The 72,089-nt window shown below is 47.4% G+C and overlaps 3 protein-coding genes and 1 pseudogene across 3 annotated transcripts; all 4 read left to right on the plus strand.

Moving 5' to 3' along the window:
- Positions 1–2,335: 2,335 nt before the first annotated feature.
- LOC123170197 (uncharacterized) lies at positions 2,336–3,539 on the plus strand. The gene has a single exon (XM_044588029.1). The coding sequence runs from the start codon at positions 2,800–2,802 to the stop codon at positions 3,397–3,399; it is 600 nt and encodes a 199-aa protein (XP_044443964.1). The 5' UTR covers positions 2,336–2,799; the 3' UTR covers positions 3,400–3,539.
- Positions 3,540–4,604: 1,065 nt separating this feature from the next.
- On the plus strand, positions 4,605–7,075 carry LOC123170195 (uncharacterized). Its single transcript, XM_044588027.1, has one exon. It carries the CDS (start codon positions 6,249–6,251, stop codon positions 6,954–6,956), a length of 708 nt encoding a protein of 235 aa, XP_044443962.1. The 5' UTR covers positions 4,605–6,248; the 3' UTR covers positions 6,957–7,075.
- Positions 7,076–11,270: 4,195 nt separating this feature from the next.
- LOC123170198 (uncharacterized) lies at positions 11,271–13,291 on the plus strand (annotated as a pseudogene).
- Positions 13,292–16,006: 2,715 nt separating this feature from the next.
- On the plus strand, positions 16,007–16,884 carry LOC123170194 (uncharacterized). Its single transcript, XM_044588026.1, has one exon. It carries the CDS (start codon positions 16,022–16,024, stop codon positions 16,727–16,729), a length of 708 nt encoding a protein of 235 aa, XP_044443961.1. The 5' UTR covers positions 16,007–16,021; the 3' UTR covers positions 16,730–16,884.
- Positions 16,885–72,089: the final 55,205 nt, after the last annotated feature.

Raw genomic sequence — 72,089 nt, forward strand, 5'->3', positions numbered from 1 at the left:
GGTAGCCGCCATCAACAGTTTGACCCATACCTCTGGCAAGGAATCGCCATTGGGTTCATCGAGGAGAGCGTCGCTGATATTCACCGTGATGTTGTTGATGGAAAGGTAGAGCTTGCCGCTGCGAGTAGCCATCCGCAGCATGGCCGGGTCAGGGAACACCATCGAGTACGTGCCGTCGTCGATCTGCATCACTTGCCAGTCCCAAGCGCCTTCGAACGGGTGCGGCAGCTCCACCTCTAGGAGCGCCTTCGAGAGCTTGCCCGGAGCCGCGGACAGAATGGCCGTGTTGGCCCCAAGCATGCCATGCGGCTCGTCCGCGTCCTCAGCAAACTGCAGGCAGAAGAAGCCCTCCCCGGGGATGGCGTGGCCCATGGTTTGGAGCAGCAAGGGCTTCCCACAGGAGGGGCAGTGGGCGGAAGCGTGGCCCTCTAGGCTACAGACCACGCACAACGGCTTGAACTTGCAGGTGTTCTGGAAATGGCCGGTGCGCCCACACTTGAAACATTCCGGGCCGTCTACCTCCTCCACTGGAATAGGTTCTGCCGCTGTGCCCTTGGAGGAGGAAAGCCCCACCGGTAGCTGCGCGAGGGGCTTCTTGGAGGCCGCCGCCCCCGTGGACTTGTGCTTCTTCTTCTGCTTGGCGTAGGGGTCGCCAACGCGGTCACCGCAGAAAGGATGCGGTATCTCCTTGCGCTTGAGCTCGAGCCCACGCTTCTTGTGCTCCTCCTTCTTCTTCTTGCGCTCCTGCTCCTTGAGTCACCATGGAGGCGGTGGCCCCCATTCGCCCTCCTCGCCGGCCCGCTCCACCCCCTGCGCCTTGGCTTGCACCCACAGCTCGTGCTCCCGCTGCCTCTCCGCCGCCGGATCCAGGGGCCTTGGAGCCCATCGCCACCACCTCGGCGAAGGAGCGCACGAGGGGGGGAGAGGGCAACAAGGAAAGAGGGTGCGGGCAGATCTGCCGAAGCGCCGCACCTCCGATTTGGTGGCTGGAAACCCTAGTGAGGCGTCTAGGGTTCCCCGACGGAGCCACACCCACTTAAGTACTCGCGGCGTTGGGCCTGGGCTAGGTCGGCCGACCTCCCCCTGCATCGGATGGGCTGCAGCCACCTCCGGACACACAGCTCGTGGCTGGACCGGCACCAAAGCGACCGAGGTCTCAGGCCCAGGAACGCGGCCCACCAACGCAGACTGGCCCACCAGCCCAAGGGGCACCCTTGTCCCAACCCTAGGCACAGGTGCCCGCGCCTCCTCCGGCACCGACGCCGCCGCCCGGAGTGGCCTCGGAGATGCCCTGAGGAGGAGCCCCTGGTCCGCCTCCACACCCGAAGGGCCACGCAGAGCAGCCCCCGACGGAGCTCCCCGTGGGGGCGCCCAGAGCTGCGCCCCAGCGCGCCTGGACCCACGCCCGTCGGGCGCGAATGCCCTCCACCGCCCAGCTTTGAAGGATCCGCCGAGCTCCTCCGTCCGCGCCACAAAATCGCCTACGGAACACGGCGCCCTGCCGCCCCCCACGACTGCAGCCGCGGCCATCTCCTCCATCTCTTCGTCAGAACTCTCGCCGGCCAGAGCCCAGAACCGGCTCCCCGACCAGCCGCCGGCCGACGCCTCGCACTGGCACTGCCCCGTGCGCGGCGCAGGGCGCGCCGGCCCCGCGGCCTGCCGGACCACCGACCACGCGGCCTCTCCGCCGGCGTCATCCGAGCCATGGCCGCCCGGATCTGCAGCACCCACGCCGTCGCCACCCTGGTCGCCTTGCCGTACAGGAGCCGTTGGAGCCGACTCCATCTCTAGCTTTGCCTCTTGCTTTTAAAAAGGTCCCAACTTCATATATTATTAATTCAGAGTTGCAATGAGTACGTGTGTATTCTCACGAGGAGTTTGTGCATATAATTGATGGTCGTGCGGAACCAATATAATGGAGTAGCATGACAGCATGATGCAAATCAATCTTAGTTAGTAGACGCACGGATGCACCAAATGCAACCGGAAACTGAATTAATAATAACGGCACAGGGATGGTCTTGAGATTTGCTGCCTAGAAGAGCCAGCTAGCAATGCTAAACGAATGAATACCACTAACTACCAGGGAGGGCATCATCATGCAAAGACAAGGCAGCATCCAGCTATTCGATTTTCAGATAATTAAGCATCATCCAGGTTAACTACGATAATCTGACCAGCTCATCAATGTTCAGTTGCTCTCCCCACTTCGGCAATACTCTCTCTTGCTGCAGAAGTTATCAATTCACGTCTATGTACAGAAGTTTATGTTCCATAGTCATTTTGTGAATCATCCAAAGATTCTTGGAGAGAAGAGAGTCAAAGCAAAGAAGCAAAGCAGATACCACTAACACACGATTACCCCTGGGGTGAAGAGAGTCAACTTATGCTTCCACCAGCAAGCAAGCACCAACCACCAATCTCACTAGTTCTCCATCATTTCGTCGCATGCTCGTCGATCTCGTGATCTTGATCTCCTGGAATTAAACTGCATGTATGTGCTCGTGCACAGCTGCAGATCGTCACTGCCAGCAGTGGCTGAGATTAGTTAGAGACATGCCAGCCAGCGTCGCAGGCTTCCATTCACAATTATAGACACACCTTGTCATGAAGATCAAGTTCATTCCATGGGAGACTAGTTAATTCTTGCAATCAGTTGGAAGTTGAGAAAAATGTGGCGCTCCCGTCTTCTTTCATCATATATAGAGGCAGAGCCGATTGTCGTTTCCATAAGCAGCATTTCATCTCCTCTTCCATTTCAAAGAGAACAAACAATCTCATATCCCAATCTCCATAACCATGGCTTGCCACCTCCGATCTGCCAGCGTGCCTTCCAGCCCTCTCTCGGATGGAACAGACGTCCAAGATCGGCTGCGGAGCCTGAAGGCGGCCATGTCTTTGCCCTCTGTGACAATCCAGATAGTGTGTGGTGCTCTGACAGAGCTCGTGAGCATATACAGCTGCATTGACGAGCTCACGTGCTCGACCAGCAGCAGTCAGACTCAGCAGAGGAAATCTCTGGAGGACGAGCTTGAGCGCTCTCTCATGCTGCTAGACCTCTGCAGCTCCATGCAGGAGATCTTCGCGGAGCTCAGGACGAGTGTCCAGGAGGTGCAACTATCCCTCAAGAGAGTGGATGGCACGGCAGTCCACACCAAAGTTCAGTCTTACGCCCGCTTGTCCAGAAAGGCTCAGAGGCTGTGCAAAAGGATCAGCAGCATGGTTGCCTCTGACATGGAGGGATGCAGCGCCATCAAGATGACAGCTGAAGCGAGAGACATTGCCATCGTGATACTCAAGTCGACGTTGCATCTCTTTTTGAAGCAGATTACAATACCGAAATTTTCTAGTAGCTGGTCTCTTGTATCCAAGGCGTTCCAGAAGAAGAGATTTGCGTGAGATGAGGGGCAGTTGCAGGAGTTGCACATCACTGATCTTGAGAGTAGACTTCAGCTCCTCTTCAGGAGATTGATCCATCACAGGGTCTCTCTTCTGAACAATCTAAGCTTGTAGAAAGATCAACTTAGTGCAACAACTCTAACCCCCTCTAATCTGTGTCCACCTTTTGGAGGATCATAGAAACAATTTTCTGATGTATTTAAGAGAAAGAATGTACAGAAAATCACTCAGTTCAAAAGCAAAACTTTTGTCCATTTCAACTTGTCAGCCTGAGTATTTAATTTTACTCATGCCCCATGGTGCCTTTCTTTTCATGCTTCGTAGAACCCGCAACCAAATAATCAATCACTCAAAAATTGTAGCTATTCAATTCCAGTTTTTCTATTGATAAAGGGTCACTTCCCAGTCTCATTATATGAGTGCCCGTGGGGATTTGACTGGGTTTCACCCAAGTAAAACGCAGAAAAGATCGCCTGAATGTCCAACATACCACCACAGCAGTAGGCCACCTCAAACAAAAACAGGATGCCTAAACATCTCAATCAGGAATTAAGTTTAAGTTCTTCTTTCAGGGAAAATCTAATTCACTCAGACTAGTTTTCTATTAATGTTAAGACCTACAATAGCATTCCCAATGAAAGAACTATTTGAGCACTACTTAAGAACTAATATTTGCTGATCAACCAGAATACACACGGAAGCAAAACTACTTGATTAAGGTTCGCATTTGAAGAACTATTTGAGCATGCACGTATAATGAGAACAAGCAAATCGAGTAAACTGCCGTGCGTTTCATTGCTGTCAGTAGCTTAAGACATGAGAACGTGTTAGGCCTAGTTAGGAGCACCTAATGCATTCTTAAGTTGCAAAAAGGATCACATGAGGTAGTTGACAGCCCTAGTGGAAACATGCCAGCGATGCTCACCAGACAAATACATCATGTTGCGTTGGAGCTCAAAGGTTCCTCCACCACCAATCAGAAACAGCTAGCTCTTTCTCTCCACTAGCTCACCAATCCCATGATCTGGATCTAGATCTGACATCAAACTGCACGCTCGTGCAGATGATTTTGCTGCCCATAGTGGAGACATGACAAGGTGCCCATAAGCTCAACCAGAGGCGAATAGTTCAAGATGCTACTTACACTGATCAGACATACAAAAGAAAAATCAACTTGTTATGGAGATGGGTGGCAGCGGCGCGGCACCCCATCAGCGACGAGATTCCTGTTGTCTACAAGGCCAGCCTTTGCAAGGCTTGTGCTTATATAGAGAGGCAAACCATACCGGTTAAGCACCATTGCAGCAAAATTTCTTTTCTCTGAATCTCTCTTCTGTTTCCAGATACATAGAAAGCACACCACACCATCCCCCATTCAAGCCATGGCTAGCCAGCAAAACTTCTTTTCTCTCAAGGCGACGATCTCTTCACCTTCGGCTACCGTTGAAACAATGTTAGATGACTTCAGGAGGTGTGTACTTGTGTACAATAGCATCGAGGAGATCATATGCAGCCAAATTATCCTTTGCCAGAGCAACAAAGGTAAGCTGTGAAGCTCGAGCTCGAGCACTCTCTTGCACTGATCGGCATCTGCAACGCCATCCTATCGAGCTTTTCTAAGCTCAAGGCAAGCAGTCAGGAAATTACATTGGCTCTCGGGCCAAGATACAGTCCTTCATCAGTTTGACCAGGATGGGGCCAAAACAGTGGAAGAAGATCAACAAGAAATCTCCTTCAGCTGACAAGCAGGGTTGCAGGGTGGTCAAACTGTTGGCTGGAGCAAGAGAGGTCGTTGCTTCAATGCTTCAGTCATCCACGCGGTTCCTACTGAAGCAAATTGTGATGCCGAGTTATAACAAGTGGTATCTCGTCTCCAAGAAGTTTCAAAAGAACAGACTTCCATGCAACAAGGAGCAATTACTGAAACTGGAGTTTCGTTATTCTTGAGGGCAGTGCTTAGACTTTGTTGAGGAGATTGATCCAGAGCAGAGTTTCTTTTCTGAATGCTCTAAGCTTGTACATGGATGATACATTGCCTACGGTTCACAGTGATAGGCACCCACCTTTTAGAGGATCAGTTTACTGATTATGCTGCTGATAGCTTGGACAGTGTCTTCAAGAAAAAACAACTTTGGAGCATTTAACTCCGACGGATCTTCAGAATATACAATTCGTGTTACTGAGAAATGCTCATCGTTGCTGGCCATCATACAAGCTAACAGCGTACTGTTTCAAATCAAAATTTGAAACGCGTCACTACAAGATGGCCATGTTTTTCAGATGCTACTTGTTATCACAACAACAGCCAAAGGATCATTGTGCAGTGATTTTGCTACCCATAGCTAAAGCAAGCCAGCTCCAACACTCCAAGTTGGCCACGCAGGTAGCATGAGCTGTGCAGCATATAATACTACCTAAATAATAAATTTAAAACAGCACAATACCAAGATAACACGTATGCAACTAAAATAAACATTTTTTAGCACGCAATTATGTCAAGATCCACCAATAGAGCCAACCATCCGGTTGATTCTTGTCGCCAATTAAAGGAACATGACAATGTAATATCTCATTGTAAGAATAGCTACTGCACTAAAGAATTTGAACTACACATGGGAGAAGATTCCAAATGTTTTCACCAGATCTCACAAACTTGATATACAAAACTGTGGAGATGAGTTGGCATGATTCCTTGTGTCTACCATTCAAATGGTGTTGTATCATACAGTTCCTCTGTATAAATAGGCCTCAGAAGAAGGCCAAACACATCAAACCGAAAGGCGCTCTCTCATTCTCATACCTTCAAACCTCAAGTACTCAACACAGAGGAAAGAGTCTTAGCAACAGATATGGCTTGCCATCTTAGATCAGTTAGTTTGCCTTCTAGGCCTCACACCAAGGTCGAAGAGGAGCTGCACAGCCTAGAGGCAAGCATCTCTTCACCCTCCATGACCATCGAGACAATCTCTGATGGTTTGAGGAGGCTTGGAGACATCTACAGCACCATTGAAGAGATCCTGTGCCTTCCTAGCAACCAAATTTGCTCTTCCCAGCAAAGGAAGATGTTGGAAGGTGAAACTGAGTGCTCCCTTGAGCTACTAGATCTCTGCAATGCCATGCATGAGGACTTCACCGAGTTGAAGGCCATTATCCAAGATCTGCAAGTGGCGACCAGAAAAGGAGATGACACCGCTGCTCAAGTCAAGATCCAGTCTTACACCCGCCTAGTGAAGAAGGCGAAGAAACATTTCAAGAAGGCTGCGAAGAAGGTTACATCCAACAAGGAGGACTGCAGGATGGTCAGGCTGTTGATCGAGGCTAGGGAGATCACCACCTCTCTCCTCGAGTCAACAGTACACCTCTTGTCCAAGCAAATCGCAGTGCCAAAATGGTCTCTCGTCTCCAAGGCATTCCAGAAGAAGAACTCGGTTGTTTGCAAGGAGGAGCAGTTGCAGGTCCTAGAGTGCAGTGTCGGAGATCTTGAGGCTGGAGCAGGAATCCTGTTCCGGAGATTGCTCCAGAGCAGAGTTACTCTCCTAAACATTCTTAGCTCATAGATACTCTTCAACATGTGCTACTCTTGCACCGTGCGATTGGCTTCCACCTTTTAAAGGATTGCTGATCTTTCTCAGTGTGTATATATATGTAGAAATGTACAGAATACTCCATACAGAAAGGAAACAAAAGTTTTGATCGAACTCATACTGTGAATTCAACCTTTCCATGCTTCTGAGATTCCGCGCTGGTCCATAACTACCTGCTTGTTTGTACCTTGTATATTAATGTGGCCACGTTGCCTCACACCTGCTTAATCTCATGATTTTGTTTTAGCATCTTTCCCTTACATGCCAGGTCCGAACTACAAGGCAAGCCTGCAAATGGATAACATGCTGGCCAGATTTTCTTCACGGACACACAGCCTGGCCTGTTATTGCATTGTTTTCGTTTGCACCCAGCATTTAAAACACAATTGCAGTGAAAGAGATAACAACTTCAATTTTTCTGTTGGCAAGGCTGTGGTGGTTGCAGAACAATTTGAAAATTTTCTGGAATCCTTGTGTACTTCTAATGATACTCAGTACTGGTATCCATATCATTTGAGCACATACATGACAGTGCAATATGGCGTGGCTGCGCACTACCTTCATTACTGACACCAACCAATTAAGTTCAGTGAGTGAGAAATTATATGCAGCGCACATATTGAACTGAGCGCGTGGATTTAGAATAACATGATAAGATGTGAACTTTGACGACTCAATAGTTTTGCATTGGCTCATATAATCACTCGTCAGCTCAGGCGGTACAACCCAGCTAGGTCACAAGGCATGGCAACAGACAGAGAACTAAGAGCTAACTAGATGCATACCACGGTGGCTTCAAAAGATAATCGTGGCGGTGATGAATCTCTTGCTTATGCTTCAAAAGATAATCTCGTCCATGCTCAAACCCTCATGGGGTGAAGCCTTGGACTGGAGAGGTTGGGTGGCTGAAAGATTGGCTTGAACCAAGAAGTAGAGGACATATTTAAAGGTTTGGCATGAATGTTGGAGTAGAATGTTATTTGGCTCAGCATAAGACTTGAATATTTTCTCTTAAGTGAATATTTGGAATGAAACTCTGAACTGGTGGGATAGGGTATATATAAGCTAGACCCAGAAATCTGGTCGTTACACACTCTTTTGTACAACTTTGAGTCGCCAAATGGTCAGCTCGGAGGCTTCAACTGAACTGCAAAGAGGTACTTCTGTATAGACGTATTAAAAATCTACTCAAATTTTACTGGTCAAGTTTTAAGCTTTTCTACCAAGGTTGCTTAGGTGTCAATGATTATCTATGAGTGTCGATAGACTAAGTCGACTAGCAAGTGTCTATGGACTCTCCTGCCCACAACACGATGCACCAAAGGAGAAACTCGGAGGAGATAAGTAAAGGGACACTATTTCTCGGATCAGACTGTTGCGGGAGATATGTTCCTTGTAACTATACGAGATCGGATTGTGGGGGATAGCCGAAGATAGTTTCCTAGTTTACTAATAGGAGGATGCCTATATAAGGCCTCAAGAGCCCTTAATTTCCAGGTAGGGGATATCCAATATATATGTGGTAAGCTCGTATCAATATACACAAAGCAAGACTAGGGCTATTACCCATCAGAAGGGCCTAAACCTGGGTAAAACCACCAATGAACCGCGGCTCCTTGCGCCTCCGCGCCACGCGGCTCTGCTCCTCAGCATGGTTGAAACGTCCCGTGCTGCCCCTATACATGCCTGAGCGAGAGATAAGGGCCCGTTGCCGCCGCGATGGATGGCCGGCGGCTAGGGTTTGGCACCCGTGGCGGAGCTAAATCCGGTAGATCTTTAGGTAGGGGATCATAAGCTAGATGTCTTGGAGCGATGATAACAGGGACACAAGTTTTATGCAGGTTCAGGCTCTCCGAGGAGATAAAACCCTATGTCATGCTTGTGATTTATGGCGTCGGAGTATGTATAGAGTACAGGTAAAACTACCAAGAAATTGTAATGTGTTCTTACGAGCCAGGCCCCTCGGTTTATATAGATACATGGAGGTCCTAGGGTACAAGATCCTAGTCGGCTACGTATGGGGAGGCAGAGTCCTCCATGAATCCAGCGTTTTGGAGCATACGTCAAGTCTTCTGGATCTTCCTTGTATACACCATGGGCTGCCTGATGCGGCCCAGGACGAAACCGACAAGGGGTCCCCGGCGCAGCCCACCAGGGCGGGAGTCAACATGGTGAGAGGCCCCTTAGCTGGGACACCGTCACCTGGGCCGCTCGAGGGGGAGCGACACGGGGCCTTACCATGTGATACGGTACTAGTAACATTTTTTAGTGGTCCATATTAGGGGGGTGCACACACCACACGCACACACCCCACCAATCCTGTTTTAGTGGAGTACTTGCTCAAAAGTCCCACATGTTAAAACTTATCAGACTGTCTTAGGTGACACTGCTTCAATGACAGTAAAGCTCATCCACATCCATTATCTAGTCTGATTAGGTGAGATCATTACTACAGAACAAAACTACCAGACTCTTCTAGTTTTTTTTAGGTTATATTGATGATCTTTATCGATTGCAGGATCTGCACTCATGTTTTTTAAAAGATCCCAACTTCATATTATTAATTCAGAGTTGCAATGAGTACGTGCGAATATTTCTTCTCACGCTAGGAGTTTGTGCATGTAATTGATGGCGTGTGCGGAACCAATATAATGGAGTAGCACGACAGCATGATGCTAATCAATCTTAGTTAGTAGACACACGGATGCACCAAATGCAAAAGAAAACAGAATTAATAATCACGGCACAGAGATGGTCTCGAGATTTGCCGTCGATAAGGGCCAGCTAGCGATGCCGCACGAATGAGTGGCACTAACTACCAGAGAGGCCATCATCATGCAAAGTCGCAGCAGCAGCTATTCACCAGAGACAAACGAAAGGTACAGGTTAAGTACAAAGAGCTGGGGACACAGGTTTGAGAAACAGTTAACAGTCAAAATCCTGACCAGCCCATCAATCTTCAGTCCCTCCAGCAACACTATCTGGCGCTGCAAAAGGAGTATATTCAATTTTGTGCCGCGTGGTTTCGTTTGAATGCTATAGGAATTTATGTTATACATTCGGTTTGTGAATCGTCCAAAGACCCCATATCAAATTGCCACCCATTTTCCATCGCAAAAAAAGAAAAGAAGAAGAAAAGCAGTATCGTTGCCGTCCTCCAGAACCCCAGAAAAATAGGGCAACTCTGAATTTCACGGCCTTTTTCTTTTCACTGGCAGTTAACCTATTGGTGAGGGTGCATCTTACTTTCAGTGGGAAGTTTTTTTGTTTGCAAAGAGCTTGTAGCTGTTAGACACTTGAGAGACATATGACAAATCACTCCCCCCCAAAGCAAAGAAGGAAAGCAGATACCATTAACACCGCATTCGACGTTTGCCCCTGAAGTGAAGAGAGTCAACTTATGAATTCCACCAGAAAGCAAGCACCAACGACGAAAAAGGGTTTCCCCCGCTTTATATTATAAATCAACCAACATCGCAACATCCGAGAGCACCGATACAAAGAAACGCCAACACCACACTCAACACACATACCCAAGGCAAGATACAAAGGTGCCGGGCACTGACACACCACCCCAACGACTACTAAGCACACTACAAATGAGCAAAGAAGAACCGCTTTGAGCCGACGGAGACCACCACAAGTGCGATCCACCGAGGAGGGCGAGACGGCCAATGTCGGAGCGGGGACTCTAAAACGGTGCCTCCAAGAAGGGCACGACCACGGAAGCCGCCACCATCCGATCCCGCAGATCAAGTTTTCAACCGGAGCAACACAAGGGAGTGAGAGCACCGCGACGGTGCCTGCAAGGAGGAAATGATGACCGCGGTCACTGCCGGCGGCGGCCAGTCCAAAGACTGGGCAAGTGATGTACCCCGTTGCTCTGATCCCTTCGACGCACCCCCATTCTGCCAACCACCCGCATCCATGCCGCCCGAGTGGCCATGTCTGCTCGCTCACACACGAGCCGCGCAACCTGCCCAAGACCAACACGTCTCCCACCGCCAGGGCCGCCGCCCTGCACCCAGACCACCCCAAGACCATCAAAGGGGATGGCTTTGGACAGCTCCGCCAACCCCAACCACCGCCAGAACTGGCAACGACCGTCCCGCCTCAAGCATCACCAGGAAAGCGACCAGAAAGCACCATGCCGGGGAAGGAGGAAGGGGGAGGAGCGGCACACGGCCACGACCGGCACCCCCTGTGCCGGCAACGGGCGGCTCAACCACGTCGGAGCCCCCATCCCTCCTGTCGGCCTTCCCCCCCCCCCCCCCGAAGCACCCTGCTTCGCCCCAACACAGGTACTGGCGCGGACCGGTGAGAGACCACCAACAGCCGCCTGTCCGCCGAAGAACGGGGGTAGATCTGCCGCCCCCATCGCCAGGGATGGGCCCAAGGGAAGCCCTCCCGCGCCGCACGCCATCGTACAGATGCCGGGGAAGAGGGGCCCGACCAGACACCGGGACGCGCACACACCACCACCGCCAGACAAACTACGGCAGCACCGGTCGCCTGTGGCCCCTGTTGGCCTCAGCCCTCGCCGCCAGACGGGTCACCAGCAGCAGATCCGGCCGGATCTGACCGGGCCGTCGCACGCAAAACCACCCGGAGAAGAAGCCCCGTCACCACCTTGGACCGCTTCACCAGCAGCCGCTGCGCCGCCACCAAGCAGCAGGGAGAGGCCGCGCCACAGCCCCCACGCGTGCCTGACGCCGCGCCGCTGAGCCCCGCCGTAGCCCAGCGCCTCCGGCGGCCAACTGTCCTACACGGAGGGGAAAGGAGCGGCCCCGCCACCGCCTAAGCTGGTCGGGCTTTGCCCGGCGGCGCCTCTAGGCGGCGGCGAGGGAGGGGGGCGGAGGGGAGGGTGTGGGAGGCGGCGGCCGCTGGTTCCCCCGTCCGCTCGCAGGAGCGGCTCGGGGGAAAGGCACCAACCACCAATCTCACTACTTCTCCATCATTTCGTTCCATGTTCGTCGATCTCATCGTCTTGATCTCCTGGAATTAAACTGAACGTATGTGCTTGTTCACAGCTGCAGATCGTCACTGCCAGCAGTGGCTGAGATTAGTTAGAGACATGCCAGCCAGCATCACAGGCTTTCATTCACAATTATCGACGCACCTTGTCGTGAAGATCAAGCTCATTTCATGGGAGACTAGTTAATTCTTGCAATCAGTTGGAAGTTGAGAAAAATGTGTCGCCCATGTCTTCTTTCGTCATATATAGAGGCAGAGCCGATTTTCATTTCCATCACCAGCATTTCATCTCCTCTTCCATTTCCAGAGAGGACAAACAATCTCAAATCTGTAATTTCCATAGCCATGGCTTGCCATCTCCGTTCTGCCAGCGTGCCTTCCAACCCTCTCTCAGATGGAACCGACATCCAAGATCAGCTGCAGAGCCTTAAGGCGGTCATGTCTTCGCCCTCTGTGACAATCCAGATAGTGTGTGGTGGTCTGACAGAGCTCATGAGCATGTACAGCTGCATCGACGAGCTCACATGCTTGACCAGCAGCAGTCAGACTCAGCAGAGGAAAGCTGTGGAGGACAAGCTTGAGCGCTCTTTAGTGCTGCTAGACCTCTGCAGCGTCATGCAGGAGAGCTTCACGGAGCTCAGGACGAGTGTCGAGGAGGTGCAACTATCCCTCAAGAGAGTGGATGGCGCGACAGTCCACACCAAGGTTCAGTCTTACGCCCGCTTGGCCAGAAAGGCTCAGAGGCTGTGCAAAAGCATCAGCAGACATGGAGGGATGCAGCGCCATCAAGATGACAGCTGAAGCGAGAGACATTGCCGTCGTGATACTCGAGTCGATGTTGCATCTCTTGTTGAAGCAGATTACAATACCAAAATTTTCTAGTAGGTGGTCTCTTGTCTCCAACTCCTCCTATGTTGTCTCAACATAGCCGGTCCCAAGCCCGGGTAAAGGAGGGTTGTGATAGGCTTGGCGAGCCAGCGTAAAAACTCAGCCACTCTTATGGAGATGAAACCCAAAAGATTTTCGTTGGGGCGTAACCAAAGAACTAGCTATGGACAGGGGTGCGTAGAAGCTTGCTATCCATGTGCCAAAGCCATGAGTTGGTCGCGAGATCTTATGGGTTTCACCTACCCCAGCTTGTTTGGGACTAAAGGCTTTGTTGTTGTTGTTGTTGTTGGTCTCTTGTCTCCAAGGCGTTCCAGAAAAAGAGATTTGTGTGCAACAAGGGGCAGTTGCAGGAGTTGCACATCATTGATCTTGAGAGTAGACTTCAGCTTCGCTTCAGGAGATTGATCCATAACAGGGTCTCTCTTCTGAACAATCTTAGCTTATAGAGAGATCGACTTAGTGCAACAACTCTAACCCCCTCTAATTCGTGTCCACCTTTTGGAGGATCATGGAAAACAATTTTCTGATGTATTTAAGAGAAATAATGTACAGAAAATCACACAGCTCAAAAACAAAACTTTTGTCCATTTCAACTTGTCAACCTGAGTATTTAATTTCACACATGCCCCATGGTGCCTTTTTTTCATGCTCTGTAGAACCCGCAACCAAATAATCAATCACCCAAAAATTGTAGCTATTTAATTCCAGTTTCTCTATTGATAACAGGGTCACTTCCCAGTCTCATTATATGAATGCCCGTGGGGACTTGACTGGGTTTCACCCAAGTAAAACACAGAAAAGATCAACTGAATGTCCAACATATCACCACAGCAGTAGAATGCCACCTCAAACAAAAACAGGATGTCTAAACGTCTCAATCAGGAATTCAGTTTAAGTTCTTAATTCAGGGAAAATCTAATACACACAGACTAGTTTTCTTATTGAATGTTAAGACCTGCATTAGCATTCCCAATCAAAGAACTATTTGAGCACTACTTAAGAACTGATATTTGCTGATCAACCAGTATAGAAATGGATGCAAAACTACTTGATTAGGATTCCCAATTAAAAAACTATTTGAGCATGCACGAATGACGATAACAAGCAATAATTGAGTAAACTGCCGCGCCATTCATTGCTGTCAGTAGCTTAAGACACGAGAACGTGTTAGGCCTAGTTAGGAGCACCTAATGCACCCTTAGGTTGCAAAGGATCACATGAGGTAGTTAATAGCCCTAGTGGAAACATGCCAGCGATCCTCACCAGACAAACACATCGTGTCGCGTTGGAGCTCAAAGGTGAAGTCAACTGTTTCCCCACCACCAATAAGCAACAGCTAGCTCTTTCTCTCACCAGCTCACCAATCTCATGATCTGGATCTGGATCTGACATCAAACTGCACGCTCGTGCAGATGAGTTTGCTGCCCAGAGTGGAGACATGACAAGGTGCTCATAAGCTCAACCAGAGGCGAATAGTTGGAGATGCTACTTACACTGATCAGACATACAAAAGAAAAATAAGCTTGTCGTGGAGATGGGTGGCAGCGGCATAGCACCCCATCAGCGACGAGATTCTTGTTGTCTACAAGGTCAGCTTGTGCTTATATAGAGAGGCAAACAGCACCGGTTAACCACCATTGCAGCAAAATTTCTTTTCTCTGAATATCTCTTCCATTTCCAGATACATAGAAAGCACACCACACCATCACCCATTCCAGCCATTTGCTAGCCAGCAAAACTTCTTTTCTCTGAAGGCGAACATCTCTTCACCTTTGGCTACCATTGAAACAATGTTCGATGACTTCAGGAGGTGTGTACTTGTGTACAATAGCATCAAGGAGATCATATGCAGCCAAATTATCTTTGGCAGAGCAACAAAGGTAAGCTGTGGAGCTCGAGCTCGAGCACTTTCTTGCACTGATCGACATCTGCAATGCCATCCTAGAGAGCTTTTCTAAGCTCAAGACAGGTACTTGGGAAATTACATTGGCTCTCAGGCCAAGATACAGTCCTTCATTCATCTGACCAAGATGGCACAAAAACAGTGGAAGAAGATCAATGGAAATCCCCTTCAGCTGAGAAGGAGGCTGGTCAAACTGTTGGCCGGAGCAAGAGAGGTCGTTACTTCGATGCTTCAGTCATCCACGCGGCTCCTACTGAAGCAAATTGTGATGCCGAGTTATAACAAGTGGTATCTTGTCTCCAAGTTCCACAAGAAAAGACTTCCATGCAACAAGAAGCAATTACTGAAACTGGAGTTTCGTTGTTCTTGAGGGCAGTGCTTAGACTTTGTTGAGGAGATTGATCCAGAGCAGAGTTTCTTTTCTGAATGCTCTAAGCTTGTACATGGATGATAAATTGCCTACGGTTCACTGTGATAGGCACCCACCTTTTAGAGGATCAGTTTACTGTTTATGCTGCTGTGAAGATAGCTTGGACAATGTCTTCAAGAAAGAACAACTTTGGAGCATTTAACTCAGACGGATCTTCAGAATATACAAATAGTATTACTCAGAAATGCTCATCGTTGCTGACCATCATACAAGCTAACAGCATACTGTTTCAAATCAAAATTTGAAATGCGTCACTACAAGATGGCCATGTTATTCAGATGCTACTTGTTATCACAACAACAGCCAAAGGATCATTGTGCAGTGATTTTGCTATCCATGGCTAAAGCAAGCCAGCTCCAACACTCCAAGTTGGCCACGCAGGTAGCATGAGCTGTGCAGCATATAATACCTACATAATAAATTTAAAACAGCACAATACCTAGATAACACGTATGCAACTAAAATAAACATTTTTTAGCACGCAATTATGTCAAGATCCACCAATAGAGCCAACCATCCGGTTGATTCTTGTCGCCAATTAAAGGAACATGACAATGTGATATCTCATTGGAAGAATAGCTACTGCACTAAAGAATTTGAACTACACATGGGCGAAGATTCCAAATGTTGCACCAGATCTCACAAACTTGATATACAAAACTGTGGAGATGAGTTGGCATGATTCCTTGTGTCTACCATTCAAATGGTGTTGTATCATACAGTTCCTCTGTATAAATAGGCCTCAGAAGAAGGCTAAACACATCAAACCGAAAGGCGCTCGCTCATTCTCATACCTTCAAACCTCAAGTACTCAACACAGAGGAAAGAGTCTTAGCAACAGATATGGCTTGCCATCTTAGATCAGTTAGTTTGCCTTCTAGGCCTCACACCAAGGTCGAAGAGGAGCTGCACAGCCTAGAGGCAAGCATCTCTTCACCCTCCATGACCATCGGGACAATCTCTGATGGTTTGAGGAGGCTTGGAGATATCTACAGCACCATTGAAGAGATCCTGTGCCTTCCTAGCAACCAAATTTGCTCTTCCCAGCAAAGGAAGATGTTGGAAGGTGAAACCGAGAGCTCCCTTGAGCTACTAGATCTCTGCAATGCCATGCATGAGGACTTCACCGAGTTGAAGGCCATTATCCAAGATCTGCAAGTGGCGAGCAGAAAAGGAGATGACACCGCTGCTCAAGTCAAGATCCAGTCTTACACCCGCCTAGTGAAGAAGGCGAAGAAACATTTCAAGAAGGCCACGAAGAAGGTTACATCTGACAAGGAGGACTGCAGGATGGTCAGGCTGTTGAGCGAGGCTAGGGAGATCACTACCTCTCTCCTCGAGTCAACAGTACACCTCTTGTCCAAGCAAATCGCAGTGCCAAAATGGTCTCTCGTCTCCAAGGCATTCCAGAAGAAGAACTCGGTTGTTTGCAAGGAGGAGCAGTTGCAGGTCCTAGAGTGCAGTGTCGGGGATCTTGAGGCTGGATCAGGAATTCTGTTCCGGAGATTGCTCCAGAGCAGAGTTACTCTCCTAAACATTCTTAGCTCATAGATACTCTTCAACATGTGCTACTCTTGCACCGTGCGATTGGCTTCCACCTTTTAAAGGATTGCTGATCTTTCTCAGTGTGTGTATATATGTAGAAATGTACAGAATACTCCATACAGAAAGGAAACAAAAGTTTTGATCGAACTCATACTGTGATTTCAACCCTCGCATGCTTCTGAGATCCATGGTGATATTATGCAATGATGTTATTATTGCCTCTGTTTTGTATGATGCATACACGGTTCAAGATGTAGAATGTGCACATGAAATAAGTTACACATGAGCCATGGTAGTTTCTCCCTTTTCTTAACTTTAAGCAGTTACATGGGAGTTTCTTCCTTCTCTTAATTCTATGCATTCTTTTTCTCTGGAAAGAAATAATTAGAGACTAGCAGCCAACTTTTAAGGCTCAGCCATGTAAATTTTACACTGGCTAATAAATGCATTTACTTGTGTATTCAACATCAAACCTTCTTTAAGCTCAAAATTAGTATATGATCCTTATTTGGTGGAACTACTCTTGTAACGCCCCGAGACCGACGCTCCAGACGCCTTCCATGATTTTCGTTGTTGCCATGTGTTTTACTTGTTTGTTGCATTCATTATCGCATCATCCGCATTGCATCGGCACTTCGTTGCCGTCATTTTTCAAAACTTGCATCCCCTCGTAGTTGCGGCGTCCCCCTTGCTTTCGTTGACCGTTCCGAGACCAACCTTGTTCTTCGTTTCCCCCCTTGTCTCCACGGCCTTTCGTCAAGCCCCTCGCGTGCGCGTCCGAACTGTCCCAAACCCGAACCGCTCAGTCATCACCGTTGGGTCCGGATCATCCCCAAACATCTATAAAATATCTGTGTTTCTCTATTGGACTCCCCTAACCTTGTATTCTTGACCGTCCGATTTAAACGGAGGATCCAAAATCCGCCCTCTACCTATATAAACAGTCAAACCCTAGCCTAGGCAGTCCCATCCATCCAATCCCTCCTCCGCCGCCAGTCTCTCGCATCTTCATCGGGATCCTCCCGATCCAACCACCAACCACAGTCGCCACCGCAGCCTCCGACCACCTCCCGCAATTTTCGCGCCGGCCAAACCAATCCCTCCACCTCCCTCACCGACTCTGGACGCGCCCGCGGATATGGCCGTCTCTCGCTATGCCCGCGCCATCCCCATCCCCGGCGCCGTTCACGCCCGAAGCCTCGCTCCCAGCCTCCCGCAAGCAGAGGCCCCGCGAACCTCTCGCTCCCTCGTGCTCGCCCCTCCTCCCGTTCCAACGCGCCCTCCGGCGACCACGTCCAGGCCGAGCCTCGCCGTCCCTTGCCTCCCCCTCGGCATCCCTCTCTCTCCCGTTGCTAAACTCTCTCCCTTTCCCTGTGTTCTTCACGCAGGAGCAGCAGTAGACAATGGCGCCCTCCTTCTCCTCGCCGGAGCACCGCGTCGCCCGCTCGTTCCCCTGCTTCAACAGAGCGCGGTGCCATGCCTGCCTCCTCTGCCTCGCGCTCGTTCGCCGCCGTCGTCCTGCTTCGTCCGGTGACCTCCGAGCAGCGCCACCCGCCGGATCTGCTCGAGCTCGCCTCGCCCCTGCGCCTCAAGTCCCGCGTCGCCAAGCCGCTTCCCTGCCCTCGAGTCCGTCCAGTTCCGCCGTCCGCCGTGGCCGTGGAGCTCGTCGGCGTCGTCCTCGTGCTCGTCCCAGTCCCGCTGCCGCCGTTCCCCTGCCATGGCGCCTCGGCCTCCTCTGCTGCCCGCTCGCCCGCTCGTTGACCGCATCGACCTCCCCTGCTCCATCTCGTGGACCGCAAGGCGTGCCCTTGCAGCGCGTCTCCAGATCCAGCCTGCCCCACCGCTCCACCAACTTGGGCTTGGCCCATGGGTGAGCTTCCCCAGCCCCTCCAGTTTCAGCCTGTTTGTTTTTTTTAGGTTCTGCGAATTTGCCAATTATCCAGAAAACTGCATATTTACAGTTTACCCCTCCATGTTCATGCATATAATAACTCCACAACCGTGCATTGGATTAAAATGATTTAAACATGTAAAATGCTTAGAATTTCATCTAGTTTCATAATATCCAACTTTCATCCATGTTTAAAATGTTTAAACTTGCTGTTTGATTAAATTTGCTTAAATGCCATGTTAAAATGATTTATTTCATAACTAAATAACCGTAGCTCCATTTTAAATATACTTTATATGTAAATGGGGTAGAAAAATGCCTAGTTTAACATGGTGCACTTTATTTTGCTGTTTAACAACATTAAAATTGTGTTTATGGCAGAACAGTACCAAATCAAAAATATGGACATGAGGATTTTCTGGAATTGTTGTTTGTTGTTCCGGCCTCATTTAAACTTGCCTAAATAGTTAGTTTACTTATGCTTCACTCCTTGCCATGTTTAATGACATTTAACATTGTTGGGTACATAAACGAGAGCGAACTAAATAACTTGAATGTGGTGTTTCGTCAATATGCAACTCGTTGCATATTGAGCTCCACTTAACTTGTAGTATTGTTTGTGCACTATTGCCATGCCATACCTATTTAAACCGGACATGCATCATACTTGATTGTGCATCATGCCATGTTTATGTGATGGTTGTTTACTATGTTGTTTGCTTCTTTCCGGTTTGCTTCTCTCGTTAGCTTCGGTTTCGTTCCGGAGTTGTGAGGATTCGTTCGACTACGTCGGTTTGTCTTCTTCATGGACTCGTTCTTCTTCCTTGCGGGATTTAAGGCAAGATGACCATACCCTCGAAATCACTTCTATCTTTGCTTGCTAGTTGTTCGTTCTATTGCTATGCTGCGCTACCTACCACTTGCTATATCATGCCTCCCATGTTGCCATGTCAAGCCTCTAACCATCCTTTCCTAGCAAACCGTTGTTTGGCTAAGTTACCGCTTTTGCTCAGCCCTTCTTATAGCGTTGCTAGTTGCAGGTGAAGTTGAAGTTGGTTCCATGTTGGAACATGGATATTCTGGCATATCACAATATCTCTTATTTAATTAATGCATCTATATACTTGGTAAAGGGTGGAAGGCTCGGCCTTATGCCTGGTGTTTTGTTCCACTCTTGCCGCCCTAGTTTCCGTCATACCGGTGTTATGTTCCTTGATTTTGCGTTCCTTACGCAGTTGGGTGATTTATGGGACCCCCTTGACAGTTTGCTTTGAATAAAACTCCTCCAGCAAGGCCCAACCTTGGTTTTACATTTGCCTACCTAAGCCTTTTTCCCTTGGGTTTTCGCGAGCCCGAGGGTCATCTTTATTTCAACCCCCGGGCCAGTGCTCCTTCGAGTGCTGGTCCAAACTGGGCGATGTCCGGCGCCCCCTGGGCAACCAGGGTCTATGCCAACCCGACGTCTTGCCCATCCGGTGTGCCCTGAGAACGAGATATGTGCAGCTCCTATCGGGATTTGTCGGCACATTCGGGCGGCTTTGCTGGTCTTGTTTTACCATTGTCGAAATGTCTTGTAAACCGGGATTCCGAGACTGATCGGGTCTTCCCGGGAGAAGGTTTATCCTTCGTTGACCGTGAGAGCTTATAATGGGCTAAGTTGGGACACCCCTGCAGGGTATTATCTTTCGAAAGCCGTGCCCGCGGTTATGTGGCAGATGGGAATTTGTTAATGTCCGGTTGTAGAGAACTTGACACTTGACTTAATTAAAATACATCGACCGCGTGTGTAGCCGTGATGGTCTCTTTTCGGCGGAGCCCGGGAAGAGAACACGGTCTAGTGTGATGCTTGAACGTAAGTAGCTTCAGGATCACTTCTTGATCACTTCTAGCTTCGCGACCGTTGCGTTGCTCCTCTTCTCGCTCTTATTTGCGTATGTTAGCCACCATATATGCTTAGTGCTTGCTGCAGCTCCACCTCATTACCTCATCCTTCCTATAAGCTTAAATAGTCTTGATCTCGCGGGTGTGAGATTGCTGAGTCCTCATGACTCACAGATTCTACCAAAACAGTTGCAGGTGCCGATGATACCAGTGCAGGTGATGCCACCGAGCTCAAGTGGGAGTTCGATGAAGACCTTGTTCGTTACTATGTTTCGTTTCCAGTTGATCAGTAGTGGAGCCCAGTTGGGACGATCGGGGATCTAGCATTTGGGGTTATCTTCTTTTCATTTGGATTTGACCGTAGTCGGTCTATGTGTGTATCTTGAATGATGTATGAATTTATTTATGTATTGTGTGAAGTGGCGATTGTAAGCCAACTCTCTTTATCCCATTCTTGTTCATTACATGGGATTGTGTGAAGATGACCCTTCTTGCGACAAAACCTACAATGCGGTTATGCCTCTTAAGTCGTGCCTCGACACGTGGGAGATATAGCCGCATCGTGGGTGTTACAACTCTACATTAATAAAATATGCTAGATCAAGCTGAACCCCACCATTAAACTAGTAATTTGCAGAGCATATTAGCTGGCTGAGTTGGCTAGCTGCATGGTTGCAGAGTCTGGACATATCATTGCACTAAATCAACTTTTCCACTGAGACGATGTAGCTTTAAAACAGCTTCAGAAGGAAAACTGTAATCTTGGTTAGGCTGCATGCATCCTAGTAATGCAGAGGCCGGGTGTAAGCTCATCATGCGGTGTATCCTCTTGATGCTACATTTTGAGTTAATATAAAAGTGCCCTTTATCGGAAAAAAAACTCAATGGCTAAAGCAAAGGCTATAGAATCATAACTCCTTGTCTCCTCAACAATTTAATACCATTTGCTGAAGCATCTTTAATTGTGTAGAAAGCATGCTATGTGTCACAGAGATTCAAATCCAAGAAAGCTCGTGTATCTCAATAAAGTATAACTTTGATTCTGAACAGGATGGTAAAGTTCTCAAGAAGACAAAAACTACGAACTGATCCATTTCCTCATGTACCAACAGTACAAGATGCTAAAAGGAAGAAAAAAAGGAAAAGAGCTATGGTTGGTTATACAGAGGCATACTCCACTTTGACAGGCCAAAAAACTATGGAGGCCTTGATCTTGTAGAAGCAGTGGTCTGCATCCGGGCTGAAGATAGGCATTGCGCCTGCACGGCTGCTCCTCTCCACATTAATATTTTTCCTTCTTGGGGGGTCAAGTGGTCATTGGGGACCCAGTTCTCAATGTTATCAGTGCGTATGCACAGCAAGTAGGCCACAATGAGAGCACTGAGAGGGAACTCTCGGAAGGTTGGAGGACATGGTTAGGAGTGTACCTATTGTTGAGGAGCTCTTCTTACGAGACCTCAATGGCAATGTGGGTACATCTAACACAAGCTTTGAAGGGGTGCTTGGGGGCTTTAGTTATGGCAGCAAGAATCAAGAAGGAGAGAATGTCTTAAGCTTTGCTTTAGCCTACGACATGATCGTGGGGGAACACCCTCTTTAGTAAGAGAGAATCCCGTTTGGTGATTTTTAGTAGCGGTCAACACTCTAGCTAGACTGATTCCGTCCTCTCAAGGAGAGAAGACAGGTGTGCCTGCCTAGATTGTAAGGTTATAACTGGAGAGAGTGTTGTCCCTCAACATAAGCTTGTGGTGGCTGGCTTCCGCTTTCGGAGTTCAGCGGGATAAGCACGCAAAAGTCGCTAGAACGAGGTGGTAGAAGCTCAAGGGAGAGGCAGCTCGGGCTTTCAAGAAGAGGATTGTTAAGAGGGGCTCTTGGGAGAAAGGAGGTGATGCAACAGTAAGTAGATGAAGATGGCGACTTGCGTTCGGAAGGTGGCTTCAGAGGAGATTGGGGTGACTAGGGGAAGTAAAAGCAAAGCTAACCTGGTGGTCGAACGATGATGTCCAGAATGCTATTAAGGAGAAGAAATAATATTTCAGGCACCTACGCCTTGATAGGAAGTGCAGACAACATAGAGAAGTACAAGGTGGCAAAGACCGCAAAACAAGGTGTGAGTGAAGCAATGTGTTGGAGGACCTCGACCAGCATTTAAACACGATGGAAGGCAAAGGGGACATCTATAAGATGGCCAAAATCCGAGACAGGAAGACGAGGGATGTCAACCAAGTCAAATGCATCAAGGATGGAGCAGATCGACTTCTGGTGAAGGACGAGGAGATCAAGAATGGATGGTGAGAGTACTTTGACAAACAGTTCAATGGAGAGAATGAGAGCTCTTCCATTGAGTTGGACAACACCTTTCATGATACCCACAGATATTTTGTGAGATGGATCCAGCAGTCTGAGGTCAAGGAGGCATTAAAAAGGACGAAAGGGGGCAAGGCGATGGACCTTGATTGTATCCCCATTGAGGTGTGGTGGCGCCTTGGAGACATAGGCATAGTATGGCTAACTATGCTTTTCAACCTCATTTTTAGTGCCCAAATCATGGAGTATATACTAATCTTCAAGAATAAGGGGGATATTCAAAGTTGTAAGTGGAATTAAGTTGATGAGCCATACAATGAAGGTAGGGGATAGAGTCATTGAGCACCGCTTAAGAAAATGATAGGCGTTACCAAAAATCGGTTTGGCTTCATGCCTGGGAGGTCGACCATGGAAGTTATTTTCTTGGTATGACAACTTATGGAGATACAGGGAGTAAAAGGACCTGCATATCATGTTCATTCACATGAAGAAGACTTATGATAAGATACCATGAAATGCCATGTGGTGGCCCTTGGAGAAGCATAAAGTCCCAACAAAGTATGTTACCCTCATCAAGGACATGTACGATAGTGTTGTGACAAGTGTTCAAATGAGTAATGGCGACACTGATGACTTTCCAATTAAAATAGGACTGCACCAAGGGTCAGCTTTGAGCCATTATCTTTTCGCTTTGGTGATGGATCATTGTTGAGGAGCTCTTCTTACGAGACCTCAATGGCAATGTGGGTACATCTAACACAAGCTTTGAAGGGGTGCTTGGGGGTCACAAGGGATATACAAGGAGATGTCCCATGGTGTGTGCTCTTTGCGGATGATGTGGTGCTAGTCACGTAGTCGGATGAGGATTAATAGAAAATTAGAGTTGTGGAGACAGACTTCGGAATCAAAAGGTTTCAGGCTTAGTGGAACTAAAACTGAGTACATGAGGTGTGATTTCAGTACTACTAGGTACGAGAAGGTTAGCCTTGATGGGCTGATGGTACCTCAGAAGGACACCTTTCAACATTTGGGGGCGATGCTGCAGAATGATAGTGATATCCATGAAGATGCGAGCTGTCGAATCAAAGCCGGATGGACGAAGTGGCAAGAGTGCCACAAAAGTTAAAATGCGTGTTCTATAGGACGGCGATTCAACCTGTGATGTTGTATGGCGCAGGATGGTGGCCAACTAGAAGGCGACATGTCCAACAGTTAGGTGTAGTAGAGATATGCATGCTAAGATGGATATGTTATCAGACAAGAAAGGATCAGGTCCGGAATGATGATATACGTGATAGTTAGGGTAGCACCAATTGAAGAGAAGCTTGTCCAACATCGTCTGAGATGGTTTGGGCATATACAATGCATGCCTCCTGAAGCGCTGGTGCATAGCGGAAGATTAAAGCAACTGATAATGTCAAGAGAGATCGGGGGAGACCAAACTTGACATGGGAGGAGTCCGTAAAGAGAGACCTGAAGGATTGAAATATGCTCATGACTCTCCATCCCTTGTGGCGGCTCATGCACATGTGTTGGCGCCAGCGATCCCCCAAGTCCGCGAGCTCATGACCTTCTTCCCATGCCATCGCGCTGCAGACCTCGCTATGCCAGTTCCTTCGGCTGATGTCGCCAACGCCAACATGGCTGACAACTTGCCCCACGACGTCATCGCCCACAGAGCCTGTGCCCGCGCTCGCCACGTCATTGACACTGCTCACAAGGTGCATCATAGCGATCGCCTAGCGGCAAAGGAGCCCTAGTGCTTTGTCCCCATGGTTGTGCGTGCTCGCAGGGCTAAGGCCATCCGCTTTGACACTGCCAAGCTGAGTGTGACTTCGAAGAAGCTCTTCTCACCGCTCGGCTCTCCAGCGATGACGACACACCCAAGGAACCAAGTGCCCTTGCCATGGCTTGTGGTGCTCTAGATGAGGAGGTTGCCCTGGTCCAGCACCGCTCTAGGGGAACCCATGATCACCAGTACAACCTCCAGTGCGGCATAGAGGTAGATCCTTCGAACAAGGCAAGGTAGCCAAAACCAATTGTGTAGACACCAAAAGTGGTCCACCGCCAGGTAAGGGAATTCGGTGCCTCTGTAAGGTTGAACTACCGCGACAACCGCCAAAGATGGACGTACTTTGTGAGGGGCATGGGGCCAACAACCCCTCGGATATCCTTGATCCAGGTGCGATTGAGAAGGACGTCATGTACCATCCGTGCCTTGCGCACCCTCTGCGGTACGAGGTCGAAGATGAGCGGAGCTACCTCGGCAATGGAAGCCCCATCAACATAGTGATCCTGCCAGAAGAGATGAGTCTGGCCATCCCCAATCGTCCAAGTCGTGGAAGCCCTGAAAATGGCCTGAACACCGTTGTCGCATGGTATGTGCAAATGACACCATGGGCGGGGGGGGGGGGGGGGGGTCTGTACACTTGAGCCCCAACCATCATTTCCGGAGCGCGGCGTCGGAGCGCTCAAGGTCGCACACTCCAAGGCCCCACAAGGAGACGGGGCGCACACCTTAGGCCAATTGACAAGGCAATGTTCGTCGTTCGCCTCTTTGCGCCCATGCCATATGAAGCTACGAATGAGCCTATTGACCCGCTCAAGGACTGGAGGGGTGAGGGCCATCACGAGCATAATGTGCACCGGCATGGCGGAGAGAACATGTCGCACTGGAGCTAGTCACTCGCCCCTATACACCATGGAGGCCCACCATGTTGAAATCTTCTTCCCAAGCTTGTCAACAAGCGGTCGCAGAGCTGAAGTTGAGGTCCTGCAGATGGAGAGTGGAAGACCGAGATAGGTCTTCGGGAATGGGGCGATCGGGCATGCCATACCGCTCAGAATGGCCGCAAGGTTGGGAGGGGAGCATTGAATAGGGGAGGTTGAACATTTGGCAAAGTTAGTGTGTAGCCCAATGCAATGCCAAAGACGCCGAGGATGCCGCGAGTGGCAATGAGGTCTTGCTCCTTAGGGTGGCAGAAGATGACGACGTCGTTTGCATAGAGCGAGACGCTACACGCGAAGTGACGTGCCGTGAGGCACTGCAGAACCCCCACCTGGACAGCCCGCTGGATCATGTGGGTTGGGGACGTTGATGACCAGGGTGAATAGCATGGTCGACAGGGGGTCGCCCTGACGAAGCCCTCGCGCGTCTAGGATAGGCAGACCTGGCCATTGATGAGAACACGGGTACTAGCCGTGGCAAGCAGGATGGAAATCCACTCCCTTCAGGGAGGTTCGAACCCCAGATGACGTAAGACGTCTAGAAGAAAATGCCAGGAGACAAAGTTTAAGGCTTGCGCTATATCCAGCTTGAGGAGCACACGATAGACCTTGAGATTATGAAGCTACCGCACGGTCTGCTAAACAACATGAAGTTATCGTGGATGCTCCTGCCCACAACAAACGCACTCTGAACAGTCAAAGATTGGTTAGGAGGGTGAAGGGGACACAAACACGGCGTTCTCCAACCAACACTCCTCCTATAGGAAGCAGAAGAATGTTATCCATACCCCGATGGTTGTTGTTGTGGTGGTCTCAAACCATGCAACCATGCCGGAGACATCCTTTGGGCATGTCTACTGGCTTCTTGCTATGGCAAGCAATGTGAGTTCTCATTAGGCCTAGATTTTCTAAGAGGATTTGGTAGACCTCAATGCACCTCTTCCAAAGGAGGTCTTGAAGTGGCAAGACACGTGTTGCGCGGCAAGGAACTTGGCCGGACATAATTCCAACATACTTGTTGGGGAACCTTGAACACCAATGTGATGGCTGCCTTTGCTTAAGGGTGAGTCGGGTTCACTGGTGTGTTACCACAAGAGTCTACTCCACGGTCACCATTTGTCCCCAATGTCGTTTGTGTTGGTCACTGGTGCCCTAAACTGGCTCCTATACTGGCTCATGGCCAAGGTACGTAGAACCATGCCTCATGCCCCGGGGCCTGTCGGTGGCCAACGACTCCCCCTACGCAAACAATGTTGTCATTTTGTGTCACCCACACATGACAGAGTTGCTCGTTGTCCGCGGTTTTCTCATGTTCTTCAGCCACCCATCGGGGTTGCGCACCAATTTTTTCATGTGTTTCTTGTCCCATGTCGGTTGCTCTGGGTAGGCCCTAGATGTTGCATCTATAATGGGTTACCAATTGGCTCCCTTTCCAGTCAATTACCTCGTTATCCCCCTCACATTCGGATGACGTCTATCATGACCTTACAATTCCTCATCGACCGAATTGCCAACCGGCATCATCCTTGGAAGGTAGCCACAACGACAAAGGCATGTCGACTTACCCTAGACAAGTTGGTCCAAGCAGTCATTTTGCTCCATCAACTAAAGGCCTAGAAGCAGGTAGATAAGGTCCTCCAGGGGTTCCTCTAGAAAGGCAGAGTGACTGCTAAGGACAGACATTCTCATGCCAATTGGGCCAAGGTGTGTCACCCTACGAGTTATGTACCTTGCATCCAGGACTTTGCATAGACGACAATCAGCCTCTAAGTGTGTTGGATCTAGAGGAGGCTCACCAACCTCTTCCGTCCATAACGTGGGCTAGATATGCATTCCTCCGGAGATAAGCAGGCAAGAAAACGTCTGCTCTCTTTCAAGATGACAGTTGTGTAGGATCGTAGTTATGGTCTATAGTGGGGTGAATAAACACTTCAAAATCTAAGTCCAATTCTAGTTGGCATGTTTTGAATTCTCTACTCGAGTTTCCTAAAGGAACCTAAACATGCAAATCTAGAACTAAGTGCGAGTGCGGAAGCCAAACTTCCAAGTAAGACTGTAAGAGTAAGGGAAAAGAGATTGCAAACACAACAACCGCGATGATGTTTTCCTGAGGTTTAGAGTCTTGGCGCAATCCTACTCATTTTTTAAGGTTTGGACACAAAGTCCTAATGCTCACCAAGGCCTCAGAAAGTTCAACCACCAAGATCCCACAAAGCATCTTGCCCAATTATATGCCACAATGGCTTGACACCACAAAGGTCAAAGCCTCAATTAGGATTGATCTTCACGAAGAAGATCATCAGGCCTTGTACAAACTATTGATTCCTGCATACCTTGAAGGCTCTCAAGTGAGTCCTAATCATGTACAAGGCGCACACACTCCAAGAGTAACAAAGGAAAGTCACTTGGATGAAGTCCTCAAAAGATATTCAATCAACTCTCTCAAGAACCCATAGGATGTCGCTAAGAATCAAAAGATGGAGCAAAGAGAGATGGAGCACTAAGCAAGGGCTCCAAGAGAGGGTAGAGTTCAGCCTTCAAACCTTCTGAAAAATCTCACTTGAAATGGCTTACCCACTCAAGGGGTATGGGGTCCTATTCATAGGAAAACAAGAAATCTGACCGTTGCATATTCAACTGGCCGAGTAGTACCGGGTAGGAAAACCCAAAAGTACTGGACTCGCTCAAAATTTGAACGGCCAGGCGGAGAAAATGTCCTTTCCAGGAAGTAATATGCACTATAAAGTACCAAGCTGTCCAGTAACCCCCATGAAAATCCGAATAACCAAAGGATGAAGAAGACTAGTGTAAGATTGGGAAGCATTCCTACTCCTCGATGAGGAGCCGCGTTGGTTTATATTGATCGAGGCAAAACAGCCCTGCCGTGGGCTTACAAGAAGAGGGAACCGATCGCTAGTTTCTGCCAGGATTCGGTTATTACAAGGAGACCTAAACAGCTACGAGAGGGAGACAGATAGAAGTTGGTTGACATTACATTGTAGAGATAAACACAAATTCTAACACCCTTCCTTAATCTCAACTATCCTATGTTTAGATTCCTCTTGAACTCTTCGAATGGTTTTGCTGGTAGTGCCTTGGTGACTCCATCAGCTACTTGATCCTTGGAGGAAATGAACTGTATCTCAAGTTTCTTCTCTGCAACTCTTTCTCGCACAAAGTGAAAATCAGTTTCAATATGTTTGGTTCTTGCATGAAAAACCGGATTTGCAGATAAGTATGTTGCTCCCAAGTTGTCGCACCATAAACATGAGATACGATTTGACTTAATTCCCAATTCTTCAAGTAGTGACTCTATCCAAATGATCTCTGCAGTTGCATTTGCCAAAGATTTATACTTAACTTCTGTGCTTGATCTTGACATTGTTGTCTGTTCCTTGCACACCAAGAAATGAGATTAGAGCCAGAAAATACTGCAAAACCTCGAGTTGACTTTCCGTCATCACTGCAACCTGCCCAATCAACATCAAAAAATGCACTGACAAGTGTGGAGTTAGAACATCTGAAATTAAGTCCTAATCCCCCAGTATGCTTCACATATCTCACAATCCTCTTGACAGTTGTCCAATGAGCAGTGGTAGGAGAATGCAAGTACTGACAAACCTTGTTAACAGCAAATGAAATATCTGGACGTGTGAGTGTCAAGTATTGTAATGCCCCCACAGTTTTTCTGTACCTTGTACTTTCTTCGTCCTGAAGGGGCTCTCCTTCATATGCTGAGAGTTTTTCTGAAGAGGATAATGGTGTAAATGCAGGCTTGCAGTTTTTCATTCCCATACGAGCTAGAAGCTCATTTGCATATTTTTCTTAATTCAGTACTATGCCATCTTGGGTTTTCTTGACCTCAATACCTAAGAAGAAATGTAAATCTCCTAGATCTTTCAAAGAAAATTCTGAGCTCAAGTCATGCAGAAGGGCATTAGTAGCATTTTGTGAGGAACTTGCAACAATGATGTCATCAACATATAAAAGCACAAAAATGACTACCTTTGCCTTGTTATAAATGAACAGAGATGTGTCAGCTTTTGATGCAATGAAACCAAGACATCTTAACTGCGAGCACAACCTAGAGTACCATGCTCTAGGTGCCTGTTTCAACCCATAGACTGCCTTGTCAAGCTTACACACATAATGTGGTGTTTTCTTACTTACATATCCGGGTGGTTGTCTCATGTAAACTTCCTCTTCCAGAACGCCATGCAAGGACGCATTCTGTACATCTAGCTGTCTCAAACTCCAGCCCCTGGATACAGCAATAGCTAAAACAAGTCTTATAGTCGCAGCTTTCACAACAGGGCTAAAGGTATCTTCATAATCTATACCATAGCGTTGTTTAAAACCTTTTGCAACCAAACGTGCCTTGTACCTGTCAATGGATCCATCTGCCTTCTTTTTTATCCTATACACCCATTTGCAATCAATAATATTTTTACCTTTCTGATTAGGCACAAGATGCCAGGTCTTGTTTTTCATAAGCGCAAAATATTCTTCATTCATTGCTTTCTTCCATCTCGGATCATCAAGTGCCTCATTCAACGTTGTTGGTTCACCTGAGATACACAACATGACATATGGTATAGTGCCATCAGTACGAATTCTGGGATTCCTTATACCTTTTTGTAAACGGGCCATAACCCGTGTAGATGTTGCTGGTTGTGTACGCTCAGAAGCTGGTTGGCGCACAGGAGAATCAGCCGCAGAAGATCCGAACGAATCTGCTGCATGCATCGGCGCATAGGATCCCATGGAGTCACGTGTGGCCACGCCTGCATTGGATGCACTGGTGGCCACCGAGTCTGTGGGCGCAAGCGATCCGGTATCCACCGAAGGCTGCATGCGGACGGATCGCGAGGGGGATCCTGTCGCGCCTGCTGGTGACGTGGCGACGCGAGACTGGGTTGGCGATGGATCGTGCCCGCGTCTGTCCAGAAGCCGGTCCGAGGAAGATTTTGCCCCGCGATCAGAGGCTGATTGGCGCACAGGGGTTCCTGGCACCGCCGGATCAACTTCCTATTCTGCGCCCAGTTCGTCCTCTTGCGGTACATGAAATATAACATGGTTTTGATCATTCTGACCACCATTTTGACTGCCGTCTTCACCACTGTTCACGTTGACCTGCACAGGCATAAGAGCAGAACTGGTACTGGTAGTATTACTATCATATTGGTCAGTACAATTGTCTCCCCCGTGATCAAAGCTTCGAAGATTTTGGGGAAGAAGGATTTCCTTCCGAAGGAGAGCACCGGCGTTCGGATGAAGGGATTCAAATGGAAAAGTGGACTCGTCAAATACAACATCTCTGGATATGTAGACTCTTCCTGTAGGAACATCTAAGCATTTTACTCCCTTGTGCATGGGACTATATCCTAGAAACACACATCGTTTTGAGCGGAATGCAAGTTTGAGTGTATTGTAGGGTCTGAGATTTGGCCAACATGCACAACCTAAAATACAAAGTGATGTATGATTTGGTGTAATACCAAGGAGTCGTGTGATGGGTGTTTCAACTTTGATGACCTTACTAGGAGGCAAATTGATGAGATAGGTGGCAGTTAAGAAGGCTTCATCCCAAAATTTAAGTGGCATGGATGCATTTGCTAGCAATGCTAGCCCTACATCAACAATATGACGGTGCTTCCCTTCAGCAGATCCGTTTTGTTGGTGAGCATGAGGACAAGAAACATGATGTGAGATACCAAGTTTTTGGAAGAAAGAATTTAGTTTCTCATACTCACCACCCCAATCTGGTTGCATGGCAATGATTTTAGAGTTTAGTTTGCGTTCAACAAGATCTTGAAAATTGATTTAGACTTGGAATACATCCGACCGGTTCTTTAACAAGTAAATCCACGTAAATTTACGGTAGTCATCAATAAAGCTTACATAATAGGAAAATCTACCAACTGAAGTGGGAGTTGGCCCCCATACATCTGAAAATATGAGTTGCAATGATGCAGTGGATACACTAGTAGAGATGGGGTAAGGTAACTGATAACTTTTGGCTTGTTGACATGGATCACAAACTGACTCAACACTAGGCTCATATGAGAGCTTATTCTTGCGAAGGACATATCTAACAATGACTGAAGACGGATGACCCAAGCGACTATTCCACTTTGCTGAAGATGGCTTGGTGACAACTTATGCTTGTTTATTGGACCATGGTGATGATGAAGATGATATGAGTGGGTAGAGACCTCCCACGCACCGTCCTCTAAGAATGATTCTCCTCGTGACAAGTCTTTAACCAAGAAAAGGTAAGGATAGAATTCTATGAAAACATGATTGTCAAGAGTGAATCGATGAACGGAAACAAGATTTTTGGATGCTTCAGGAACATGCAAGATATTTTTCAGATGTAAATCTTTTACGGGGTTTTTAACAATTGAACTACCAACATGTGTAATTGCCATACCAGAACCGCTTGCCGTGTGGATTTGGTCGCCTCCATTGTACTTCTCTCGCATTGTCAACTTATCAAGTTCTCTCGTGATATGATTGGTGGCTCCGGTGTCGGCATACCAGTTGGTATCCACTCCATAGGTGGCTGCATGCGCCCCTTTTTCTTCTTGCTCGCCATCTTCATAACGCCACCAGTAGACTCGCGCACCCCCTAGATGATGCTTGTAGCAAATCTGGCACTCAGGGTTGTCGCGCTGCTGCTGATCACGTGCCTGCTGCTGATCATGTGCCAGCTGCTGCGGTTGTTGCTGTCGTGGACGTCCTCTGTAGCCACCACCGCCGGCAGGAGAGGGCCGGCGATCTCCACGGCCGCATCCCCTTGTTCCCCGCCCACGGTAAGGTCTTCCACGAGCTTGATTACCGCCACTGTAAGCCGCGTTTGCAGATGGAAACCACCTGAAGAGGCGTCGCCCAACATCTCCATTCTCTGATCAAAGGCAGAGATTTGGGCAAAGAGATCGTCGGCGGTGATCGTGCTCTTGACAGCGCCAACGGCCACAACTACAGAGATCGTAGTCACGATCTAGTCCTGCGAGGATGTAATCCACCATCTCCGGGTCTGACACCGGGCGGCCAGCGGCTGCTAGCTCATCACCAAGACTCTTCATCTTCGCCATGTAGGTAGTGCTCGACATGGTGCCCTTCTTGGTGGTGGTGATTGCAATTCTTAGATTCGTAATTCGAGATTGTGACTGGGAGGCGAAGAGGGTTGTCACCGTTGTCCATAGATCAAAGGTGGTCTCCTTCCCTACGACATGCGCAAGGATTTCTGCAGACATGGAATTCAACAGATATGAAAGAACCTGCTAGTCTTTGGCGATCGGGCCCATACAGAGGATTTGGTGCCATGACCGAAGTTTTGTCCGCCTGCGTGATCTCCACCGTCTTGGGCGGTGCGGCGTCAGTGTCTAGTAGACCAGTCACCTGCGCACCTCGCAGGGCTGGGAGGACCTGCGCCTTCCAGAGGATGAAGTTTCCTCTTGCAAGCTTCTCAGATGGCGGTGCACCAAGGTTGAGAGCTACAGCCGTTGATGAAGACAATGGCGGCGGCGTTGATGTGGTTTGTGGTTTTGGGTTTGTTTGCTGCGGCTAGATGTGTAGGGAAGAGGTGGCTTTGATGACCATGTAAGATTGGGAGGCATTCCTGCTCCTCAATGAGGAGCCGCATTGGTTTATATTGATCGAGGCAAAACAGCCCTGTCGTGGCTTACAAGAGGGAACCGATCGCTAGTTTCTGCCAGGATTCGGTTATTACAAGGAAACCTAAACAGCTACGAGTGAGACAGATAGAAGTTGGTTGAGATTACAATGTAGAGATAAAAACAAATTCTAACAACTAGGAGGTACCGGGCAACAGAATAGCTTTCTGTGTGAGGGAGCAACTTCCTCGGTGGTACCGGAAAGACAAATCTCGAAGGTACTAGGGTTAACAGAGCAACCCTTGGCATAGAATGGTGCAGAAACGGTAAGTCTGAGCTCAGAGGTATCAGATAATATTGGCTCGGATTACTGGACCTATGCTAAGACGTTGCGTTGAAGCAAACCGAGAGATGCTCGGAAGTGTCGGACAAAGTTATGATCGGAGGTACCATAGCTAACAAAGATGGTCTTGGCAAGTTAAAAAGTTTGGTTGTACTGGAACAAAATCTCGGCAGTTGTGGGAAACTTATAGAGAAACGGGTTTGCTCAGCAAAGACATTCACTCCTCGCGGACTTGATAGTACCTGATAGAAAATATTCGGAGATGGCAGGAAATTGGAAAACTTGGAAATGGGTGATGAAATGGAAAAGTTCGGGATTTGGTTGTGGATCTTGAGACATAGTTCATCCCTAGCTACTTTGCATATGCACCTCTTGATAGTACGGCTGTCATTAACTCAATATGAAATTTTAATCCACTAAAAGACTAGAAATTACAAACTATGAGCTCCAAAGAACAGCCACTTGTGAAGGTAAAAGTAAGGGTTAATACTGATGTTTCCACTCACCAAAATGGATGAAGTTCCTGAAATGAACTAGTCCTCTTAATTACCTCATCATTAATCAACAAAACCCAAAAGGGGGCCTAAATGTGCTTCGTCATTAATCAACAAAACCCAATAGGGGGCCGAAATGCACTTTCAAGTTGGCTTTAGGGTAGGGCCATTTCCGAGTCCTGGAGCTTCTCTCACTCATCTCGGGGCGCATTCAGAAGTGTCGCACCATCAAGGAGGAGTTCATGGACAGACATTGGACTATAGATGTCAGGGAGGTTGTTAGCCCACTGGCAATGTGGTAATATATCCAAGTTTTGTCGGTGCTCCGCGAGGTGCAGCTCCTGGCATCGCTAGATGTCTTGGTCAGGTGTTGGACGGCTAACAGCCAGTGTACTTCTCAGACCTGCTAATAAACCGAGCAGTTCTCACCGGCGGCGTTCTTCTTAATGGAATCTTAGCAGCTCTCCTGCTAACTTCCAAATAAACACCCTCTTTCAGGGAGCGAACTATTTGGCTTGCCTACCAAAACCGTTGTTGCACAGCATAGAGGCCGTGTGGCTGGGGTTGCAGCATGCCCATAGGTGCTTACTTTCGGACTAACTGGAGGAGACAATGGCCCCAGCACCTAATCAATTGCTCCTTCTTGGGCACCTTGTGGATTCAGTCGACCACCAAGCTGCCTGTTGTCGAAGAAAACTTTGTGGACTAGCCGCAGCAGGCCATCCAATATGCCCTGACCTCTACTTGAAAGGATGCCGCCGCTCCGATGATTGTGCCACTGTGTTGTGGTGAATGCAGAGTTCAAAATTCATCATGCAAATATGAAAAAAGTTCCGCATTAGTCTCACAGCAATGTTTTCCTTCTTCACATTGATTGATGCAGTCGACGTGATTCTCAATGTATGTTCTTCTCTGGACCCAAAAGGGTAGAGACTAGCACCAAACTTTACAGGCTCGGTCATGTAGATTTTCACTAATCAATAAATGCGTATTTTCTACAGCTTCATTAAGCTGACAATTAATGCATGGTCATTGTTTTGTTTTTTTTTCAAAAAGGGGGATTACCCCCGATGATCATTGTTTGGTGGATCTTTCTACACTGAAATGAAGTATGCCAGATCAAGCTGCAAACGTCAAAACCTGTAATTAGTGGAATAAATTAGCTGGACAGGTTGGTTGGCTGCATTCAGTCTGGATGTACTACTGTATTCTTTTGTTTATTGAGAAGATAGGAGGCAGTATTTGTCTAATAACGTAACTTTTCCACCAAATTCATATGGTTTATAATATGGTACGGTTTAGAACTTTGTATCCTCCTCACACTGATGAAATGAGAAACGCATGCGAAATTCCGAATGTGGCGCCGTAGAAATCGAAATTAATGAGTGCACTTGTCGATCCATAAACCCTAATTTCAGCTCCGCACAGGATGCAAAGCTTGCGAGTGCCCAAGAAACTACGCACTGATTTTGTATCAAACAGTACATGATGGCTCCATAAAGTTAGGGTTCAGAGGAATACCTCTCCCCAGGGGTAGAATTTCGGAGAACCAGAGATCCTCTGCCGCGGTCTGCGATCCCGGTGGGCGGCTCCCCTCCGTGTTTACTCGTCTCCGCCTGCCCGTGCCCTCTCGGCCTCCCCGGCGTTCGGGTGCTGGGGAAAACGAACCGGCCAAGACGAGGGAAGCCAACTGATTCATGGGCCTCCTGCTGGGCTGCGTTCTCTCTCTGCCTCGTACAGAAGATTTTCCCAAATGAGGCCTCCCGCTCTTTGAGGCCCATTTACTACATCTGATTTCGTTCCCCTTTTTAAGAATTTGATGGCTTTTCTTCAAAAAATCGCATTAATAAAAATTGTGTAGTAAAATAAATTCAAAATATTCTTTTTTGCAGGAAATTCAAAATATCCTATATACTCCCTCCGTCCCGAATTACTTGTCGAAGGTATGGATGTATCTAGATGTATTTTAGTTCTAGATATATCCATTTCTGCGACGGGTAATTTGGCACGGAGGGAGTAGAATGCTAAATCAAAATTTTGAACTAATCACATTATAGAATTGTGTACAAATAAAAATTCATCATATCATATATCCTATATAGAAGAAGACAAAAGAGCGAACCAATTTGTGGTTGGATGGTTAGGAGGATAATGGTATCCCAGCTCACCAGGATTTAAGTCCTATACTTGACACCGGTGCTTGCATTTTCCTCAAATTATTTCAGGCATTCCGGCGATGTGCGTTCAATGGAAGGAGACGATCCCGTCGACTACGAAGCGTGATATGCCAACTCAGTCTCTCAGCACCCTCAAATTAGAAAGTGTTTTAATGGTGGAAATTTTGAAATTATAAGTTTCATCTGAAACAGAGTTGAAAACATTAAAATCGAAGGGTTCAAACACATCTCAAAGATGGTGTGCCTCAAATTTATCAGGAGACAAGAGAATGGCAACCATTTTGTTAGAGCATCTCCAGCAACCGCTCAACACGCGGCGCGCTAAAAAAGTGTTTGCAACGCGTCGATTGCCTGTTTTTGCGCGGCGAGGAGCGCTTGCTCCAGCGGCTGCTATAAAGTTTAGTGCGCGCGAGTAGCTTCAGCAGGCGCTCTAAAAAGCAGCGCGTGCGAGCAGCCGATACTTGCCATATGTTACATTTTGGAGACAAGATGATATTTCAAACATCAAAACAAAGACATGGCATAATTTAAATCACCCAAACAAGTTCATGACATAAAAGTTCATGCCCACAACATCATCCAACCAAGTTCAAAATTCAAACCAAGTTCATGACACAAAAGTTCACACCAACGAATGGCCCATCAACAATCAAGCCTCGTCTTCGTCTTCCTCCGATTCATCATCCTCCTCCGAAGACGATTCTTCCTCTTCCTCTTCATTGTCGCGCGCCGCATCATCATGTGAAGCTCGAAAGGTGTTGGCAAGATCTTCAATGGCATCATGCGAAGGTGTGTGAGGCACACCGGAAGACATTCCGCCCATGCCGCCCGGAGGTGCTCCCATGCCTCCCATGAGAGACGCAAAACTCATGCCTCCCATGGTAGCTCCGAAGCCAACCATGCCTTCCATGGTCTCCATGGTAGCTCCAAAGCCACCCATGGCACCCATGCCGTCCATGGTAGCTCCGAAGCCACTAATGCCTCCCATGCCGCCAATGCCACCGCCACCCATGCCGCCAATGCCACCGCCTCTCATGTCACCCATGCCACCGCCACCCATGCCGCCCATTCCATTGCGAATCATGGCTCTTTTTTGGATCAAGACTTCTTCACGGGCAAGATTGACGTACTCCTTTTACACCTCATTGAGGGTAAATGTGTCCATGAAGAACAAGTACTCCTCCCATTCCAACAACCTAGCTTGCTCCTCCATGGCCACCTTCCTCTCCTCGGCAGCCACCCTCCTCTCCTCGGCCGCTAACCTCCTCTCCTCGGTCGCGGCATCTTGGTTCCTTGCCATCTTCCTCACCTCGTTCGCTTCCTTTCTTGCCTTCACAATAGCTTCCATAGCATTTTTGAGCTCGTCATCTCCTTTCTTCTTCCTCTTTTCTTTTGCGTCTTTCTTACATCCATCCGGTCATTTTGGCTTCGAGTATGAAACCGAGTTTGGTGTAGGGCTTCTCTTGTCGTCATCACTTGATGCCTCCTCCTCGTCGTCATCCAAATCAATAGTTCGCTTGCGTTTGTTGCTCTCATCAATATCATCGATATCATCACGCTTCGTCCATTTCTCATCATCCTTCAATGCTTCATAGCAATGAGGCAAGGTAAATGGTCTCCGTGTCTTGATCTTCCCTTTCTTGCTCTTCTTCTCCACTCCTTTGAACAAGTTTTGTGCAATATTGAGGTACATAAAAAAACAAGTTAGCACTACAAATACCGAGAAGAAGCATGATGAACATGGAAGAAATGGCACTTACCCTATCTATATCATTAGTGCCACTTGAATTCAACTTGGCAACCGCCTAAAGTGCGGTCGCCCACCTTTGACAATCTCGGTTGATTGTCGACCACCGGGAGCGAAGAGATCGGTCCGAGCGGTCAATTCCACTTTTATTGCGTAGATCAAAGTGCTCCTTCATCCGGTTCCAGTATATGCATCTCTACTTTGATCAGCTCCAACGGAGGGATCCCTCGACACTTGCAACGAAGTATTACATAGCAAGATGTCTTCATCATTGGTGTAGTTGCCTCCTCTTCCTTTCGGTGCGTCGACGATGCCCTCACCATCCTCGTCCATCTCGAACTCATGGTCATCGAAATGCATGTCATTGGTTTGAGACCAATGAGAATTGTTGGAGCCAACACCCATAGTTGACATATATGCCTCATCGTTGAAATTACAAAGTATATACAACGAAGCAAATAAGCTATCCATATGTATGCATTCAAAAAACAACAACAACAAAAAGTTGGCGAAATTTTATACCTTGGGGGCATTTCATCGAACACCTTGTGCGCGTCGGCCGCCGGCTCAAGTGAGCTCGCCGGCGCTTCGGTAGCCGCCGCATCCGTTGCACGCCCTGCAAGCTTCTTCCTCGACGGCTTACAGGAGCCGTCCGCTGCCTTGTTCTTCTACGCGGATACCTTGCCCTTCTTCACCCGCGCCGCATTTGGGAGCTTCGAGAGGGGTGCGCGTGGCTTCACGGCGGGCGCCGGTGCGACGCCAGCCGTCGCCGAGGTCGTCCGTGGCGGCATGAAAAGGCCGCGCGCGATACCGGTGCTTGGAGGAGCACCGGCGGAGGCAAAGCCAAAGCTCCCCGCGCTAGGGTTTGCGGTGGCGGCGGGGGAGGGGGGTAGCAGGTGTAGAAAGGGGTGAGAGGGGTGCTGGCGCGGCCGTCCATTGGGTCAATTCGCCGGCGGTGGCGCGGGTGGGGCGAAAGTGGCGCGGCGGAGAGAGTACGGCGTGAGCGCTCGAGTGTGTGGCGCGCAAAAGTGGGCGCATCAAATAAACGGCGTGCGATGGCGATTCGGACCGCGCGCTTATTGCGTGTGCACTGGAGTTCGGGTAGCGATTGCGCACGCGCTAAAAGGCATAAATTTGCGGCGCGGCGCTTATATAGCGCGGCTGTTGGAGATGTTCTTAGATCTTCCGTTGGGGATGTGTTGTATTCTGTGCCCGTGTGTTGTCTTCACGGAGGGACTGAAGGATAGGTTGGAGTTGTTTTGTCAAATCTTAGGTTGCACGAGGGAGAGTGGTCGTTATATTATTCTCCTACTTTAAATTGAATTAAGCATTCATTTGTCAAAAAATAGTAAATTTTATCGGTCAAGTAATAGTTACCATCATGTATGTGTTTTTCCCTTGACACCCACCTAAGTGTGCCAATTAGAAACACAGAAAGAACCTACACAAGACTACGTTGGTGCTTGCTCTTCCGTAGGAGTGGTTGGGTAACCCTAGGTGTAAGGGTTATGAAACCTAACAATAAATATTTCTCTCGATTGAGAACCAAGATTTATTGAACCAGTAAGAATTATCTCTGCAATGACTAATGATCAGTATCTGCACACAACACACAAGACAAACTTGTCCCGGCGATTCGAGAAGGTTGTCAATCTTCTTGTCTTACTAATTACAAGAGTAAATTGTATAGTATAGTAGGAATTGATAAATAGAAGACATAAATAAAATGGTAGCGTTGTCGGAGGGCGTGTGGAGTTGTTGTTCTGGTGCGGTGGTCCTTTAGAGTCTTGTACTACGACTTCTTGACTGTCTACTACAATAAGGTTTACCCAGCTCAAGTAAGAGAGGGGCGATGACAACGGGGCGCCTTCGGCTCGTTCTAGTGCATGTAGTCGTTGTTAGGTGGTCTACGGACCTAGATGTAACTTTTGTTATTTTTGATGTTCTTTGTACTGTCATGATAATTGATGAATAGATCTGACATTTTCCTCATAAAAATAAAATAAAATAAAATAAACGGTGATTGCAATTATGTGAAAATAGAAGGGGGGCCATAGCATCACCACAGACATCTCTCCAAGCAAAGTAAATATGTTGTGGTGAACAAATTACAGTTGAGCCGTAATTAAATTGCAATATTTATATTTAAGATTATGATCATTCGTGGCACAAATTCGTATAGCATTATGTCTGTGATATGTAGGCGGTTAACCCAACTGCATCTACAACTAATACTTCACCCAAAGACCGCTATCCAGAATGCATCTCAAGGTATTAAATTCATAACAAATAGAGCATTGCAATAAGCATGACGACATAATGTAATGTTGGAAATATGCCCTAGAGGCAATAATAAATGGTTATTATTATATTTCTTTGTTCATGGTAATTGTCTATTATTCATGCTATAATTGTATTGTCCGGAAATCGTGATACATGTGTGAATGCATAGACCTCAACCTGTCCCTAGTAAGCCTCTAGTTGACTAGCTCGTTGATCAACAGATAGTCATGGTTTCCTGACTATGGATATTGGATGTCATTGATAACGGGATCACATCATTAGGAGAATGATGTGATGGACAAGACCCAATCCTAAGCATAGCATAAAAGATCGTGTAGTTTCGTTTGCTAGAGCTTTTCCAATGTCAAGTATCTTTTCCTTGGACCATGAGATCGTGCAACTCCCGGATACCGTAGGAGTGCTTTGGGTGTGCCAAACGTCACAACGTAACTGGGTGACTATAAAGGTGCATTACGGGTATCTCCGAAAGTGTCTGTTGGGTTGGCACGGATCGAGACTGGGATTTGTCACTCCGTGTGACGGAGAGGTATCTCTGGGCCCACTCGGTAATGCATCATCATAATGAGCTCAATATGACTAAGGCGTTAGTCACGGGATCATGCATTGCGGTACGAGTAAAGAGACTTGCCGGTAACGAGATTGAACAAGGTATTGGGATACCGACGATCGAATCTCGGGCAAGTAACATACCGATTGCCAAAGGGAATTGCATACGGATTGATTGAATCCTCGACACCGTGGTTCATCCGATGATATCATCGTGGAACATGTGGGAGCCAACATGGGTATCCAGATCCCGCTGTTGGTTATTGACCGGAGAGGCGTCTCGGTCATGTCTGCATGTCTCCCGAACCCGTAGGGTCTACACACTTAAGGTCCGGTGACGCTAGGGTTGTAGAGATATATGTATGCGGAAACCCGAAAGTTGTTCGGAGTCCCGGATGAGATCCCGGACGTCACGAGAGGTTCCGGAATGGTCCGGAGGTAAAGATTTATATATGGGAAGTCTTATTTTGGTCGCCGGAAAAGTTTCGCGCTTTATCGGTATTGTACCGGGAGTGCCGAAAGGGGTCCGAGGGTCCACCAAGGGGGTCCACCAGCCCCGGGGGGGCACATGGGCTGTAAGGGGTGCGCCTTGGCCTATATGGGCCAAGGGCACCAGCCCCAAGAGGCCCATGCGCAAGAGATAAGAAAGAAGGGAGAGTCCTAAAGGGGGAAGGCACCTCCGAGGTGCCTTGGGGGGGAAGGACTCCCCCCTGGCCGCACCCTTCCTTGAAGGAAGGGGCAAGGCTGCGCCCCCCCTCTCCCTTGGCCCTATATATAGTGGGGGGAAGGGAGGGCAGCAAGATCTAAGCCTTGGGCGCCTCCCTCCTCCCCTGCAACACCTCTCTCTCTCTCGCAGAAGCTCGGCGAAGCCCTGCCGGAGACCCGCTACATCCACCACCACGCCGTCGTGCTGTTGGATCTCCATCAACCTCTCCTTCCCCCTTGCTGGATCAAGAAGGAGGAGACGTCGCTGCACCGTACGTGTGTTGAACGCGGAGGTGCCGTCCGTTCGGCACTCGGTCATCGGTGATTTGGATCACGGCGAGTACGACTCCGTCATCCACGTTCATTGGAACGCTTCCGCTCGCGATCTACAAGGGTATGTAGATCCACTCCTTTCCCCTCGTTGCTAGTAGACTCCATAGATGCATCTTGGTGAGCGTAGGAAAATTTTAAATTATGCTACGATTCCCAACAGTGGCATCATGAGCCAGGCCTATGCGTAGTTACTATGCACGAGTAGAACACAAAGAAGTTGTGGGCGTTGATGTTGCCAATTCTTCTTGCCGCTACTAGTCGTTTCTTGTTTCGGCGGCATTGTAGGATGAAGCGGCCCGGACCGACCTTACACGTACGCTTACGTGAGACAGGTTCCACCGATTGACATGCACTAGTTGCATAAGGTGGCTAGCGGGTGTCTGTCTCTCCTACTTTAGTCGGAACGGATTCGATGAAAAGGGTCCTTATGAAGGGTAAATAGAAATTGGCAAATCACGTTGTGGTCATACGTAGGTAAGAAAACGTTCTTGTTAGAAACCTACAAACCACGTAAAACTTGCAACAACAATTAGAGGACGTCTAACTTGTTTTTGCAGCAAGTGATATATGTGATATGATATGGCCAGAAGATGTGATGAATGATATATGTGATGTATGAGATTGATCATATTCTTGTAATAGGAATCACGACTTGCATGTCGATGAGTATGACAACCGGCAGGAGCCATAGGAGTTGTCTTTATTATTTTGCATGACCTGCGTGTCATTGAATAACGCCATGTAATTTACTTTACTTTGTTGCTAAACGCGTTAGCCATACAAGTAGAAGTAATCATTGGCGTGACGACTTCATGAAGACACAATGATGGAGATCATGATGATGGAGATCATGGTGTCATGCCGGTGAAGAAGATGATCATGGTGCCCCGAAGATGGAGATCAAAGGAGCATGATGATATTGGCCATATCATGTCACTATATGATTGCATGTGATGTTTATCATGTTTTTGCATCTTATTTGCTTAGAACGACGGTAGTAAGTAAGATGATCCCTTATAATAATTTCAAGAAAGTGTTCACCCTAACTGTGCACCGTTGCGAAGGTTCGTTGTTTCGAAGCACCACGTGATGATCGGGTGTGATAGATCCTAACGTTCGAATACAACGGGTGTTGACGAGCCTAGCATGTACAGACATGGCCTCGGAACACACGCAATACACTTAGGTTGACTTGACGAGCCTAGCATGTACAGACATGGCCTCGGAACACGGAGGACCGAAAGGTCGAGCATGAGTCGTATAGAAGATACGATCAACATGGAGATGTTCACCGATCTTGACTAGTCCGTCTCACGTGATGATCGGACACGGCCTAGTTGAACTCGGATCATGTTTCACTTAGATGACGAGAGGGATGTCTATCTGAGTGGGAGTTCATTAAATAATTTGATTATATGAACTTAATTATCATGAACTTAGTCTAAAATCTTTACACTATGTATTGTAGATCAAATGGCCCACGTTGTCCTCAATTTCAACGCGTTCCTAGAGAAAACCAAGCTGAAAGATGATGGCAGCAACTATACGGACTGGGTCCGGAACCTGAGGATCATCCTCATAGCAGCCAAGAAAGATTATGTCTTAGAAGCACCGCTAGGTGAAGCACCAATCCCTGAGAACCAAGACGTTATGAACGCTTGGCAGCAGCGTGCTGATGATTACTCCCTCGTTCAGTGCGGCATGCTTTACAGCTTAGAACCGGGTCTCCAAAAGCGTTTTGAGAAACATGGAGCATATGAGATGTTCGAGGAGCTGAAACTGGTTTTTCAAGCTCATGCCCGGGTCGAGAGATATGATGTCTCCGACAAGTTCTTCAGCTGTAAAATGGAGGAGAACAGTTCTGTTAGTGAGCACATACTCAGAATGTCTGGGTTGCACAACCGCTTGTCTCAGCTGGGAGTTAATCTCCCGGATGACGCGGTCATTGACAGAATCCTCCAGTCGCTTCCACCAAGCTACAAGAGCTTTGTGATGAACTACAATATGCAGGGGATGGAAAAGACCATTCCCGAGGTATATTCAATGCTGAAATCAGCTGAGGTAGAGATCAGAAAAGAACATCAAGTGTTGATGGTGAATAAAACCACTAAGTTCAAGAAGGGCAAGGGTAAGAAGAACTTCAAGAAGGACGGCAAGGGAGTTGCCGCGCCCGGTAAGCCAGTTACCGGGAAGAAGTCAAAGAATGGACCCAAGCCCGAGACTGAGTGCTTTTACTGCAAGGGAAGTGGTCACTGGAAGCGGAACTGCCCCAAATATTTAGCGGACAAGAAGAAGGCCGGCAACACCCAAGGTATATGTGATATACAAGTAATTGATGTGTACCTTACCAGTACTCGTAGTAGCTCCTGGGTATTTGATACCGGTGCGGTTGCTCATATTTGTAACTCAAAACAGGAACTACGGAATAAACGGAGACTGGCAAAGGACGAGGTGACGATGCGCGTCGGGAATGGTTCCAAGGTCGATGTGATCGCCGTCGGCACGCTACCTCTGCATCTACCCACGGGATTAGTTTTAAACCTCAATAATTGTTATTTAGTGCCAGCTTTGAGCATGAACATTGTATCTGGATCTCGTTTAATTCGAGATGGCTACTCATTTAAATCTGAGAATAATGGTTGTTCTATTTATTTGAGAGATATGTTTTATGGTCATGCCCCGCTGGTCAATGGTTTATTTTTGATAAATCTCGAACGTGATGTTACACATGTTCATAGTGTGAATACCAAAAGATGTAAAGTTGATAACGATAGTCCCACATACTTGTGGCACTGCCGCCTTGGTCACATTGGTGTCAAGCGCATGAAGAAGCTCCATGCAGATGGACTTTTGGAGTCTCTTGATTACGAATCATTTGACACGTGCGAACCATGCCTCATGGGTAAGATGACCAAGACTCCGTTCTCCGGAACAATGGAGCGAGCAACCAACTTATTGGAAATCATACATACCGATGTGTGTGGTCCAATGAGTGTTGAGGCTCGCGGAGGATATCGTTATGTTCTCACTCTCACTGATGATTTAAGTAGATATGGGTATGTCTACCTAATAAAACACAAGTATGAAACCTTTGAAAAGTTCAAGGAATTTCAGAGTGAGGTTGAGAATCAACGTGACAGGAAAATAAAATTCTTACGATCAGATCGTGGTGGAGAATATTTAAGTCACGAATTTGGTACACACTTAAGGAAATGTGGAATAGTTTCACAACTCACGCCGCCTGGAACACCTCAGAGAAATGGTGTGTCCGAACGTCGTAATCGCACTCTATTGGATATGGTGCGATCTATGATGTCTCTTACCGATTTACCGCTCTCATTTTGGGGTTATGCTTTAGAGACTGCCGCATTCACTTTAAATAGGGCACCGTCTAAATCCGTTGAGACGACACCGTATGAATTATGGTTTGGGAAGAAACCTAAGCTGTCGTTTCTAAAAGTTTGGGGATGCGATGCTTATGTCAAGAAACTTCAACCTGAAAAGCTCGAACCCAAATCGGAAAAATGCGTCTTCATAGGATACCCTAAGGAAACTATTGGGTACACCTTCTACCTCAGATCCGAAGGCAAGATCTTCGTTGCCAAGAACGGGTCCTTTCTAGAGAAGGAGTTTCTCTCGAAAGAATTGAGTGGGAGGAAAGTGGAACTTGATGAGGTGATAGTCACCCCTTCCGAGTCGGAAAATAGCGCAGCGCGGGAAAATGTTCCTGTGGTGCCTACACCGACGGGGGAGGAAGTTAATGATGATGATCATGAAGCTTCGGATCAAGTTGCCACTGAACTTCGTAGGTCCACAAGGACACGTTCCGCACCAGAGTGGTACGGCAACCCTGTCCTTGAAATCATGTTGTTAGACAACGGTGAACCTTCGAACTATGAAGAAGCGATGGCGGGCCCGGATTCCGACAAATGGCTAGAAGCCATGAAATCCGAGATAGAATCCATGTATGAAAACAAAGTATGGACTTTGACTGACTTGCCCGATGAGCGGCGAGCCATAGAAAACAAATGGATCTTTAAGAAGAAGACGGACGCAGATGGTAATGTGACCATCTACAAAGCTCGACTTGTCGCTAAGGGTTATCGACAAGTTCAAGGGGTTGACTACGATGAGACTTTCTCACCCGTAGCGAAGCTGAAGTCCGTCCGAATCATGTTAGCAATTGCCGCATACTATGATTATGAGATATGGCAGATGGACGTCAAAACGGCATTCCTTAACGGCTTCCTTAAGGAAGAGTTGTATATGATGCAGCCGGAAGGTTTTGTCGATCCTAAGAATGCTAACAAAGTATGCAAGCTCCAACGCTCAATCTATGGGCTGGTGCAAGCATCTCGGAGTTGGAACATTCGCTTTGATGAGATGATCAAAGCGTTTGGGTTTACACAGACTTATGGAGAAGCCTGTGTTTACAAGAAAGTGAGTGGGAGCTCTGTAGCATTTCTCATATTATATGTGGATGACATATTATTGATGGGAAATGATGTAGAATTATTGGAAAGTATAAAGGCCTATTTGAATAAGTGTTTTTCAATGAAGGACCTTGGAGAAGCTGCTTATATATTAGGCATCAAAATCTATAGAGATAGATCAAGACGCCTCATTGGTCTTTCACAGAGTACATACCTTGACAAGATATTGAAGAAGTTCAGTATGGATCAGTCCAAGAAGGGGTTCTTGCCTGTATTGCAAGGTGTGCAATTGAGCACGGCTCAATGCCCGACCACGGCAGAAGATATAGAACAGATGAGTGTCATCCCCTATGCCTCGGCCATAGGGTCTATTATGTATGCCATGCTGTGTACCAGACCTGATGTAAACCTTGCCGTAAGTTTGGTAGGAAGGTACCAAAGTAATCCCGGCAAGGAACACTGGACAGCGGTCAAGAATATCCTGAAGTACCTGAAGAGGACTAAGGATATGTTTCTCGTTTATGGAGGCGACGAAGAGCTCGTCGTAAAGGGTTACGTCGACGCTAGCTTCGACACAGATCTGGATGACTCGAAGTCACAGACCGGATACGTGTATATATTGAGTAGAGGAGCAGTAAGCTGGTGCAGTTGCAAGCAAAGCGTCGTGGCAGGATCTACATGTGAAGCGGAGTACATGGCAGCCTCGGAGGCAGCACAGGAAGCAGTCTGGATGAAGGAGTTCATTACCGACCTAGGGGTGATTCCCAATGCGTCGGGCCCAATGACTCTCTTTTGTGACAACACTGGAGCTATTGCCCTTGCGAAGGAGCCCAGGTTTCACAGGAAGACCAGACATATCAAGCGTCGCTTCAACTCCATTCGTGAAAGTGTTCAAAATGGAGACATAGATATTTATAAAGTGCACACGGACCTGAATGTAGCAGATCCGTTGACTAAACCTCTCCCTAGGGCAAAACATGATCAACACCAGGACGCAATGGGTGTTCGATTCATCACAATGTAACTAGATTATTGACTCTAGTGCAAGTGGGAGACTGTTGGAAATATGCCCTAGAGGCAATAATAAATGGTTATTATTATATTTCTTTGTTCATGGTAATTGTCTATTATTCATGCTATAATTGTATTGTCCGGAAATCGTGATACATGTGTGAATGCATAGACCTCAACCTGTCCCTAGTAAGCCTCTAGTTGACTAGCTCGTTGATCAACAGATAGTCATGGTTTCCTGACTATGGACATTGGATGTCATTGATAACGGGATCACATCATTAGGAGAATGATGTGATGGACAAGACCCAATCCTAAGCATAGCATAAAAGATCGTGTAGTTTCGTTTGCTAGAGCTTTTCCAATGTCAAGTATCTTTTCCTTGGACCATGAGATCATGCAACTCCCGGATACCGTAGGAGTGCTTTGGGTGTGCCAAACGTCACAACGTAACTGGGTGACTATAAAGGTGCATTACGGGTATCTCCGAAAGTGTCTGTTGGGTTGGCACGGATCGAGACTGGGATTTGTCACTCCGTGTGACGGAGAGGTATCTCTGGGCCCACTCGGTAATGCATCATCATAATGAGCTCAATATGACTAAGGCGTTAGTCACGGGATCATGCATTGCGGTACGAGTAAAGAGACTTGCCTGTAACGAGATTGAACAAGGTATTGGGATACCGACGATCGAATCTCGGGCAAGTAACATACCGATTGCCAAAGGGAATTGCATACGGATTGATTGAATCCTCGACACCGTGGTTCATCCGATGATATCATCGTGGAACATGTGGGAGCCAACATGGGTATCCAGATCCCGCTGTTGGTTATTGACCGGAGAGGCGTCTCGGTCATGTCTGCATGTCTCCCGAACCCGTAGGGTCTACACACTTAAGGTCCGGTGACGCTAGGGTTGTAGAGATATATGTATGCGGAAACCCGAAAGTTGTTCGGAGTCCCGGATGAGATCCCGGACGTCACGAGAGGTTCCGGAATGGTCCGGAGGTAAAGATTTATATATGGGAAGTCTTATTTTGGTCGCCGGAAAAGTTTCGCGCTTTATCGGTATTGTACCGGGAGTGCCGAAAGGGGTCCGAGGGTCCACCAAGGGGGTCCACCAGCCCCGGGGGGCACATGGGCTGTAAGGGGTGCGCCTTGGCCTATATGGGCCAAGGGCACCAGCCCCAAGAGGCCCATGCGCAAGAGATAAGAAAGAAGGGAGAGTCCTAAAGGGGGAAGGCACCTCCGAGGTGCCTTGGGGGGGAAGGACTCCCCCCTGGCCGCACCCTTCCTTGAAGGAAGGGGCAAGGCTGCGCCCCCCCTCTCCCTTGGCCCTATATATAGTGGGGGGAAGGGAGGGCAGCAAGATCTAAGCCTTGGGCTCCTCCCTCCTCCCCTGCAACACCTCTCTCTCTCTCTCGCAGAAGCTCGGCGAAGCCCTGCCGGAGACCCGCTACATCCACCACCACGCCGTCGTGCTGTTGGATCTCCATCAACCTCTCCTTCCCCCTTGCTGGATCAAGAAGGAGGAGACGTCGCTGCACCGTACGTGTGTTGAACGCGGAGGTGCCGTCCGTTCGGCACTCGGTCATCGGTGATTTGGATCACGGCGAGTACGACTCCGTCATCCACGTTCATTGGAACGCTTCCGCTCGCGATCTACAAGGGTATGTAGATCCACTCCTTTCCCCTCGTTGCTAGTAGACTCCATAGATGCATCTTGGTGAGCGTAGGAAAATTTTAAATTATGCTACGATTCCCAACATGTAAATGGTAAAACTATCATTCAAGTGTGACAAAGAAACCATCATTATATCCTTAGTAGCAAACAATACAATATGTGTCTTGTCTTTTATTGTCACTAGGATATAGAACACAGCAAGATTGAACCCACTATCATACAAACTTCTTCTAAAGATCTCTGCATTGAAATAGGCCAAAGAACAACACATAGATCAGAAAGCATATATGACTACTTAATTATGCAGGAAAGAAACCATATGATATTCAATAAAATTCATGAACAATCTAATTATAAATGACAATTCATCATATCCCAACAAACACAACATGGATTGCATCATGTTGATACCGATCATATGAGGCGGCTCTGATGTCTGCTAGAACTACGTCGGTATTTCCCCAAAGAGGATGGGATGATGCAGCATAGCAACGGTAGGTATTTCCCTCAGTGATGAGACCAAGGTTATCGAACCAGTAGGAGAACCACGCAACACCACATAAACAGCTCATGCACACAAAGAACAAATACTTGCAACTCGACGTAAGAGGTAGATAAAATTGTAGTAGATTGGATAAATAGATCTCGCGGGAACGCGAGATAAAATAAATAACAATAAATTGCAACAAGGTATTTTGTATTTTTGGTTTAATAGACCTGAAAATAAAAGCAAATAAAAATAGATCGCGAAGGCAAATATAATAAAGAAGAAACCCGGGGCCCGTAGATTTCACTAGTGGCTTCTATCGAGAAAAATAGCAAATGGTGGGTAAACGAATTACTGTTGGGCAATTGATACAACTTCAAACACTCGTGACGATATCCACGCAATGATCATTATATAGGCATCACGTCCAAGATTAGTAGATCGGTTACTGTCTGCATCTACTACTATTACTCCACAAATCGACCGCTATCCAGCATGCATCTAGTGTATTAAGTTCATGGAGAAACGGAGTAATGCAATAAGAACGATGACATGATGTAGACAAGATCTATTTATGTAGAAATAGACCCATCTTGTTATCCTTAATAGCAACGATACATACATGTCGGTTCCCCTTGATACGTCTCCAACGTATCTATAATTTTTGATTGCTCCATGCTATATTATCTTATGTTTTGGACATTGTTGGGCTTTATTATTCACTTTTATATTATTTTTGGGACTAACCTATTAACCGGAGGCCCAGCCCAGAATTGCTGTTTTTTGCCTATTTCAGAGTTTCGCAGAAAAAGAATATCAAACGGAGTCCAAACGGAATGAAACCTTCAGGAACGTGATTTTTGGAACGAACAAGATCCAGGAGACTTGGACCCTACGTCAAGCAACCAACAGGGAAGCCACGAGGTAGGGGGCACGCCTACCCCCTAGGGCGCGCCCTCCACCCTCGTGGGCCCCCTGTTGCTCCACCGACGTACTTCTTCCTCCTATATATACCTACATACCCCCAAACGATCAGATACGGAGCCAAAAACCTAATTCCACCGCCGCAACCTTCTGTACCCATGAGATCCCACCTTGGGGCCTGTTCCGGAGCTCCGCCAGAGGGGGCATCCATCACGGAGGGCTTCTACATCAACACCATAGCCTCTCCGATGAAGTGTGAGTAGTTTACCTTAGACCTTCGGGTCCATAGTTAGTAGCTAGATGGCTTTCTCTCTCTTTTTGGATCTCAATACAATGTTCTCCCCCTCTCTCGTGGAGATCTATTCGATGTAATCTTCTTTTGCGGTGTGTTTGTTGAGACCGATGAATTGTGGGTTTATGATCAAGTTTATCTATGAACAATATTTGAATCTTCTCTTAATTCTTTTATGTATGATTGGTTATCTTTGCAAGTCTCTTCGAATTATCAGTTTGGTTTGGCCTACTAGATTGATCTTTCTTGCAATGGGAGAAGTGCTTAGCTTTGGGTTCAATCTTGCGGTGTCCTTTCCCAGTGACAGTAGGGGCAGCAAGGCACGTATAGTATTGTTGCCATCGAGGATAACAAGATGGGGTTTTTATCATATTGCATGAATTTATCCCTCTACATCATGTCATCTTGCTTAAGGCGTTACTCTGTTCTTATGAACTTAATACTCTAGATGCATGCTGGATAGCGGTCGATGTGTGGAGTAATAGTAGTAGATGCAGGCAGGAGTCGGTCTACTTGCCTTGGACGTGATGCCTATATACATGATCATACCTAGATATTCTCATAACTATGCTCAATTCTGTCAATTGCTCAACAGTAATTTGTTCACCCACCGTAAAATACTTATGCTCTTGAGAGAAGCCACTAGTGAAACCTATGGCTCCCGGGTCTATCTTCATCATATTAATCTTCCAACACTTAGTTATTTCCGTTGCTTTTTACTTTGCTTTTATTTTACTTTGCATCTTTATCACAAAAATACCAAAAATATTATCCTATCATTTCTATCAGATCTCACTCTCGTAAGTGACTGTGTAGGGATTGACAACCCCTTATCGCGTTGGTTGCGAGGATTTATTTGTTTTGTGTAGGTACGAGGGACTCGCACTTAGCCTCCTACTGGATTGATACATTGGTCCTCAAAAACTGAGGAAAATACTTACGCTACTTTGCTGCATCACCCTTTCCTCTTCAAGGGAAAACCAACGCAGTGCTCAAGAGGTAGCAAGAAGGATTTCTGCCGCCGTTGCCGGGGAGGTCTACGCAAAAGTCAACATACCAAGTACCCATCACAAACCCTTATCTCCCGCATTACATTATTTTCCATTTGCCTCTCGTTTTCCTCTCCCCCACTTCACCCTTGCCATTTTATTTGCCCTCTCTTTTTCGTTCGCCTCTTTTTCGCTTGCTTTTTGTCTGCTTGTGTGTTGGATTGCTTGTTTGTCACGATGGCTCTAGATAATACCAAATTATGTGACTTTACCAATACCAACAATAATGATTTCCTTAGCACTCCAATTGCTCCTCTTACCGATACTGAATCTTGTGAAATCAATGCTGCTTTGTTGAATCTTGTCATGAAAGATCAATTCGTCGGCCTTCCTAGCGAAGATGCCGCTACTCATCTAAATAGCTTCGTTGATTTGTGTGATATGCAAAAGAAGAAAGATGTTGATAATGATATTGTTAAATTGAAGCTATTTCCTTTTCCGCTTAGAGATCGTGCTAAAGCTTGGTTTTCGTCTTTGCCTAAAAATAGTATTGATTCTTGGAATAAGTGCAAAGGTGCTTTTATCTCTAAGTATTTTCCTCCCGCTAAGATCATCTCTCTTAGAAATGATATTATGAATTTTAAGCAACTTGATCATGAACATGTTGCACAAGCTTGGGAGAGGATGAAATTAATGATACGTAATTATCCTACTCATGGTTTGAATATGTGGATGATTATACCAAAAATTTATGCCGAATTGAATTTTGCTTTTAGAAATCTTTTAGATTCGGCCGCGGGAGGCACTTTTATGGAAATCACTTTAGGAGAAGCTACTAAACTCCTAGATAATATTATGGTTAATTATTCTCAATGGCACACTGAAAGATCTACTAATAAAAAAGTGCATGCGATAGAAGAAATTAATGTTTTGAGTGGAAAGATGGATGAACTTATGAAATTACTTGCTATTAAGAGTGTTTCTTTTGATCCTAATGATATGCCCTTGTCTACTTTGATTGAGAATAATAATGAATCTATGGATGTGAATTTTGTTGGTAGGAATAATTTTGGTAACAACGCGTATAGAGGAAACTTTAATCCTAGGCCTTATCCTAGTAATTCCTCTCATAATTATGGTAATTCCTACAACAACTCTTATGGAAATTTTAATAAGATGCCCTCTGAATTTGAGATTAGTGTTAAGGAATTTATGAATTCGCAAAAGAATTTCAATGCCTTGCTTGAAGAAAAATTGCTTAAAGTTGATGAATTGGCTAGGAATGTTGATAGAATTTCTCTTGATGTTGATTCTTTGAAACTGAGATCTATTCCTCCTAAGCATGATATCAATGAGTCTCTCAAAGCCATGAGAATTTCCTTTGATGAGTGCAAAGAAAGAACCGCTAGGATGCGTGCTAAGAAAGATTGCTTTATAAAAGTGTGTTCTTCAAATTTCTATGAAAATAAAGATGAAGATCTAAAAGTTATTGATGTGTCCCCTATTAAATCTTTGTTTTGCAATATGAATCTTGATAATGATGGGACTGAATATGATCCACCTTTACCTAGAAGGCGTTCCAAAAATTCGGAGTTTTTAGATCTTGATGCTAAATTTGATAAAAGTGGGACTGAAGAGAACAAAACCCTAGATATTAATAAACCTACTATTTTGGATTTCAAGGAATTTAATTATGATAATTGCTCTTTGATAGATTGTATTTCCTTGTTGCAATCCGTGCTAAATTCTCCTCATGCTTATAGTCAAAATAAAGCTTTTACCAAACATATCGTTGATGCTTTGATGCAATCTTATGAAGAAAAACTTGAGTTGGAAGTTTCTATCCCTAGAAAACTTTATGATGAGTGGGAACCTACTATTAAAATTAAGATTAAAGATCATGAATGCTATGCTTTGTGTGATTTGGGTGCTAGTGTTTCCATGATTCCGAAAACTTTGTGTGATTTGCTAGGTTTCCATGATTTTGATGATTGCTCTTTAAACTTGCACCTTGCGGATTCCACTATTAAGAAACCTATGGGAAGAATTAATGATGTTCTTATTGTTGCAAATAGGAACTATGTGCCCGTAGATTTTATTGTTTTTGATATAGATTGCAATCCTTCATGTCCTATTATTCTTGGTAGACCATTCCTTAGAACGATTGGTGCAATTATTGATATGAAAGAAGGGAATATTAGATTCCAATTTCCATTAAAGAAAGGCATGAAACACTTCCTTAGGAAGAAAATAAAGTTACCATATGAATCTATCATGAGAGCCACTTATGGATTGCCTACCAAAGATGGCAATACCTAGATCTATCCTTGCTTTTATGCCTAGCTAGGGGCGTTAAACGATAGCGCTTGTTGGGAGGCAACCCAATTTTATTTTTAGTTTTTTGCTTTTTGCTTATGTTTAGGAATAAATATTTGATCTAGCCTCTGTTTATATGTGTTTTTATGTTTTAATTAGTGTTTGTGCCAAGTTAAACCTATAGGATCTTCTTGGATGATAGTTATTTGATCTTGCTGTAATTTCCAGAAACTTTCTGTTCACGAAAACAATTGTTAAAAATCACCAGAACGTGATAAAATATTGATTCCAATTGCTTATGATCAATAAAAAAATTGTATAGGTCGTCCTATTTTGGCTGATTTTTTGGAGTTCCAGAAGTTTGCATTAGTTACGGATTACTACAGACTGTTCTGTTTTTGACAGATTCTGTTTTTCGTGTGTTGTTTGCTTATTTTGATGAATCTATGGCTAGTAAAATAGTTTATAAACCATAGAGAAGTTGGAATACAGTAGGTTTAACACCAATATAAATAAATAATGAGTTCATTACAGTACCTTGATGTGGTCTTTTGTTTTCTTTCGCTAACGGAGCTCACGAGATTTTCTGCTGAGTTTTGTGTTGTGAAGTTTTCAAGTTTTGGGTGAAAGATTTGATGGATTATGGAACAAGGAGTGGCAAGAGCCTAAGCTTGGGGATGCCCATGGAACCCCCAAGATAATCTAAGGACACCAAAAAGGCAAAGCTTGGGGATGCCCCGGAAGGCATCCCCTCTTTCGTCTACTTCCATCGGTAACTTTACTTGGAGCTATATTTTTATTCACCACATGATATGTGTTTTGCTTGGAGCGTCTTGTATGATTTGAGTCTTTGCTTTTTAGTTTACCACAATCATACTTGCTGTACACACCTTTTGAGAGAGACACACATGATTCGGAAATTATTAGAATACTCTATGTGCTTCACTTATATCTTTTGAGTTATATAGTTTTTGCTCTAGTACTTCACTTATATCTTTTAGAGCACGGTGGTGGATTTGTTTTATAGAAACTATTGATCTCTCATGCATCACTTAGATTATTTTGAGAGTCTTAAATAGCATGGTAATTTGCTTAAATCCTAATATGCTAGGTATTCAAGATTAGTAAAAACTTTCTTATGAGTGTTTTGAATACTAAGAGAAGTTTGATGCTTGATGATTGTTTTGAGACATGGAGGTAGTAATATTAAAGTCGTGCTAGTTGAGTAGTTGTGAATTTGAGAGATTCTTGTGTTGAAGTTTGCAGGTCTCGTAGCATGCACGTATGGTAAACGTTATGTAACAAATTTGAAACATGAGGTGTTCTTTGATTGTCTTCCTTATGAGTGGCGGTCGGGGACGAGCGATGGTCTTTTCTACCAATCTATCCCCCTAGGAGCATGCGCGTAGTGCTTGGTTTTTGATGACTTGTAGATTTTTGCAATAAGTATGTGAGTTCTTTATGACTAATGTTGAGTCCATGGATTATACGCACTCTCACCTTTCCACCATTGCTAGCCTCTTCGATACCGAGCATTGCCCTTTCTCACATTGAGAGTTGGTGCAAACTTCGCCGGTGCATCCAAACCCCGTGATATGATACACTCTTTCACACATAAACCTCCTTATATCTGCCTCAAAACAGCCACCATACCTACCTATTATGGCATTTCCATAGCCATTCCGAGATATATTGCCATGCAACTTTCCACCATCCAGTTTATCATGACACGATCATCATTGTCATATTGCTTCGCATGATCATGTAGTTGACATAGTACTTGTGGCAAAGCCACCGTTCATAATTCTTTCATACATGTCATTCTTGGTTCATTGCATATCCCGGTACACCGTCGGAGGCATTCATATAGAGTCATACTTTGTTCTAGTATCAAGTTGTAATCATTGAGTTGTAAATAAATAGAAGTGTGATGATCATCATTTTCTAGAGCATTGTCCCAAGTGAGGAATAAAAAAAAGAGAAAGGCCATAAAAAAAGAGAAGGCCCAAAAAAATGAGAGAAAAAGAGAGAAGGGACAATGTTACTATCCTTTTACCACACTTGTGCTTCAAAGTAGCACTATAATCTTCATGATAGAGAGTCTCTTGTTTCGTCACTTTCATATACTAGTGGGAATTTTTCATTATAGAACTTGGCTTGTATATTCCAACAATGGGCCTCCTCAAGTGCCCTAGGTCTTCCACTACAAAAAAAAGACACATCCGTGACATTTTGGGCCGAACGAATTTTTTTTCTGTCATACATATGACACTTCTATGACGATAATTGTGACAAAACCCGGTATCATCATAGATGTGGTGGGCTCCTACTTCTATGACAAAAAATCATGACAGAAAATGGGCTTTTCGTCCTGGGCGGGCCGGAGACGGAGCTGCATGACATTCTTTTGGCCGTCCATTACGGAAAAAACCGTGGTAGAAGCGAGGGGGAGGAAAATTTCGGGGAGTTTCCGGTTACGGTGGGAGGTCGGGGGCCGAGCGATGCGCGTTTCTCTCGTACATGTACGCGCGTGTGTGCGAGGCGTTGGCTCTAACTGAACCCGAGCGAGGCGTTGGGCTCTAACTGAACCCGAGCGATTGCACTGCAGGCTACGCGTTACTGAACCCGAGCGATCGATCGATGGCTGTTAACTGAACCCGATCGAGCGATTCCTTCGCTACTGCTGCTAACTGAAGCCGATCGATTGGATGAACAGTGAGCGTTGCGGGGGGGGGGGGGGTTGGATGAACAGTGAGCGGTGGCGTTGCCTCTAGATGAACAGGACCCCGTGGTGTGGTGGAGGGCTGGATGAACAGTAGATGGTGGAGGGGTGCCCGTGGAGGGGTGGTTGAACAGGACCCCGTGGTGTGGAGGGCTGGATGAACAGTAGACGGTGGAGGGGTGCCCGTGGAGGGGTGGTTGAACAGTAGCCGGTGGAGTAGCGCGCGGTGGAGGCTGGATGAACAGGAGCCCGTGGAGGCTGGAGGAGGTCGACGGTAGCCCGTGGAGGCTGGAGGAGGTCGACGATGGAGATGAACAGTATCCCGTGGAGTCCCGTTTTGCGGTACGCCACACCCCTCCCGATGAACAGGACCCCCGTTTCGTCCGTTTTGCGGTACGCCACACCCCTCCCGATCAACAGGACCCCCGTTTCGACCGTAGGAGGTCCGTTTCGTCCGTTTTGCGGTACGCCACACCCCTCCCGATCAACAGGACCCCGTTTTGACCGTAGGAGGTCCGTTTCCTCCGTTTTGCGGTACGCCAGACCCCTCCCGATCAACAGGACCCCGTTCCGAACATAGGAGGTCCGTTTCCTCCGTTGTGCGGTACGCCAGGCCTCGTTTCCATCGCCTGTTCCGTCCAAGCCCTCCCGATGAACACGACCACGCATTCCGTTCCGACCCAGCCGGTTGGCTCCCACGCGGTCCGTTGCCTCCCGATGAACACGACGCATTCCGTTGCCTCCCCATGAACACGACGCATTTCGTTGCCTCCCCATGAACACGACGACGACACTGTTTCTCCGTTCCGACCCAGCCATGTACACGAGCCCTGGCCGTACGTATGCGCGAGTAGGCGTTCGAGACCCCGCCCGTATGTACACATACGTGGCCGTATTTTCTTTCTTGCACCCTGGCCGCTGTACGTACGTGTACATGCTACGTGCGCGCCTCTACTACGACACGTACGCGCCTCTACTACGACACGTGCGCGCCTCTACATCCACCAGTATATATGTACGTACACGTTCGCGACCAGAATGACAACGCTACGTACGCTTCGACCAGGTGGGTCCCGACTGTCAGGCACTTCCTTGCCTGCGAAGATGTAGCTGGTGGGTCCCAGCAGTCAGGGGGGCGAATCGTTTTTTTTGCCCGGACGCACTTCCTTGCGTGCGAAGATGTAGCTGGTGGGTCCCAGCAGTCAGGGGGAAACGTTTTTTCGCGAAATACAGTGGCCCGTCCGGTGGGTCCCAGCTGTCAGGTGGAGGAATCATTATTTTCCGCGTAATAAGGAGGCACTTCCTTGCTGCGGCCGTGGACCCAGCTGTCAGCCTCTCCACGTACAGTCCACGTCCGATGGAAGTCGTTCCTTGACCACGTTGACCACGCCGCGCCGAGAGCACCAGGGCGGTGGACGACGGCGAGGCCTAGGAAGGGGACGACGGGGAGCCGGGGAAGACGCGGCAGTGGAAGCCCGCGCGGAGAGGAGTACGAGGGTTCACTGGTTCGGCTGCGGTGTGAGGCTGCCGTCGCCGCAGGGCCTGGCCAGCGGTGGGAATAGTAGGGGGCGGTGAGGCCTCCGCGGCAGCACAGCCGGCCACGGGAGGCAGGAGCATGCGGCACGACCGGCGCTGCTTTGGGCGGCTGGAGCAAGAAGACCAGAGGTTGAAGAAGCACTACGGCCGTTGGATGGACATCGTACGGTCACTGGAGCTAGAATCGTTCATATTGACTAAAGTTGACAAAGGCCCCCATCCCAGTCAACTTAGTAGGCCCACAAGTCAGCCTCCCACCATGGTGGGTCCCAGCTAGCAGGGGAGTATTCATTTTTTTGTGCGTAATAAGGAGGCACTTCCGGTGGGTCCGAGCTGACAGCGGGGGGAACGTTTTTTCGCGAAATACGCTGGCCCGTCCGGTGGGTCCCAGCAGTCAGGGGGGAAACTTTTTTTCGAAATAAGGTGGCCCGTCCGGTGGGTCCCTGCTGTCAGGTGGAGGAATAATTATTTTGCGCGTAATAAGGAGGCACTTCCTTGCGGCCGCCTGGACCCAGCTGTCAGCCTCTCCACGTACAGTACTCTTCCGATGGAAGTCGGTCGTTGACCACGTTGACCACGCAGCGCCGAGAGCACCAGGGCGGTGGTCTGGACGAAGGCGAGGCCTAGGAAGGGGACGACACGGAGCCGGGGAAGACGCAGCAGTGGAAGCCCGCGCGGAGAGGAGTACGAGGGTTCACTGGTTCGGCTGCGGTGTGAGGCTGCCGTCGCCGCAGAATAACAGGGGGTGTGGGTGAGTAGAGGGATGGCCTGGCCAGCGGTGGGAGTAGTACGGGGCGGTGAGGCCTCCGCGGCATCACAGCCGGCCACGGGAGGCAGGAGCACGCGACACGACCGGCGCTGCTTTGGGCGGCTGGAGCAAGAAGACCAGAGGTTGAAGAAGCACTACGGCCGTTGGATGGACATCGTACGATCACTGCAGCTAGAATCGTTTATATTGACTAAGTTGACAAAGCCCTTGGTACGCGTCAACTTAGTAGGCCCACAGCTCGGATTTGGCAGAGAACATATAGCCCATTTGCGATTTGTAAGAATGTACAACCCATTTTTTAATTCTAATGGAATTTACTACAGCCCATTTACAGTTTGTTAAAAGTACAGCCCAACTTCTAGCTAGGACAACGATTAATAATTTCAAACAACCGCTCAAAACAGAATTCAAAAAAAATTCCCACATTTTGATGGGATCCGAAATATTTTTATCCGAAATTTCTAGTCAGGTTAAATATAATTTCAAAATAAAGTTGTATTACGTTAAAATCCAACGAAATATTGCGCGCGCAACAAGTAATGAAATTAAAATTTTCAAATTCCAAAAATAATATATTTTTCAAACTAATTACGTGTTTGGTGCATAGTAACTGTCCAGTTATTATAATTACATCCCATTTATTATTTCTTAAAGTCCATTTTCTTGTTAAGCCTAATGCATACCTCCTAGGAAAGTTTGCAGCCCAGCGGGGCGGAGAATAACAAGTTGACCCGGATATTGTGTACAACTGTCGGCCCAGTTGCATTGCTGATGTTGAAAAAAAGGCCTGTGTAGTACAGTACAACCTAACATGGTTACTCAGCCCACATTCAGCGACGCCGGAAAGGCCCAAACAAGGCTTCTGTACAACTTTTTGAAGTCACTGAGCTCAATTAATAACTTAAGAAAAAGTTAGATTACAGTGGAACCTAATTAAAAGCTGTCACGAGCAAATAAATAATTCAACGGGTCCCACTTGTGCGTGTGCGTGTGTGTGTGCGTGTGTGTGTGTGTGTGAGAGAGAGAGAAAGATAGAGAGAGAGACCCATCGGTCGATGCTCGTAAATACATCTTTCAGCCATATGCATTGCTGATGCTCAGTAAAAACTTATATAGTTGACACAATCATATAGAACATCATAGCACACTGAACTTGCATACAAAAATTTCACGCAGGCGGCACAATCAGGATGGAAGCAGTGGATCGCTACGGGAAGGGCTATGTTGAAACCAACGAAGTCGTACATAACGGTTCATCGTCTTTATCAATGACGGGGAAATATCTTGAATGTTGTGCAAAGAAAACAGACAGACAACACAATAAGTTCTGCTAGCACATTAAGTTGACGTACAGCCCTTTCTAAAAAAAGTTCAGGTACAAAATTAGAACAGGTCACAATCAAATGTACTGGCATATCAGTGCTTCACACCCATAGCTCGGATTTAACTAGTATCTGACAAGATTCAGTTGTTACCTCAAATTAGAGCACATCCAGGCAGCCAGCCCTGCCTCTTCTCCCAAAGAAGCAGTGGCCTCCGCCGCGCGATGGAGTAGGCCCTGTGCCATCCATCGTTCCGAGCAACACGGGGAAAGTCTGACGTTGACTCCTGTAATGGACGTCGTCGACGGACCCTGGCACCAGCGGCGGCGGCAGGACTTCGATTGATGGATTGACCACTTCTTCGACATGCACGAACACTCGATACAGGTACATCCCTAACGTGGTCCGCGGCGGCCTTGGTGGCGACGAATAGTACAACCCCGGTTCCTGCACCGGTATCTCAACACCAATCACCTTCGGTATGGTGGACGGCTTCTTCATCCATGCCATAACCGTCAGAGCCCAGCTGTCTGGAGGAACAAACATACTTACGAGCTCACCTCCAAGGTCGTTGATAAGCTCGTTCATGGACTCGCTGTTCCAAGCACGTCGAGGCATGCCGTGGAAGGTAAGCTTTGTTAAAAACTCAAGCTCAGAGGGCACCGAGCCCCATCCTGGGTGCCACCGATCAAAGCTCACCAGCGCGCCATCGCAGAACAAACGCCGGGAAGATTCGAACACACGACTGCAGTCGAAAGTTGTCCGGAACCTGACGAAGAAATCAGCCGGTGGCGGACAGACTTCGACGAGCAAGTCACTTATTTGGATGCCGTGCGCAATGCCAAGAGCTTTGACAAGGTCGTCCGGCGAGACGGGAGGCCGGTCGCCGTTGATGGTTACCATCAGCACTTTGCCGGCAAACTGGTCGTCAAGCGCCGCCATGCCACTGTTGAGCGACAGCACGCAGCGACCGAAGGCAGGACGGACCTCAGGATCTCCGGCTCGGAGATCCGCGTTGACCGGCGACATGATAGTGCGCTTGAGTACAGGGAGTACAGGAGGGGGATTTGGGGGAACTGGAGTAGGAATCGAGATTCCAGAGGTGGGGGAGGGGCGGGAGACTGGGGATGAAAAGGTAGCATGAATTTCGAGCACGCGCCAATATGCTCTCGGCGCGCAAGCGCACGAAAACACCGGTGGCGCCCACATGTCGGCCTAAGAGTCCTTATTCTTTCTTTTTTGGAGAGCCCGGCCTTTTTTTCAGGATCTTTTGAGAGCCCGGCCTGAGAGTCATAATTGACCTGTTTGGCATTGCGTTACTACTCGGCCCATATTCAACGACACCTCACTGGCCCAAACAAGTGTACATCATCGAAAAGACACTGAGCTCAAATTATATAACTTGAAAAAAGGAGATATACTCTGAACACTGGAGAATGGTGATGCCCTCATTTAGCCCACCAGTAGTTCGAGACAATAAACAGTTCGAAACAACGATATATACAACATTCAAACACTGACTAGTGACTACTACTGACATAAACAGCAAGACATGATAGTTCATAAGAAGTCTTGCTACACCACCAAAACGCACCCATCTGCAGCGCTCAGACTCTCGTGATCCAGACGAGAATGACATTCTAAACAGAAGCAACTATTACATAGTAAGAGTGACATAGACGAGGATGACCAAATGACAAGGAATATGCATAACAAAAGAAAGAACTACCCATCCAGAACCAGCAGCAAAGACAACAAAGTCATTCGAAGAGATGATCCAACACCATCATAATTTGCAGCCCCGCTTCAGCGACCAGTGATCCGGAGACACCAGTACTCCACCCTTTCGATGCAACAGCCCAATTACCTATCAACCTGAAGGCTTGAACCACATCACTGCCTGTCGTAATTGAGACATCCAAGGATCAAAGTTAATCCGGATGCCTTTGTCATTCTCACCTTCTTTTGGCTGCAGGCTGTATCGTTGACAATCAGGGGAGTTTGCTCCCGAACTCCTAGGGCTCGCCGTGTAGACACAGTTTTCCATAGCAAACAGAGCCTCTCTGCCATCAAGGTCCTTGCCAACGGTGATCTCCTGGTTAATCGGATAATTGAGTCCGAGAAACAGAGAGTGTGAACCAAGGCTGTTTACCCGCCTCCAACTAAAAAATCCTAAAGGCCCCAACAAGCTGGTATCCTGCTCATAGACGTAACAGCCACTGTCCGGATACTCACGTATTACACGGTGCTTGTATACAGTGGGGTTTTTGCAATATAACTTTTCCGGCTCATGTGTCCGAATGATCATCAGTCTTTTGCCGTCGTCTGATCGAGCGAGGAACCAGTTGTGCTTCCCTGTTTTTGGCAAAGGTGGTGTGATTACAAAGGGCAGTAACTGTAGGGACACTGCATCATATCAAAAAGGACAGGCATTGTTAATGTAAGATCAGCATTGTTCAGAGTATGAGTAGGATAATGCAAGAAACAACATTGATATGTCCCTGTTGGAACTGGGAGGAAAATACAGGGAAATGTATACTGGGTTCGAAAATATAGAAGTGCCATGCATGGTTATACTCATGTTATCTCGCAATCGATTCTTCACAGGAAACTACCATGTCATGCATGTTATGTACTCCCTCCGTTCCCAAATATTTGTCTTTCTAGGCATTTCAAATAGACACAACATACGGATGTATGTAGACATATTTTAGAGTGTAGATTCACTCATTTTGCTCCGTATGTAGTCACTTGTTAAAATCTCTAGAAAGACAAATATTTGGGAACGGAGGGAGTAATCATGTTCTGTCCTCACAAACAAATTCTTCAAGGTAACTAACAGACCATGCATTGTTATATACTCGTGTTCTGTGGGCAATTTTTTGTGAGGATATTATTCTAGCCATTGATTGCTGAAGGGCGAATATAGGTATGTACACATGGTAAGCATTGCAGGATTTCACTACTTCCAAATATAGAGTTCTCCATATGCACATTTACTTCCCTAATGTATGGTTAGATGAAACCAACAGTGTGGTGCATGTTTCTACATCATGAAAATGAGGAAACTAACATGGCCATTGATACACACTCATATTTAGTAGTAGTATATAGATTACTGTAAAATAAGGATAATATCCATATATTCCTAACCGTTTGATTATTCAGGGTACAAATTGGCTGTAATGACATGGTCACAATCGCATGAATTAACTCATTCCAAATATAGCTGATTTACGGCGTCTCTAATACATTGCCATAGTTCTACTCAAATTCTGCTCAAACAGGGATATGCCAATCATCACAAAAAGTTCAAACAGTGTCATGGCGTCATCATTAACATGAGACGGAAACAACTTACACGCGCCGTCCCAGCAATACGTGGTGCCATCTGCTTTGTCGATCGCGTAGATGATGCCATTGTGTTCAATAGCATCACAGAAGTGTGTATCAGCTTTGACGATGATCCACTGCGAGCCGAGTTGTCTCCAGCTAAAGAAGGCACCGGCGTAAAGATAGGCGAGTCCGCGGTCGAACAAGGCAATTAGCTTGAAGTCTGCGTAATTCGCATGTCGTGTGGGCACTTGGCAGATTACAATCTTCTGCAAAACAAGGTCCGTCCAACTGACGTAGTAATCTAGATGACTTGGACCGCGATGGTAATACTCTATATAATCCAACGGAGGAAGGATAATCTCATGGGAGGTCTGGAAGTTCACGAGCACCAACTTTTTACCGTCTTCTCTGAAGGCAGCCATCCAGTGGGAGTTCATGCCGACCCAGTACATACCTGCCAAGAAGTTTCGGGCGATGGTGATCGGATCGATGTCGAGGGAAATGATGTACGGCGACCCACTACATACCTGCAAAGAAGTTTCGGCTAATGGAGATCGGATTGAAGTCGAGGGGCATCATGCACGCCTCCGTATCATGGTGAGCCAATCTCGCAAGACCAGATAGCAGCAAGCAGGGTGTCTTGAAAAGCTTAGGCCTCGCTTCGACGATGGCCGTGTGCATGTCCCTCGAGCATGCAGCCAGCCGCAGGGCGCTCAACATATCCATACACGAACAACAGAGGTCGAGGATGTCACTGGGGAGATTGCTCCAATCGCGGCTCATATGGATGCTGCGCGGTTCGCGTTCGGCCATGGTGGAGTTTGGAAGGGGGCTTGATTTACGGGGGAGAAGGATGTCGGTGCTGGAGCGGCTAGCGAGGGAATAGTGGTACTGGGGGAGGCGAGTGAGGCGACGGTACACGGGGGCACAGTGAGATGGAGACGGAGACGGAGAAGGAGATGGAGATGGAGTGGTGCTATGGGAGCGGAGAGGGAGACGAGGCGAGGCGCCAATGTGCTGTACAGCGGCGGTGACAGACTGCACAGTGCACAGGGTGAGGCTGACTTTGGTAACCCGAACACGCCGCCTGGACTAGTGTCAGGCGCAGGGTGTTGTCACTTCACTGTGAGGACCGGATGAATAGTATTTTGACCATCAAGTGTACTCCCTCCGTCTAGGTGAGTAAGTCATCTTAGGTTGTGCGCCGTGACCAAGGAGGAGGGGAAAACGAGAGACCTTAATGTTTATTTGCTAATTAATAGCATTGCATGCAATGAACTAACCACTGCATGTTGTGTTTGGTAGTCTCAAGTCATTAAAAGCTTGCACACCCCTCATCTCTTATTGGTTGATATGTCAAGAAACAAGAAACGAGATAGAAATTAATGCACCGCGCCTAAGTGTTTTGGGATTATTTGGTTTTCGTAAGATGACTTACACACCTAGACGGAGGGAGTACCACAGTTGTACTACTACTACTACTACTACTACTACTACTACTACTACTACTACTACTACTACTAGTAGTAGTAGTAGGAACATGAGTACTCCAGTATTGTATAGCGGAAATAGGTCTCCCGTGCTAGCATGCCTGTTCACTTCATCGTTCAGGTATCATCCATATTGCGAGCAGAACCAAATTCTCGTGCATGCCCAATCAACGCCCTGCCGCGATGCATGCAGTGGTCGTTCTGGTGCATCAAGGACGGCATGCAGATCGTTCCACACTTGAGAAGAGGAAAAATGGAAAGGTAGAACGCGGCAGCAGAGGAAGAGAACGCTGGCTAACGAGGCTGGGAGGGGATCGAGCAGGAAGTTAATGCTCCACGCCTAAAGGTTTTGGGAAAACCTGATTTTCATAAGGTGACTTATACTCACCTAAACGGAGGGAGTATTCCTTAACCAGAGAATGTTGTGTCTCCCACTCACGCGCTCAAAAAAAACTACGACACATTTTTTTATCTGTTTGCATAGGTCCCACCTATCAGGAAGGATGGGCACGTACACGAACAGGTACGACTCATCAGTCTACCCGCATAGCCTTTTCGTTTAGTCTACCTAGCCGTCTAATCAACTGCCTGCACGCCACTTCTCCCATTTACTTCTCCATCGGGAACCGATTCTCCTCGGCTTCTTCACCTCCCCTTCGTCTTCATTTGCATCCAAACCCCACTGCGTTCACATTGTTTTAACCTCTTTAAATAATCATCTACTACTTCAGTTAGACTAGCCATCTAATCCTAATTCTCCAAACCATAGCCCTCCGTTCCAGCGGTTCCAAATGGCGAAAGAGATCGAGATGCAGGTTTTTAGCGTCCAACATGTCCTCGTCGAAGGCTCGATGCGCATAGTTGCCACCGTCACCGTCCACCCAAGGGTTGTTCGGCAGTGGATCAACAATGTATCCAACTCCCTCGAAAAGGTAGAGACGAGGGTCATCGGTCTCGACGCAGAGTACACGGAGCGTGCCCCTGGGAAGATCCAGCGCGCCGCCGTCCTTCAGCTGTGCCTCGAAGATGATGTTTTGGTGTACCACATCATACACTCGCCCTCCATACCAGGTGAGCTTCACGATTTCTTGTCTCGGGAGGACGTATACTTCTGTGGGGCAGCCATCGAAGGGGACAAACAGAAGCTGGAGCCGTACAACCTTGATTTGAAAAGCATCGCTGACCTACAAACCAGAATCAAAATTCCTGTAGAAGATTGTGATAAACAGACACCATCCCTATTCGACGTAGCAAATTTTGTGCTCGGTACAAATCTTCAGAAGGGTGACGAGACGGTGGCATTAAGGTCGTCTGGATGGGAGAATTATCCCTTGACGTACGAGCGGATAAAATATGCTGCCCTCGATGCCCGTGTGAGTTTCGAGATAGCTGCAAGGTCCAAAGAGCTTGTTGCGAAGCCGTCTCCCACAGAGAATGAGAAAAGAAGAAGAAGAAGAAGAAGAAGAAGAAGAAGAAAAGGCTGCACCAGCAGGAGGGCATTATGGATGGATGAACTATTTCATCTCTTGTAAAAAAATTATTCCCTCTCGGTGTATATTGATATAGATGGACTATTTCGATGGTGTGCATGTCTTTGGAACAGAGTAGTAGCGTGGGTCCGCTTGACTATAAGGAACTATTTATCCGCATATATAGCTTTCTCTGCTACTCCTTCCAGTGATCGGTATGCAGTGCATGTGTCCGTAGACATGACAGCTTGTCCATGGAAGTTCAACTACGGCGACCATCACGTTTCATCTCGCGATTCCCACGACGCCTCTCCAACCCACGGCACCACGCCCCCCGACGTGCGCCTCACCCCTCTCGGCCGCACCGCCCCTCTGCCTTTGTGTGCATGACATGTGGGCCACCTAAAATGCGGCGAGCATCAAGTTTCTACCACAGCCACCCGCGATTCCCACGACGCCGCTCGAACCCATGAAACCACACGTCCCCCGACCTGCGGCTCACCCCTCTTGGCCCCACTGCCCCTCTGCCTACGGGAGCATTACATGTGGACCAGTCACCTATCGGGTCCACATGTTATTGACTCAAAGGTAGGTGTAGTAAGGCGCTGAAGCTCAGTCCCGACGGCCCTGAGAGGGAAATGTAACTCCTGCGCCAGGGCTTGTGGTGCTCCCGCAGCACGAACTCGTGCCAAACTCGAGATTTGTTTCTTTACTATACATGCACGCAACGATTTAATGGACATTGTAATCTCAACATGTGATGGGGAGCTCTAAATTTGAATTTGAAACTTATAAAACGAAAAGATTCAAAACAAATAAACTGGGAGAGAGGGAGTATATCGTAGGATGTGTCCCATACAAAATAAGTCCCCTGGTTTGTCACCGCGAAGATGCGGTTAGAAAGGAGCACAACGTCTTCCTACTCGTACGGCAACAAATCGGCCGCAGACAGCATGGTCCGCCTTTGACCGCCATGTGCAAGGTTCGTGCTATCTTATTCAATCTCACCGTGGTTCCATCGTACCAATTCATGCGGTGGCCCGTTGCATGGCTGATCCCAATGTTGGACAAAGGTTCTACGGGAACGGTGTCACCGTTGTAAATGTTGTGCAAATTGATGTTGGTACCCTCCCGTACATATGCAAGCCAATCTCCACTCGCACCGAGCCTAACCTGTGAAACAGTGGGCAGGGGGAGAATTAGGAAATGGACACGGAAGTAGTCTTTAGAATGCATTTACTACGTGATCAAACTCATCTTACCTGCTCATCGGAGGAAATCCGAGTGCCCCTCAACGTCGGCATCTCAAGGGGCGTCAACTTGCAACTACGGCCACGCCGCGCTGGAGAGACCCCCAAGGAAACATCCTCGTGCGTTCCACGGAACATCAAGATGCATTTGTATGAGTAGTTTATCTTGTGAGAGAAAAGGATGAACGAGGGAAGGCCTCTAGAGATAGAGATGGACACTACTACTACCAATGTGCTGGCCCGTGCGTTGCAATGGATCCAAAGTAGTAGAATAATACTTGTTCACGTGCTTGAAATATAAACACTCTAGTTTTGATATACATGTGTCAGCAGACATGACAGCTTGTCCATGGAAGTTGAACCACGGCGACCATCACGTTTCTTGTTTCTACCACTGCCACACCCACACGCGATTCCCACGACGCCGCTCCAACCCACGGCACGACGTCCCCCGACGTGGACATGGATCCTCTGACGTGGCTATCACTGCCTTGCCCTGCCTTTCCTTCGCTGACAGGTGGGACCCACGCTTATGGGTCCCACATGTCAGTGACAGAATGGTAGGATTGTTCGCGTCAGGGGATCCTCATCCCCCCGACGTGCCCCTCATCCCTCTCGGCCCCACCGCTCCTCTGCCTTTGTGTGCATGACATGCGGGCCAGCTGAACTGCGGCGACCATCAACTTTCTACCACAGACACACCCGATTGGACGCGGTTTGCCTGCTCCGCTGCTGTGCTCCGATCCGTACTCCCGCACCATCGAATTTTCATCCAGCGGCTGTGACACATTTCGTCCCGGGCATCAATCCTCAGCTGGAGTACTTATGTACTACAGGTAGTACCCGCCGGTGTGGCCATCTACGCCTCGTAACGCCCCGACGCCCAGCTGTGGCACCCTCGCCACGGCCACGCCACCACCGGCCGGTTCATCTCGAACGAGTGAGTCGCGAACCACGCCACCACCATGAGAATGACATGTGGGCCAGCCGCATTTAAGGTCCGCATGTCATTGACTCATAGGCCGGGCACTAAGCCACTGAAGTTCGGTCCCGTGGGCCCCGAGAGGGAAATGTAACTCCTGCGGCAGGCCTTGTGGTGCTCCCGCAGTACGAGCTCGTGCCAAAACTGGAATTTGTTTCTTACTACTACCAACTAGTACTAGTAAGGTACACGTGCATTGCACGCATGAGATTCTGGTGGTTTGTGCATTATGCTTCTACATGTGGAGCTTTCTGGATTCTAACATGTGGCAAAATCTGGTGGAATGTAAGGTTAGGCAAGTTTGATTAACTTAGGTGAGTGTTTGGTTCAAGCCACACCTTAGGCAAGCCACACTAAGGCCCCACATGACATACACACAAAAAATGTGGCAAGATTCCCTTAGGCTTGCCAACTTGTGGCTCTCATTTTGAAGAACTAATAACTTTGCCTAAGCTTAGTTGTGGCAAAGTTAGTCATGAATTAAGTTCAACCATGGAGTCTTCTAGATTATACATGTGGCAGAATCTGGTGGATGATATCCAACGGCCAGTAGTGCTCGGATTTGCCATCTTTGTACCGTCGGATTGGCTTCATCCAACGACCAACTTTCAAAGTTTTTCACACACTATATAGGGGGTATAGATATAGATGTGCCGGTCCGTTGCAATGGATCCAAAGTATATCTATTTAGTGGAGTGCACTCTAAACACATTATCTATTTATTTTTCTCTAACCTTCCGTAGCCATGCAACCAAGCCACATAAGCTTCATGGGTGCCCCCCACATCATATTATTCATACTACGTTGATTGAAAAAAAGATAAATCACCCAAAACAAGATCTTCCCGTTTTTTGTTCCTACGATGTTGTGCCGTGCACGTACCTACTAGTTGTATAGTGGTAGTACTAGTAATATAGTATTAGGAGTACAAACTTGGTACTAGTAGGAGTAGTACTAGTACGGAATGCTCCTACTCTATCAACGAGCCCCGTCTGACACCAAATTTCTTGGCTTCCGTGCTACAGCTAGATCTTCCCCTCGTTTCTGTTTTCCAACCCGGCGGCGGGCGGGGTGTCGGTTTGCTCAACGGCGGTCCCACATGAAAGTGAAAATGCTAGGCAACACGCCTTCCCTAAGCTATGTGTCGTGCCGGACGGGCCGTGTTGTACTCCCGATTCCCGGGCGTGTGGGGGTGCGACGCGAACGCGGCAGGCCTTTTCCTTTTACCAGCAATGTGCCCGTGCGTTGCGACGGATCCAAAGTAGTAGAATAGTAGTATTTGTTCACAAACTTGAAAGAAATCACTATTGTTTTGATATACTCCTAATATATTACTCCCTCCGTACCTAAATATTTGTCTTTTTTGAGATTTCAAATGGACTATCACATACGGATTATATAGACATATTCTAGTGTTTCTAGCAAGATGCCCGCGCGTTGCACGAAGTTGATGGAAAAGGTAAGCACAACTTATAAATTGACGGATGGAGTACTAGTTACAGTGATGCATATAATTAAGCAAAGGGATCGCACATGTCGGTATTGACTGGAACGAGAATGCAACAGCACAATAAGAATTAAGGCCACGATGATGCGATCGCAGTGGTGGTTACAGAAGGCAAGAAGAAAGATGGATCCACGAACGTACGACCTCCTCCTCCTCAACTTAGTGCGCCGGGCCACCGACCGGCGGCTAAGGAGCGGCGGCTTTTGTGGCGAGGTCGAGGTGCTTCTCAGCAAAGGCATCCAAGGCTTCCAGCCGGTTGAGGAAGGCCAACGTCGTAGCGTCCTCACTGGCCTTGTAGATACCTATGTACACGATTTGCTCGTACACGTGGATGTGTAGGTCGACGAATTCTTGCAGGGCGAGGCGCCTCGCGGCGAGCGCGACCTCCAGGTGGACATTCTTCGTGGCGTCGGCGGGCAGTCGCAGGGCCACCAGTGCTTGAAAGAGGTTCCGGCCATGGAGGCCGATTAGGGTGGCAGGCAATGAGGAGCCCGGGCGCGCGGGCTGGAGGAGTACGGCGATGTCGTCCGCGAGCTTCTTGAGGACGGTGAACTTGTTGCTGGTGGCAACGATCATCTGGTCCAACTGAGAGTCGTAGTTGGCGTCGACGGCGGCCATCCACCAGCCGGTCTCCAACACCGTCTGGAGACGATCCTCGGCGCCATGCCGCAGGCCGGCGTCGTGGACCATCTGGCGCAGCCGCTGGCCGCTCACGCGCATCGCCGCCATGGGTCTGGAGTGAGCTCTTTTGCGCTTAGTGTAGGTGCTTAGGCAAATGCTTAGGTGCGTACGATGTGGTAGATGCATTGGAATGGAGGGGCGCCTTTATATGAGGGCAATGAGGGCAAACTGCGTTGCATTCACATCGTGCAGCCTCTTTTCCCGGACCTCCTCCCATTACTTCCCTCATGCATTAATTGAAGGAGGATGCATTGGCCGTTCAACATATCGGGAACCGCTACTCCCTCCCTCGTCTGCATTAAAGCCGTATCGGGAACTGCGCCGCCCGCTGTCAAATCGAATACTCCCTCCGTCTAGGTGAGTATTAAGTCATCTTACGAAAACCAAATAGTAAACACATAGGCGTGGTGCATTAACTCTCACGTTGTTTCTTATTTTTTGACATAAATAGAGGAATCAACCAAGAAGAGATGTGGGGCTTGTATGCTTTTAATGACTTGAGACTATCAAACATGACATGCAGTGGTCAGTTCGTTGCACAAGAACAAATACAACCCACGTCAGCACACACGCATCTTATATAGCATCACATCCAATGGCTATAAAAGATGAATGAGACCAAATTATATCTCATCTAGATGAGTTCTAGCAAAACTGTATTAATAATACTTAGTACTCCTGCGCCATGTATCATATATTAGTATCATGTAGTACTTTATTTATTGCCATGTATGACACATAGTACTCAACTCTCTCTCTTTCTTCATTTAATTCTATGACACCTCATCAAAATTGCTAAGGCTAGTACCATTACAACCAGCCTTAGCAAATACTAAACATTAAGTTCTCTCGTTTTCCTCTCCACCTTGGTCACCTAGACGGAGGGAGTATACTGCGCGGGCTTTTCCTGCGCGGTAGGCGGGGCAGTTCCGCCTAGTCGGTTCGACAGAGACGCGAGAAGACGAGGGAGTAGGCTGCTGCAAACGTAGGGCTGTGTGATTTGACAGCGAGTTACTGCTGGACAGGTGGGGCCCCGTGATTTGACTTGCCATTATCATTTTAACTGCGGCGCTACGACCGGCGTGAGTCTCC

This window comes from Triticum aestivum, chromosome 7D (genome assembly GCF_018294505.1).
Source record: "Triticum aestivum cultivar Chinese Spring chromosome 7D, IWGSC CS RefSeq v2.1, whole genome shotgun sequence".
Classification (NCBI taxonomy): domain Eukaryota; kingdom Viridiplantae; phylum Streptophyta; class Magnoliopsida; order Poales; family Poaceae; genus Triticum; species Triticum aestivum.

Bases quoted from the DNA above. Each gene is read 5' to 3' on its own strand.
- LOC123170197 (XM_044588029.1), top strand. From the start codon at position 2,800: ATGGCTTGCCACCTCCGATCTGCCAGCGTGCCTTCCAGCCCTCTCTCG.
- LOC123170195 (XM_044588027.1), top strand. From the start codon at position 6,249: ATGGCTTGCCATCTTAGATCAGTTAGTTTGCCTTCTAGGCCTCACACC.
- LOC123170194 (XM_044588026.1), top strand. From the start codon at position 16,022: ATGGCTTGCCATCTTAGATCAGTTAGTTTGCCTTCTAGGCCTCACACC.